The sequence below is a fragment of the Cyprinus carpio genome, chromosome A10, assembly GCF_018340385.1.
Source record: "Cyprinus carpio isolate SPL01 chromosome A10, ASM1834038v1, whole genome shotgun sequence".
Lineage (NCBI taxonomy): Eukaryota > Metazoa > Chordata > Actinopteri > Cypriniformes > Cyprinidae > Cyprinus > Cyprinus carpio.
The window spans coordinates 7254071-7326159 of record NC_056581.1 but is presented as its reverse complement, the minus strand read 5'-3'; the positions used below and the strand labels follow the sequence as shown (position 1 = coordinate 7326159).

The window sequence follows — 72089 nt, the reverse complement described above, 5'->3', positions numbered from 1 at the left end:
TAACAATTATTTCACAGTGCCCTTGTTATATTTTATATGTAGGCTATTTACTATTGTAAAAACAATAAATTATGCATAATTATAACTAACCCTAAACCAAACCATAATCCTAATTTTTGGGTGAACTATCTAATATTTAGGCCAAAATTTAGCATCATGGATATATTGTGGTGGTTACAAGAGCAGGCAATGAAGTGGAGACAAGACTTTACAACATATTTCAAAAGAACTCTAGCTTCTTCCCTATGTAATTTCTACAAATGTATCCCTTTCTCATTCCTCCTGCCTTCCTTGACAAGTAAAGAAATTATGTTTTAAATAAGCACCAAACACAATCTGTCTATGGAATGAAACTGGAGCAGGGCTCCAAGGGCTCGTGCTCTTTTTAATTAATGTAGCGGGGATTAAAGGACTGCGGGACCGGACCATTAGTGAACAGTGGTATTAAAAGGTTTTGTGAGGCATAATCCAGCTGCTCGCGATTGGCTGAGCAGCAGACTACAGGGTTTCCATGATATTCTCCTGCTTTCCATTACCTTAAGTGCATACTAAATGGCACAGAGCCGAGTCGGAAATAAAGCGACTTAAAACGACCCACTGAGTGGTGTAAACAGTTGTTCTTCATGTTTATTGCCATTTAGGATCAATGAAGGAGTGTGACTTTTTAAACAAAGTTGTATTTTTTTTTTAACTAAATTGTTTAAAACACTTTTTTTATTCTTTTTTTTTTATATAAAATAATCCAGTTCTACAGTTAAATTAGTGCTGCTTAATATTTTGTGGAAACCGTAATACACTACCATTCAAAGGTTTGGGGTAAGTAAGATTAAAAATGTAATACTTTAATTCAGCAAGGGTGTATACAATTGATCAAAAGTGTCAGTAAAGACATTTATAACGTTAAATGATATATAATATATTTTATAATATATTTCAAAGAAATGTTGTTCTTTTGAAATTTCTATTCATCAAAGAAATTAAGTTTTAAAACATTTCTAAAAGTAGTTCTTTTAAATTGTCAAAATATTCCACAAATTTAACCATTTTTACTGTATTTTTGATTAAATACATGCAGCCTTGGTGAGCATGAGGGACTTTTTTAAAACAAAAAACAAACAAACAAAACAATTATTTAAAAAAAAAAAAAATACTCTAAAGACAAAGTCAATGATCATTTCCATTGCACCAAATACAGTGTAATAATACGTGATTTTCCTTTCCAGAAGGAAACACCAGGGCTTGGAACCTCACAAATGTGTAAAAAAAAAAATAGTTTTAGTAAAGCTTAAGTTTAAGTTAGGCTTAGGTTTTAATAATTAGCATAATACTATCTTTGAAGTGCAAAAGTGGCTATAAATGGTTACACAGATGAAATAAAAATTATATTTCTGCATGAAGAAAAAACATTTTAAAAATGTAAATGGGAGATATTCACATTTAAATCTTCATTTTTATGTATTTTTTTTAATAATTAAAAGTCAAAATGAATATATGTATAAAGCAGTTCAAACAGAATTGATTCCAGAACTCTTCAAAAGAGGAATATCAATAGACATATAGTGCTGCCTTGCAACCTCAAAATACATGAACTTGAAACGCAGCATAGTCCTTATTGCATATGTAGACCTATACACTAATTGCACCTTCATGAACTGCCACAGGGTGGAGGCACAGTCTTCTGCTAATTACCCCAGTCCTCCCTGTGGGCCTGCAACAGCAAAAGAACAAAGTGTATATTTTCATTTATGCATCAAATCTCTCTCACACACATACTGACAGTGTGGAGATGGGGCAGTGTGCCACAGGCGAAGAATGTCAAGAATGCCATAGGAATGTGGGCACTGCCCTCAACTCTCTCTCTCTCTCTCTCTCTCTCACTCACACACACACACACACACACACACACATAATCATTCTCCCATATCACACATATACACAGACATAGACAAGGTTTGTCATTTTAGCATGACTAGTAGAGCTGGATATGTACTGGCAGGCCTATGGTATGTGGAGACTGGTGGTGGGGGGACAAGAACATCAAGCAAAAGACACACAGAATGAGGATAGATTGAAAGAGCAGCTTGAAGAACAGGACAGAAAGATGAAGGGAACGAGGGATGGGGAGGAATCTATTGAATAACACCTGCTTCTCAGCTGTGTCAACTAAAGGATTCCCACAGAAGACAGACAGATATTTATGGAGTGGCTGAGGAAATCATCCAGAAGTCACACTGCTATTGGCACACATGTGATGCTCTGAGACATTCTCAGCCGCCAAACCAACTCAACAGCCAAGGTGGAAACAATATATATATATATATATATATATATATATATGTGTGTGTGTGTGTGTGTGTGTGTGTGTGTGTGTGTGTGGGTGTGTGTGTGTGTGTGTGTGTGTGTTTTTGTGACATATCAGGACACAACTTTGTATAATGACATGGGTATGGACACAGGTATTACAAGGAGAGGGTGACTTATGAGGACACAACCCATGTCCCCATTTTTAAAAACGCTTATAAACCATACAGAATGAGTTTTTTTGAGAAAGTAAAAATGCACAAAGTTTCCTGTAAGGGGTAGGTGTAGGGTTGTTGTATGGCAATAGAATATACAGTTTGTACAGTATAAAAACCATTACGCCTATGGGGATGTCCCCACTTTTCACAAAAACAAACATGTGTGTGTGTGTGTGTGTGTGTTGAAAAAAAAAATATAAAACAATTTTATATATATATATATATCCTAGATTATTATATATATATATATATATATATATCTATATATATATATATATATATATTAAATTATATTAAAATGTAATATAACTTCATATTTAATAATGCTACATTTTAATATTTTATCATTATTTAATTAACCATTTTAAATAAATATTAATTTTTTTAACTATTAATTAGATTAAAATGTTGAAAATATAACAAATAAATTGCAAATATAAACAAACAAACAATTAATAAATAGTATTTATTTTATAGTTCTATATTAATAAATATAATATCATTAAATAGATATAATGTTTTGTGTGCATTTATTTATTTATGCTGTATGGGAAACACCAACCCTCTGTAGATCAGAACGTTTAACACAGAACAAAGTTTAAAACGCGATCGGTTCTAGGAAGAATCTGTAGATATCTAAAAATAGTGGCTTTCATGTCAGTAATTACAAAACGTGGAATCATTTGGAATATTTTTTTCAAGCAGCCCTCTATGCGTCCGAAGGGGGGCAGCAGGAGTGCTCCTGAGTCAAACTTTCTTTTTATAAGCGAAAACAGACGCGGCATGTGGCAAACAGCCACATGTAATGCATTTAAATCAGATTTCGTTCTCAAAAATGTTTTAGGGCTAAATGACTATAATGGAGTTGTAATTCAGACCAAACCACCAAGTCTTATATAAAAAGCCTTTATCCAATCCTGTTTATTTTGATTTAGGAACAAAGTGCACATAGGCTATGCAGATATACCTTGATGGTTAATTGAATATGAGACAATTTCATAAAGTAAATAGATAAAGTATCCTGATCTACTTTACTACAGATTAAGCAGTGTGGATTCTATAAATCTCCAAAGACAGGCGTATAAATGGTTGGATGCATTTGTGAATTGTAGCCATTTTGATTTCCTCAGCTATTGTAAATCAGAACACATACCTGAGTTCCCGGAATCCTCCCTTTTATGCCACATCTGCTGTTATTTTCACAAAATAGTTAAACATCTTTCTCTGAACATTGTTAAATGGTTAATAAGTTCTATTTGAACACTAAATCTACATAATGTGATGGAAAACAATGGTAAAGGCCACATTAAGAGCTGAAGTTTCTATGTGCAACCTCCTCAGCAGGTGGAGTCCAGAGGAAAGCACCACAGACTGGCAAATGCACAGGAGGTGCATTAGGGTTTGACCTTGATAGGGTTCAGTGTGTGTGTGAAAGTGTGTGTCCTCCCAACATCTGTCAGATGCATTATATTTCATTAGGCTTTCACAACAACTGCTCTATCTGCATAAAAAGCAACACTCCTACACACAAGACTTTATTAATATGCATTCTTTTTAGAAAATATGAAAGCTGTTTCACCTCAAATGTTTCATCTTACAATTAGGCCAGGAGAGAATAACACATTGGTTTCTGATTATGTAAACAGCATGTACAGTATAAAGTAAAATTTTAAATTTAACTTGAAAATTTTATTTGTTAATAATAATATTTATAATTTTAAAGGCACCTAAATGAGAAAAAAAAAAGTTTATTATGTTATGGAATGCACCTGCTCTTATTTGTATTTATCCATCTCAGCCTTCATTTCTATGAATTCAGGGCAGTTAATCCTTCTGAGTCAATGTTTCTGCTCAAACGGCAGCATAAACGTTGGGTTAAAACAACAGTTCCCAAAAATATGTAGAATAGCATGTTTGCTAAGGCACCTGGCAGTCGCACAGCTCTTGCAAAACTTGACGATAATGCAACCCAACATTCCAGCATTAGAAAAAACACAAAAAACTGCTCCTCACAAGACAAGATTTTTTTCTTTCTTGTCAGCGTATGTGTATGTTTATTTGCCAGAAGCCCTAAGGTCAATGATGTTGTAGCAAATTAGACGTGAATGACAGCTGGCTAGCACGGTTGACAGATTTGAGGAATTCAGGCAGTCTGTAAGGACGGCCCTGCCTGAATGTTAAACACTTTTTTCCACAAAGCTCAAAGGAACAGTTCTACCTATTAGCAATTCAAACGCACACACATTCTTTTTCCTCTTGCTACTTACAGAAATCTGGACACGGTGAGTTGTTTTAGGCAGCGCTAATGTCGTTTTCGTCTACATATTGCAGGCAGATTGGATTAATTAGAAGCTGGAAGTACATAACTCAACCATATGATTCTCTTTTAACCAAACACGCATACAAATACATGTAAAAGGTGCATCTACATGAGTATGTGTCTGTGTGGTTACAAGTGACCTGTGGTCGGCACACTAAAACAAATTCATTCCCACTATGCAGAAAGGAGGTAGAGAATGTCCATTTACGTACTTGCAGTTCAGTGGCTGCGGTCATGTGCTCTCGCCAGCACACAGAGAGAGGAGACCTGTGGTTTTAACCCAGCCAGAAAGGAGGGAGGGAAGGGGAGTGGAGTGATGACAGCTCATGATGTTATACATTGCAAATGCGAGCTGGGAAGTGACCGAGTGTGGGTTAATAAGCCACAGAATGAGAAAAGAGTCCAGAGATGACAATGAGGCGTATGTAAGGGCATGGGGAAGCCGAAAAAAAGGCTTGAAAAGGGCGCTGAAAACACATGAGGTATTTGGAAGGCATTTTGGGGCACAATCACCAGTGTGATGACATCCATCACAGCTGAGTTTCAAAAGAAAAACGGGTGCGAGCCAAACAGCGCATTTCTGTTACCTACAGTGAACTTCTTTCCTTCTCTGTCATTCCATAATCCTCCTTTTCCCCCATTATTCAGCTTCTCGCTTCCTTTTTCCATCTCTCTATCCCTTTCTTTTCACACTCCCTTTTACACCTTCGTCTCCCTCCGCCGATTTTAGTTTGCCGCCGCTTCCCCTTCCTCCCCGGCCTGCTAATCTATTCCAGAAAGAAGGCTACCATGGAGAACGCATAACAAGTGCTCATACTTCAGCACTGGCCAAAAGAGAAATAACACAGAGAAGGAAAAAAGGGAGTGGGGTACAGACAGGCAGAAAAAGGAGAGAAAGTGTTTATTCAAACTCAAAGCTGACTTCTTTGTTGTGGTAGGGACCGGTCTTATATTAGAACTCTGAACTCCCTTCAAAGTCTGGAAAGATGGAAGATGGGCCAAAAGGAAGGGGAAGAACGAGACAGAGGGAGACAAACAAAAGAAGGAAAAACTCCTATTTTGTCTGAAACTGGTAGAATTGGACCTGAGAAATGAGTGGAGGATAATTTTTTTTTTAAAAAAGCTTGGAGGGGGAGAGAGCAACTCCACTGAGAGAACAGATTAACTATGCTCGGTTCTGGACTGTGAACACATTCAAACCATTCAGCCAGAGATTTGATTGAGCCTTTGATTTCAAATATTAATATTCATAAGCGCTTCGGTATCTGAGAAATGACAGTCTCAGTCTATTACAGTTGTGGCGTAATGTTGATTTCCACTTTTCTCTGTCTTAAGGCCCGTTCACACCAAGAACTATAACTATAATGATAACTATACTGGCATCAACACAAACACAATCTGATTGGCTGTCGATGTTTTAATCGTTCATCAGCTGGAAGAAAATTGTTGTGAAACTGATTCCAGTGAGATTGTTACTCTGTGACATTATCATTATGGCTGTGGTGTGGACTCTGCTATTATCTTAAAGTTAGAATAATTTTTAAAACAATATCTTTATCTTTGTCATTATAGTTATTGTCCTTGGTGTAAACTGAACTTTACAGTGAGGCACTTACAATGGAAGTGAATGGGGCCAGTCCAACCCGATCTCATGAGAAAACTTAAAGAGACAGTTCACCAAAAATGTAAATTCTGTCATTGTTTACTCACCGTCAAGCTGTTCCAAACCTGTATGCGTTTCTTCTGTTGAAGATAGAAAAAGACAATACTGCCATGGTATTTTCTTCAATACTATGGAAGTCAATGGCTACCGTCAACTGTTTGGCTACCAATGAGTTTGTAGCAATTTTGTATAAATTTGTTTGATGTGATTCATATGGAAACAAACAATTTTAAGAAAGAAAAAAAAAACATAACCATCAGTTGGGTATGAGAGAGATTTTACAAACTTATATGAATTAGCCACCAATTTGCAAAAATATAAAATAGTTACAAATTGCTATGAGAGTGTGTTGGCCAATCGGTAAACATTAATATACTCACTGTTTCAACAGGTCCCATTTACCTCCATTGTAAATGCCTCAAAATGGAAGTAAATATACTCAATTTTTAAAAAGATTTAAAACACTGTAACCTTGATTTTTTGTTTTTTTCCCAAGTGAGTTGAAATATTTATTTATTCATTTTTGTGGTAATCAACACAAATGTTCCTTTAAGAAAATTAAAACAGTAATACTGAAATTCAAAGAGTTTTTAAAGAATGTGCATTTGATACCTCTCACATGAAGATCTCTGGACTTCATCTAAAAATTCAATCTGGGTGGAGGGCCTGAGGTCCAGACACTGAAAGACAAAGAGCAGAGAAACACTGGTACAAAAGGTTATACAATCACAACGGTGAGTGTCAACCAGCTTTCCTAATTTTAATACTCTAATACTGCTGTTCGCACAACTGGGTGTGTATACATTGAATATCAGATCATTATGACCTGCTAATTGCTCAATGCTATCCAGTGGAGATGAAATATCAAACCATTGCACTAATCAAAAATGTTAGTTGTCTCTTTAAATTACGGGATTTTTAAGGTGAGAGGAAATGAGTTATAGAATTTTGGAAATGTGACATGGCACATTTAGGATGTTCAAAACCGCCAAGCGGGCCGTGACCTGTCTAGCTACCCCCTAATTTACATCTCTCTCCTTCACTCCCACACATCTATTGCTCCTCCTGGATGGGGCACAGGGGTGCTGGGGCGAGAGAAGGGGGTGGAGGAGCATGCAGTGCTGGCGCTTGTTGGCTGACCCGGGTGTCTGCGGTTCTACCGTGGTCAGAGGAGGGGGGGAAACGGGCGGTGTTTCTAAAATCCCTGTGAAATGTTCATTTTGGAACGACTTGTTGCTTACATACCTCTCTCACACCCTCTCTTCTATTTTGAAGTGTTTAAATATATCCTAATATTGCTCAGTACCCCTTTTAGGTCTAACAGAAATCTAATTTTTAAGGGATGCACTAAGTAAGTGTTTGTTTAGGTTTAGCTGGTACTTATTTGCCAAGATAGTATCAGTGATTTTACACTTTATACTGACACCTGTTGGTCTGGATGCATGAGCTTTGTTTGCTAACTACTGTTGCTTGTTTGTTTATGTTTAGCATTTTATTCCTGTTCATATGTTTTTCTCAACCTTACACTACACATATCCCTATGATGGATATTCTAGATTTAATCACGCCAAATTTACATGGTTTTAGCTATTTGCGGTTAGTACTGCGCTGTTTTATCACTGGGCTCCCTGCTGAAAAAAAAAAAAAAAACAGCTAAACCCAGCTGATTGGCTGGTCTTAGCTGGTTTAAGCTGGAAGATGGTTTTAGGCTGGTCTGGTTTTAGCCCCCAGACTGATCAGCTAAATAAGTTGTAAAAAAAAAAAAAAAAAAAAATGTATGTTTGGTTATTCCTGTTTTGTTTAAATATATATATATATATATATATATATAATATATATATATATATATATATATATATATATATATATATATATATATATATTTTTTTTTTTTTTTTACATGCAAAAGCCTTAATAAATGCATTAAGTAATGTTATTATTATTAGTATCCCGGCCAGCTGAATGATACGGCAATGTGATGTCAACATGGTGGCGACCATGAGGGGGCGCCCCGCTCCATGTAGATTAAAAAAAGGTTTTTTTCTAAAAAAGACTGACAGGACTTTAATTTTTATCGCACGTGGCATTTCTCAAAACATTGTTTAACCTTTTAATTAGCAAACTAACGACTGAATGCACCTTTAAGCGGGACGTCCAGACTTCCCGAACCCTTTCCGTTTAAAGGTCACTCGGTTTATGTAAGCAGTTTTAAAGTGCTGAAAGTTTTGAATTCGGTTACTGCTGGACGGTCGACCCGCTTCTCTTCCATCGCTCCACCTTGGTGATGATAAGTGAGCTAGAAACGTCGTCCCATCACCATCCCTGCCCCTGCGCGCACCCCGCCCATCTCCGTTCCACTTCAGCTGCGCTTCCTTCTCATTCAGCAAACGCACTGTCCTGTGGCGAGAGAGGGGTCCTTTCCACCCCACAGCCAAACAAAAGAAGCCTGGATAAGGAGACAATCTAGCAATGACTTCTTAAAGGGCAGGAGGACCCCTGAATTCTGCGTTTTTGTGGAAAGACAGCAGCGTTTTTGAGGATACTGCAGGAGGGAGCACTGGGAAGCTTTTTAATATCCATCTATTGTCAGTGTGTCATGTGGAGTGTGGGGTCACACAGGAGGATGACCTGTTTTTCACCTGTCGTTCTCGAGTATACATCCGAACGGGTTTGCTGGCGAGAAGACTCTCTCTGAACAATCCTGCAACACGCGCTCAGATGCTCTCCTGGGTCTGTGTCCGGTTTCGGCTCCAGTTTTTAAAACCATCGCCTCAAAGATCTCACTGTCCGGGGTGATAGAAGCGCTGGAGCGATGCAGTCCGTGCTGTCCTCTGCTGTCGTGCTGTAAGTTTCACGTGGAATTGTTCAGTATGAGTTGAAGGCTATTTTGTAGCGAGTCTCCATCTACTGATGGGGTCCACCGTTTTGTCCAGCACGAGCATTTGTTGTGTTTCCCCTCTCTGGGTCAGACTATAGCCTGATGCTGGGTTCTCATAATAACATCCCACCCAGTGTCTCCTCAGATAACAGCAGAATGCACACTGATGATGAGACCTTCTAGGTCTGAATCATGCTTAGACTGTAGGGTAGAAGTCCTGTGCTGGTCGATAAGCATGTCTGAAATGAATGCAAAGATAATTAATGCTTAAAAATTATACTCTTTGCTTAAAATAAATAAATAAAATAGTAGCCATAAATGGACATATCTACAATTAAAACTATTTATATTTGGCAAAACTATTAAAAACATATTTTTAGTCATGAATATCACATATATTGCTTCAGTCCATTTGACCTGTAAAAATGGATTATAAAAGTCAATATATTAGATTTTATTTTAAACCTAATACTCATAGCACACAGTCATGAGGGTCTAAAGGGGTCCCCTCTGTTTTATGGTTTTCTTGAGACATGACAATAAAATGGTTTCCTTCATCTTAGTTACACCACATTGACTTTAATTATGTGGCCAGATGTGTTTCAATATTTTAATAACAATTCAAAATAAAAATCATTCACTTCTTTTTTTTTGTTTGTTTATAATATAACATTATACTAAACTACTTATGCAAACATTTCTTTCAATAATAATTTCAGATTTTTCAAGAAACCTTTTTTTGCCGTTCAACCTCAGTCTCCCCTGCAAAGGTTAGAAACACAATCACATGTGTCTTTTCTATTTCTCTTTGGCCAGATGTTTCCAGGTCGTGTTACTGTTCTACAGCCCATTACAGGTGCTTACAGTATGCATGTGTTACCAATAATAAAACCATAAATCAATTGATAGTTCATAAATCAATAAAAGTGATTTGTGACTGACTTCTGTGTTTGTGCAGGTGTTAGCGGTGGAAAATGTCAACTTTGGAGTACACGTAGAGAATCAGACAGGTGTGCGGGACGGCCTGAGCCGGAAACACCATCGGGTTTACCAGCTATACAGTCGGACCAGCGGAAAACACGTCCAGGTGCTCGGCAAGAAAATCACCGCCATGGGAGAGGATGGGGATAAATATGGTAAGGAATCGTCTGAATGTGTAATAAAGAATATATATACAAGTTGCAATATTAATATTTAAAATATTCAATATTTAAATATTGATTCTTTATATTGGCTATTTTGTCATTTATAAGAAAAACACCTTTTGAACACTCTTTTGAAGTCACTTTGGATAAAATTGTCAGCTAAATGAATGAATGTAAATGCATATTAAATTAAACATTCTGCAGTGATTAACACACTTCTATACTAAAACCTGAAGTTAAAAAATCATCTGTCAACCATAGTTGTCTTGCAAAACTCTTATATGCTAAACTGTTATATCTATGACGGTGCTTCAGATGCATTTGAGTGTCAATTATGTTCATTTATATTCCCGTATGTTTGTATTTTTGTGTTTCTTCAAGCCCAGCTCGTGGTGGAGGCCGACACCTTTGGGAGTCAAGTGAGAATAAGAGGGAAAGAGACAAACTACTATTTGTGCATGAACCATAAGGGGAAGCTTGTGGGGAAGGTGAGTTACTGAAAAATGGCTGTACTTGATAATGTAGGGCCTGCATCCTTTAATCATTCGTGCCCTGAAGAGCTGTTCACACACTGATTTGAAACAACTTGAGGTCACCTGTCAGTGTGAAACCCCCATAAAACACACATCTTTGTTGGACTCTTGATGAAAAATCTGGCAATAATGAGCTTGTTTCACAATAATTCCAGTGAGATCAAAATTTAAGTAAGCTTCTTTTTGCAAAATGAAATTCTAAGAATAGATTATGGGCCAAAAATAGCAATGTATCTGGAGATAATTACACTAACCAGCCACTTAATAAGGTTGGCTACACCATGCTAGCACCGGGTCAGAGCCATTTTTGCCTTTAGAACTACCTTAATTCTTTGTGGCATAGATTCAACAAGGATCAAGTAACCAGTGTGAGATGATTTGAGCTTTGTGACATGGCACACAAATCCATGTCACAAAGCTCAACTCATCCTGCTTTAAGTAGCCATCACAAGATAGGTACACTACGGTCATAAAGGGTCAGCAACATTACTCAGGTTAGTACCAAGGGGCCCAAAGTTTTCAAGAAAATATCCCCCATTCCAATACACCACCAACCTGGACCTTCGATACAAGGCAGGATGGATCCATGCTTTCATGTTGTTCATGGCACATTCTGACCCTATTATCCAAATGTTGCAGCAGAAATCCAGACCCATCACTCATTTTGGTGAGCCCATGTGAATTGTAGCCTCAGTTTCCTGTTCTTAGCTGACAGGAGTGGCACCTGATGTGGTCTTCTGCTGCTATAGCCCATCTGCTTCAAGGTTCGATGTGATGGATATTTTCTCATTTTCAGACCATTCCCTATAAACCCTAGAGATGGTGGTGGGTAAAAATCCCAGTAGATCAGCAGTTTCTGTATTACTAGAGCAGACCATCTGGCACCAACAACCACCTCACATTCATAGTCACTTAAATCACCTTTCTTCCCCATTCTGATGATCGGTTTGAACATCAGCACTTTGTCTTGTGCCTAAATGCACTGAGTTGCTGCCATAATGAGCGGTTAATGAGCAGTTGAACAGGTGGACCTAATAAAGTTGCAGGTGAGTGTATATTAAACATGCCTGTTTTTAAAGAAATTGCATACATTCTTCCATTCCAGAAAGACAGCAGCGTAAACGGGGGCTGCATTTTCATAGAGATAATGCTTGAGAATAACTACACCGCTTGGATGTCAGCGCGCTACGTGGGCTGGTACATTGGCTTCACCAAAAGGGGCCAACCGCGCAGAGGTCCGAACACGTTACCCAACCAGCGAGACGTGCATTTCATGAAACGCTTCCCTCCAGGAGAACAGCCCGACCTGCAGCCCTGCAGCTTTACCACAGTCAGCAAGAGGAGCAAAAGAGTCCAGTACACCGCCACCTCTCCTCCACCACTCTAATAATACAACAAACATTGGCTGTTGCGCAAAGATCACTTACAGAGGATCTAGAGAGATGGTCTTCCTTAAAACGCAAGTACGTTAGGCTTTAGGTCTGACCTCTCAGTAGAATTCACAGTGGAAGGACAGAGTTGCTTAAACATTGTGTAATCATGCAAATATAACCAAAGACTCCTGGGCAACTGTCCAGTCTCTAAACCCGGACAACAAGGGAACCAAGCACTTCAGAGGCCAAAGAATTCCCCTCTAATGTCCAGTGCCACAGACTGTGATTTGTCCCACCATAAAAGAGCAAAGAGCTCTTTAAAGTTGTATGGCTGGAAAACTGGTATGTGCGTGGCATAATATAAGTTAGCTGAGACTTGCCAACTTGGATGCTTATGACCAAAAGGGCGATGAAAAGACCTGCTTTGTGAACTTATCAAATGTCAACCTTGGGCCTATAAGAGCCATGAGATTGTAAACAAGAACCAAAGTCTTTTAGAATTTATTTGTCAAGAAAATCTTATTAGACCTCCTGGTGAAGCTGTACTTTTGGTTTTGCCTCAGATAATTTAAAGGTAATGCCTGTAATTTAAAGCGAGTGATATACACTACCGTTCATAAGTTTGAGCTTGGTAAGATTTTTTTATGTTTTTGAAAGAAGCTCAAAAAAGATCAGAAACACAGGAAAAAAAAAAAACAATTACAATTTACAGTAACTTTTCTATTTTAATATATTTTAAAATGTAATTTATTCCTGTAATGCAAAGCTGAATTTTCAGCAGCCATTCCTCCAGTCTTCAATGTCACACGATCCTTCAGAAATCATTCTAATATGCTGATTTCTTATTGCTATTTATGTTGAAAACAGTTGTGCTGGTCCATATTTTTGTGGAAATCAAAAGTCCATTATAACAGTCTTCAATTTTATGATTAATTTAATGCATCTTTGCTGAAAAAAAAAATAAAAAAAATAATGACTCTAAACATTTGAACGGTAGTGTAAATATAATTTAACAGCTCAGAACCCACAATCCACAAAAGAAAGTATGAAAAATGGCCTATAAAAGACAACGTATGTGAGCAAACACTGACCCGCACTGATGTTCATGGATGTTTTAAAACAAAATATCCACTACTGGTCCCAACATGAGATTATTTTCACTCTAGAGAGTTAAATGTATCAGAGTAGTTATTTGAACTGACCCTGAAGCTTCCAGCCCTGCAAGTGTTGTAATGCTAAATGTCGCAGTTACTGTTGCAAATTACTGTCCCAAAACCACTTGGGGCTGGTGAAGTCTTGAGATGAAATATTTTGATACAATTCATGTTATTAAAATATTTATTTTGTGGATGCATCGATCAGTGGGTTTTATCTGTTACATGACACCTTTACCCTGAACATTGGTGTATTTTGGGCTCCAAACTCCGTTTTATTGCCACCTGGTGGACCCAGAGGGTATAAACTACAGCCCTGAAACGCACACTTGCAAACCGTGTAATACAGCTTAGAACTAGTGTAACTATCATAAGAGTTCCAAACAATAAGAAGAGCAAAACCAAGTAAAAGTTAACACGTATAAGGGCTGTTTTGAGATTGTGTCTGTACTCTAGTGACCTACTGCATTCTGGATCACCCATATTGGGCAGTAGTCGTCTCTCTCTCCCCTGTCTGAAGACTGACTTTAACATCACTCTCACATCCCCCTTTATGTCACACAATCTGACAGCAGCCTGCCATAATTAATTCTAATGCCTTATTTCAATGGACTTTTAATGTGAAGTTAGCACAGAACTGAACTCTGATTCCTGAGATTTCAGACTAAAATATTGCACAGCGCTGAAATGATTTACCCAAACTGGGCTCATATTGTGGCTGTTGCCATGGTGGCGTTCATAAGGAAAGCTGAAATCAAATAAGACAAAAATGACAGTACTGCCAATTTCCACATATTAGGAGCAGGAGGTAAACTTAAATATTTGAACAGCAGCCCTACGATTTCTAGAGGTCTTGGCAGGCACTGCAGTAGGTTACTGAAATCTGGGCCTGTTGGAAAGCCTTTATCTCAAAAGGGCAAATCATGTGTACAAACACACACATGAAAAACACAAGGCGATTGTGCAAGCTTTTAACACTCCTTCACAGTCAAGTACTTTATTCTTATTAATAACGCTTTTTTTCTTTAAAAAATCTTTTCAATATACAACACCATTTTAGACAAGACAATTCTGTTTACAACTAAATTCAGATCAGTTATGAGTCAATCAGAACCTAGACAAGCAGACAGTGAAAAGGGAAACAAGACAGACAGCGCTAAAAATGAGAAATGGAGGGACATATCAGGAGAAGAGTCCAAAAACTACAATTATTCATACAATTTCACAAGAAAAGAAAATATGAAGTCAATTTCCCAACTAAAAAAAAAAAAGGAAAAGCATAAAAAAACAAAAACGTAAGACAGAAACCGAGGGGTTGACCAGCACACATTACACGTCCCATCGCTCACTCATTCATGCAGAACAGTCCTGAGGGAAGGAAGGCACTCACACCTTGCCTTCTCCCTTTAGTTTTTCATTTTTCTTTTTTTAATCAATAAAAATAAAACAAAAAAGATAGATACAGAGTTCATGAGCCCAGGGGCGGAGCTGGGGCAGCCGTCACTCCGTATTCGGTGGCAGGGGTGAGGGGGGGCTTCAACGCCCACCCTTACGTTCTCTGCTTAATGGCATCGCTCTCTCCATCTTTTCTCCGCCTCTTCCTCCGGGGGAGAGAGGGAGAAAGAGAACTGACGCAGTTTGTGTTGTGGGGCGGCCCTCAAAACGACTGAAGAGGGGGAGAAATAAAATGGACAGATGGAGAGAGGGTGAAGTTGAGGGGGGTGGTGGTGGCGTTCCTCGACCTTTGATCCTGGCACACTTCCACAGAGACTGGGTCACCCGAACAGTCCCAACACACACTCGCACACACTCCGCAGGCCACCAGGGCTTCCCTGTCAAGAGATCACATTCATGCAAGTTAGAGTTTGTATTCTGATGTGTGTGAACTTTAACAAACAATCGAGTCAAAACATGTGCTACCTGCTATCTGGATATATAGGTATACGTGCGGGACGGCGATCGTCCTTCCGTCTGCCCGTTGGTCGACACATTGAGGAAGTCCCAGATAAGGATAGTGTCATCGTGGGAACTGCTGATGATCTGGAACTCATCGAATTGGAGCCGGAACACTCGGCCAGAATGTTCCTACACACAGACAGACTACTAAAAAACTTTTCACGACAACACTGCTGCAGATCAATATCATTCACAGACTGGGAAAGACTATGGCGCAATAAATGTGAGACAATGCAGAGGGCTTATTAACTACATTTGACTGAGATGAGTAACAGATCAGAGACTGTCAGAAGTAAATAACAGAGCAATTAATCGGCTGATAATTGGACATTTGAGACTATTGATAACACTGTAGCAAATTTTGTTGCATCGTACTTGTACACATTTAAAGATTTGTCCTTAAAAAAAAAAAATTAAATAAATAAAAAAAAATACTGCAGAGCCTCAAAACAAGTCAGCTGTTTAGAGATAATAAACAGAGCATGTATAAGGGTTCTTAAGCATTGTGTGGAAACTCACCACTAGTGTACGTAGACACAGAGTGCTGGCTGGGGCTCGTGGATCAAGAGCAGCTTGTAGGTCCCATACTTTAATTTTACTGCACACACACAAGCATATTAAAACACATTATAAACTGCACAAGAAAATATTATTCTCATAAATCCATGGTACATCGATTTAAATGCCCTCTCTCATTCTTATGTTGTAAAGCAGCTTTAGAGGTGATTTCACACACAATCTACAAATAACCTGTGATTCAATTGTGGGCTTTGTGCGATTAAAAGTGACTGCTTGCTCAGCAGTGTCAGTATTGTGGACTGCTCATGTATCAGATTAAATGACCAGAGCAGGGAGCAGACAAATGCAAATCGGCAATTAAAGATGCGAGAATAAAAAGATTATTCACATCATGGCCAGGAATAAACCAGCCACAATCCAGATGTAAAAAAAGAAAAAGAGAACTCTGCTTAAATGTAATCCCCCAGACTACACTACATTTCTGCAACAGCAGTGTGAGGAGATCAAGGAAATAGTTTGCTAATATATTTATTTTAAAATGTGCATCTCAGCCTACAATGTTACAGACTTTTTTTTGTGTAGACTTTTTACATGAACTTCCCCTCAGTCTCTTATTAGATTAGCGGATCGTCTGTGACTCCTGCTTTGCTGCAGTTTGACGATTTTTGTAAAAAAAAGAAATAAAAAAAAAAGAAAAGAAAATTCTCAAATAAAAGAGTGGTTTCAGTTTACAGGGTTTCCACAGGTCCCTACAAAGTCTTATATTTAGTTGTGTCAAATTTAAGGCCATAAACAGACCTTAAACGGTATAAGAAAGTCTTAATCATGATTTCAATATGCCTTAAATTTGGGGACGGAAAGAGCAGAATTGTGATATGGCTTAATGTGACGTTTGAATTTCAAAAGGCTGTGATTTCATGAAATAATCATGAGCTCTGCACATTTCAGAGTCAGGTGCCACTCTGTTTTGTGCACAGCTGGAAACTGCTGTATTTCTGCCATTCCAAAAGCTCTACCTGTCAGTTTGCATTTTCAATAAGTCCGTCTGCTTTTTTTGTTCAGACCAAAGCAAAAATCAATGTTATTTAATTAATATAATAATTGATCCATTTTCTGAATGTTTTAAATGCTGAAAGTTTAGTTTATCATTTTACGAAACTTTGTTTTTGTGAAACCTGCATTCTTAACTATTCTTACTTATAACTGTAAATCATGCTTTTTAGTCATTTTACAGTTTAATGTTACCATAGACACTGCTCTACCCCACTCATATGGTATTAACTTTATTTGTGCATAATTTTATTTGTGCAAAACGGAAAAAAAAAAAAATAAATATATGACTACTGTACTGTCTTTGCTTAAGAAATCAGTCAGAAGGCAGGAGTGCAAGGGGGATCATGCAGGATGTTGTCTTGCTGTCAATCTGCAGTCTTGTTTTAATGATAGGCTTTATGCATTTGTCAATCCTCTATGCTTCCTATTTGGTGAATGAACTCAGCACTCTGATTGGTCGAACTCTTCTTCTTTTGCTGTTGCTTGATTTGAGTACTGCACTTAGAGTGACAAATCGTACCAGCATACTTTGAGGTCAAAATGCATACCCGCTATGCAAAATGAGTACACGTTGGCAGGTCTGAAAAAATGACAATAAAACTTCAATCAGACTCAGGCGTACCCATCATACGCTCCACTCACGATCCGCTTGTTATCAAAGCGAATACAGCGAACAAGTTCCTCGTGCCCTTCCAAAACCCGCAAGCAAGCTCCACACTCAATATCCCACAGCCTGGAGAAAGAGATTAACACAAATTTTGTGAAAAAAATAAATAAATCATACAAGTAAAGAATACTAACTGGCTGAATCCATTTTTGATTTTTTGCACATTATTTTAATTAAAACCCGAGAATCTTATTGTCATTACTGTTCATTACACAGAAGAACACACAAACTTAGTTCAAGCAAAATGTTTTGAGCAAAGTTTCTAATGCTCACAAAGGCTACATTTATTTGATCAAAATACAGTAAAACAGTAATATGTGAAACATTAATGATTATCATTAAAATAACTGTTCTATTTGTAAATATTTTAAAAATGCAATTTATTCTTGTGATGTAAAGCTGAATTTTCAGCCATTCCTACAGTTTTCAGTGTCACATGATCCTAAAAAAAAACATTCTGATATTTGTATGACTGTTTATTACATTATATAATAATAGAAAATCATTGCTGTAATAACAACAACATTTTACTGTTAAAAGTGTACTTAGTTCACCCAAAAATGAAAATTAGCCCATAAATCACTCCTAGGTGTATATGACTTTCTTCTTTCAGACTAATCCAGTCGGAGTTATATTAAAAATTGCCTTTGCAGTGTTTCCCACAGGATTTTGTGAGACTTGTGGCGGCAGATGACTTCACATTACTTAGTATATTTATGATGTCATGACGTCGGGTTTGAGTTCAGCACCTCGGATCTGTTCTACTCACTGAACTTTCACAAACTGTATACAACAAAAAGCCGTTCACATTTTTTCTGTTGTCATATATAAAACAAATATAAATACATTTTAATTTTATTAATATCCAGGAGTCACTCTCACTATACTTCTTAAATCCTGATTTATAAGAGTGACATTGTCTGATAAAATCCACATACCTCTAACTGTTACACTAAAGAGTGACCATATGCGGTAGGTTTAGCTATATTACTTTTTTTTGCCTCATGCAGCGACAAGTGCTTGGAAACACCATTTTATACACATTTACTGACGAGTCTGCTGCGGTACGGCCAGCTGAACGTGCTGCTTCTCTCCTGCTTCTCTCACTGCACAGAACAGACGCCTAGAGATACGACACTGCGCTGGGGAAGTCAGACCTCATGCTCGCGGGGCAGCAATGGAGAAATCTTCCAACTGAACAGAACCATAGCTAAGGTTTATCCAAAAAAGTCTCTAGGTTTGTCAGTATGTACCTTTTATGGAAAAAAGTTGCTAAAAGGGTCTGAAAGTTGCAAAATATAGTGAGACGTGGGAGCTGATGGCAGGGGGTGGTGGTTCTTTGTGGCGGTCAACGTGGATATTGTGGTGGGCCGCCACAAATAAATCAATATATGGGAAACCATGCTTTGATCTTTCAAGCAGTTTCATGGCACTCAGCAGGTGTTGCAGTGCTTCAGTCCAAAAGAAGTGAAATAAATAGCGCCCATCCATTATATTAAAAAAAAAAAAAAAAAAAAAAAAAAAAAAAAACTCCGGGAGGTGAACAAAGGCCTCCTGTAGCAAATCGACGCATTTTTGTAAGAAATATATCCATATTGAAAGTATAATAATCACTTTAATCTAGCTTGTGCCAACAGCTGTACAAAGAAGCAGCTACGGGAGCATGGGGTCAGCGTTGCGCCATCGCCGGTGAGTCTCGTGAAAACCAACTTTTGTTAACAGAAGCAAACAAAGCAAAGTTTCCTTACTTCAGCAAAGGAAAACCAGTCTCCTCTTGGCTTATATTGAAATCCTCTGACAATCTTCTTTACAAATCCTTATTTTGTACTTCTAATTAGTGACCATTGTTCAGTTTTGATCTCTCCCATGCGCTTCCGTGTTCGTCACGTCTGAGCAGTGCATGCGCAAAGCTGACCTCCATACATCATCCACCCAGATCTGCTTCCGTTTACAACAGTGAGCACAAGCTAGATTAAATTATTGCGTTTTAAATATGGTTATTTTTCTTATAAAAATGCATCGATTTGCTACAGAAGGCCTTTGTTCACCCCCCAGAGCCATGTGAGACACTTTTTTTTTTTAATTAAGGATGGGCGCTTTTTATTTAACTTCTTTTGGACTGACGCACTGCAACACCCACTGAGTGCCATGAAACAGCTTGAAAGATCAAAGAAAATGTATATAACTCGTCTGAAGGAAGAAAGTCATATACACCAAGGATGCCTTGAGGGTGAGTAATTTATGGCCTAATTTTCATTTTTGGATGAACTAACCCTTTAACTGTCCAGGGGGGAAATGTCACCTGTATATTTTTGACATTTCTTGAAATTCACACGATTACTATTAAACAAACTTGAATGATTGCAGATTCACACACACCTGATGGTGTTGTCTGAGGAGCCGCTGACCACAAGTCTGTCTCTGTACTGCAGACAGGCAATTCCTCGCTTATGGCCGTTTAGTGTCCGAACAAACTCACAGGTGCTTGTACTCCACACCTGCAGAACACATTACATCACACATTAAATCACACAACAGGATTAAACATTAAACAGCTTAAATCTGTTCCTAATCACTGCCATCTTACTTTAGAATGATCCACAGGAATATTTAATAAAATACCAGTACATTTAAACTCAGGAAGGACATGAGAAAACACCTCTAGACATCTACACACAACCAGCCCTTACTGCCCTGCCTCACTATTTAGGGAATGTTTTGATAGGGTTTGGGATGCAGAATGACTTGGCACCCCTCCCAGAGTGATGGGTGGGCTGGATCAGGGCTGGAATCCCAACTGCCCCGAATCCTGCATCTAGAGCGGCTAGAGAACATGAGTGCTGAAGGACTATGGCGCTTCTGCAGTCTACAGAGAATTAGGAAAATATTACACTGCTGCCCTCTGCTGGGAAATTCTGTGCTTTGGACAAAACAAGCAGACACCTCAATAGTCAGTAAAAGTCTAGCTGCATGACAATATAGTCTAGTCCACTCAGCTTATTGTTGCCTAGAACCCAACACAATTTAGCGCCCATCCATTATATATAAAAAAAAATACACACAGGACAGGGTCTATCGGGGGATAATACATATGAAATCTGATACAATTCTAAGAGCATTGTTTTGTGGTTTGATTGACAGCTGATAACAGTCATTCAGAGATTGGAGTGCTGACCTTTATGGTCCGATCCCCAGAGGCAGAGACAATGTACTTGTCGTCAAAGTCGACCACATTGACGGCAGCCCTGTGTCCGACGAGGACCCGCCGGAGACTGATGTCAGTAGGAGAGGCCATGTCCCACACGGCGATGGAGCGATCCTTCGAGCAGGTGACCATCAGCCCGTTACAGAATCGCAGGTGAAGCACAGCCTCGTTGTGATGGATCAAAGTGTTCAGAACCTCCCCCGAGTTCACATCCCACACTCTGGGTATAAAGAGAAGGCAAGCAAAGTCAGACCTGATTTTATCAGTCCCTTATTCATTCCAGCTGAACAGACATGTGGAGTGATGGGGGGTGGGGACTGGAAAAAATGAACAGAGGACTTATAGAGAGAGAGAGAGAACGATAGAAATCTGACCTGACAGTAGAATCAGAGGAGCCGGTAACAATGACTCTTTCATCATATTGCAGACACAGCACAGAGCCTGTGTGACCCGTCAGGATCTTCAAACACTCCAGAGTCTGTTTATCCCATATCTGAATGTGAACACATAAGACGTCTTTTTACAATTGCAAACATCAAGAATTTCACAATGTCAAATATAAACTTCTGTTAACTAGATTAGACTCATCATTAAAAAACATTTTGGCATGATTATGTCTTCAAGCTTGGAGTAACAGAATATGTTTACATGCTTTAATGTTCAAAAAACACATTATTTTTCAAATACTATACATTATTGTAGGTCCTCTACGCCCCGCCTCTCTCAAACGCGCCGTTTTCTACAAAGTCCCTCCTTCTGACAAGCGCAGTTTGATTGGCCAGCTGACCCAGTGCATTATGATTTGCCGAACATTGCATGTGGATTTTGTGAAGGGGCAAGTGGAAGAAACATGGACAAGTAACATGATTAAAACGTCAATAACAAACAATAACTAGGGCAGCGCTGAAACTTTGGCGAGAATGATTCTGATTTTATTACTTTAAAGGGGTCATATGATGCGATTTCAAATTTTCCTCTCTCTTTGGAGTGTTACAAGCTCTTGGTGAATAAAGAAGATCTGTGAAGTTGCAAAGACTAAAGTCTCAAATCCAAAGAGATATTCTTTATAAGTTAACACTCGTCCACGCCCCCCTGAAACAGCTCGTTCTAACACGCCCCCACATATCTACGTCAGTATGTGGGAATATAAACATAACGCCGCCCAGATGTTCACGCAAAGAAAGAAGGCGTACCTTTTATTCTCGTTGTAGTATTGTTGTTGCCGCTGTCGCCATGTCGTATAGACACTGTGTGTTTCACTGTGAAAGTGAAACTACTTTGTTTGGCATTCTAAAAGAGGAAGATATCCGCTTCATCATGCCTGGGGCTGATCCGTGCTGAGGAAATACATCAACTTTGCACTGTGGATCGCTGAATCGGATTTCACCATGGACGAAGCGGCATCATCACATGTGGTTGCTGCAAGACCAAGGTACGCTCCTTCGTAGAATCCACTTGCCGCACCATTCTCAAGCTGCTCGCCTCTGCTCATTCAAGCCGGCCGCGGCTCACTCTAGGCCTCTGGCCTCTGCTCACTCAAGGCCGCGGCATGTGACGCCATTTCGTTGAGAAAGCAAAACTACTTTGTTTTTGCCTTCCAAAAGAAAACACGACTAGATATCATGTTTATATCACATTTATAATAGGTTTTATGTTTTTGTCTCGTCGCTCCAGCCGGACAAGGCATCACAATATGTTAGGATGCGTAACATTTCCGTCAAAAGCTTGAGGCATTCGGCCAATCACAACGTGCTGGATAGCTGGCTAATCACAGCACACATCAATTTTCAGAGCGATGAGCCTTGTGAAAATCAACGCGTTTCAGAAGGCGGGGCATATAGGGGAAACAATAATGTACAGTATGTGGAAAATAATGTGTTTTTTTTTACCTTAAACTGCATAAACACATTTCATTACACCAAATACACAAAATAATGTTATTTTTAGCAGCATCATGAGCACTTTAAGTGTAAACGGTGACTAATAACAAAGTATTGACAGTATTGAGGCTCGCGCATCATCTCTGAGCAACACACAGTAGTGTTTCATTACTGAATGATTCTAAGAGTCCATAACAGTGTTAAACATGTCACTTCCTGTTGCCAGCAGGTGGCGCTATGACTATAACTGAATATGTGCATGGACGTGTTCAGGACAGAACTCCTATCAAACATGTGAAGTTTGGGGCAGATTGGAAATTGTTTGTCTGAGTTACAGCAACATTGGCATTTGTCAGACTGCCAGGGACACACTCTTCAACAAAAACTCAAAATCATTGTAATTTAGCATCGCAAAGGCATTGATTACACGCACCGTATTTGAAGACGATCCAAATAAAACTGTAGGAGGCCTGAAAATGGCAAAAACTGCACAAAAATCGTAGAAGAAATTGAAAATGTCTGACTTCCTGTTGCGTACTTTTTGTAGGTATTAGGATATTACATACCTGTACCAAATTTCGTGCACATACGTGAAACTTTCCATTGATTACCAATTCTGAAACTCAAAGTCAAAGCTGAAGCGAAATTTTTGCCAGTTCTGATGCCTGTGCAAAGTTTTGCGAGTTTGAGCATGTTTAGGCCCTCAAAAATGCTATTCACTCTGGAGAAGAATAAACCGACTGATTCCAAGAGGGTCCTCGCAATAACTTTTTACTGAGATTGTCACTTACATGACACATCCCTAGAGATACACTTGCTGAAATTCTCTCCCACAACAAGAGCAGTAAGATCATGGGACTTTACCACAGAGTTTATTACTATGAGTAAGAAAATTTAACATACCCCTATATATAACCAGTTTCAACAGTCATTGTTGCCTTAGAAAGTGACTTGAATAATTTCAACCGTTTCAATGACCTCTCTATAGTTTCAGTTTTATAATGCAGAAGTGGAGAGCTTTGGTTGTGTAAACCTAAACTTCAAGCATGTTTCTGTTTAAAGAGCTTTAAAACTATCCCTCCTTCCTAAATCCTTTTGTTAGCAGAATCCATGTTACTCGAAATGGTAAAAAACGTACGCATTTGCAAAATGTGATTAAACACGTCATTAGCACAATTTAAGAGAACATGCTTGAGGTCAGATGTGGTTCGTGTTTTTTAAATGACACCTGTGTTGGGATGCACTCAGCCTGTGTGATTTGTACTACTGATGACTTCACTAAACCCACAGGAGGTTCACAAGAAATACACTCGCAGAGCGTGGTTGCACCTTGATGGAGTTATCGCGTAGCCCACTGATGATCTTTTCGTCATCATACTGGAGGCAGTAAACACCTTTGCTGTTCTCCGACCTACACTGGATCCTCTGCAGGTTATGTCGGCCACACCTCCAGTTCGCCTCAATGGTCTGGAAACAGAAACGGCAACGTCACATATCAGCAATTTAGTTACACTGAGGAGCATAACTAATTTATTTGATCAAAACCGATTATGCATGGACACTAACTAAAAAAAAGTGCCCCATTTCATCATTACATTTGAAAATGTAGTATTAAAATAGCTGATGGCTGCATACTCTGATTACTCAGAGGGCTGCTATGAAGAAGTCAAAGAGCTGGGTCACATGAGGCCTGCCGCCTACCCCTGAGGTGTAATCACTGGTCCTGCTCGTTCAAATGAACAAACAAACGCTCCAAGTTACTACCTTCCTTTCTTTAAAAATGCTGACATGAGCAGACAAGATCTAACATAGTATTACACTCATTAAAGGACAAGCGAGAAAGAAGCGATGGTTGATTTGCCCACCTCAATGTCCTGAATGATTTTTGGATAAAGAGAGCGGTAGTATGAGTTTGGAGGAACTTCTGTTGTGCGGTTCTTGAACAGGTATTTTTCCCTGTGAAGGAAATGGCAATAAACATCCCTGATAAACAAGCAACTTCATAATTCAAGGCCAAATAAGACATACAAGACAGTCTAAATGGGGGTTCCCAGCATGTCTGGTGGAGAATTACACCAGTGAAAGATAATGATCAGGTTGTTCTTAAACCTCATGTATAAATGAGGGGGTTTGGGGGATGTAAACCGTGATATCAGCACTGAGACTCACCACTGGTGTCTCTCTGAAAGGCCCTTCCACAGTGGGTCTGTCCGAACCATCCTCTCAATCAGCTTCTTCCACAACATGCCTTCGGATATCACACGCTGCCATTCTTTACACACCAGCTCAGCCGAACAAAGCGAGCGCGCGTCCAGGAAGGACAAGATGTTCTCCGCTATATGATCCAGACCCTGAGCTGGAAGACACATTGAGATTGAGTATAAATATCAGGGTGTAAGAGTTGAAAGCTATAAAACCAGGATTTTAGGAATCAGGAAAAAAAATAAAAATAAATAAAAGTTAAAGAATATCTCATCTTTCTTAACGTCAGCATAAAATCACATTCACAAACATTTTATTTTATTGCAATTTAAGTGATTTCAAATCAAAAGATACTAAAACAGGCCAAGACGTACATGGTCCATTTAATTTTAAAGTTATATTTTATAATTGAATTGGGCGTAACCTCCATCAAATATAGCATCTTCAGAATAAGGACTCTGTGTGTGTTACCTGGCAGTGCCGTAATGAAGTCCCTTTGGAGCATGGGTTTGAGGTAGGAGTTTATGTGGCCGTGTTGGTAATGGCACATTCGTGAGATCAGGTGTTCCACAAACTCCACCTGGTCCGCCTCAGACCACTGATCAAAGAGCTGGAAACACACGTCCTTCTCCTTCTCGTAATTTCCCTCTGACGGCCGCTTCCTAGAGCCTGTCAAGGGTCCATTACTCACCGGAGGACAGATAAAAGGAGGCTGGGAGAATTGTAAAAGGAAAAAAAATAAATAGACATATATCTGTATTAGAAAGGATTGGGCAAAGGGAAAATTTTAAACATACTCAATACTATCATAGTCTTTCAAGGCAGATGCATTTACTTGGCAAAGAACAGTGATGCAGGGGCTCTACTATTAGGGTGCTTTCACACTTGGTTCGATTGCCTAGTCTGAACCGGAGTTTGATTGCTCCCCCCTTCCTGTTTACCCCGCTGCTTAGTAACGATGGCACAGGAGAAGGCGGCAAAATGCGTAGCATTGCTCTTCACTTTTATATTTGTTTCTGAACCATTGGTTTGGTTTCCAAAGCTTCTGTACATAACGGCACTTGTCTTGACTTATGAATGTACTGCAAATGCTCTAAAAAACACTGAAGGCAAACAGAAATGAGATCTACAGCTCTCTGCTTGGAGCGTGTCAGTCACGCTTGTCAGAAAAGTGAGTGAAACACAGACAAACACACATTTTTATCAAACTATGTCATTAATACTCTGTACCAGAGTTTACTAACCCAGATTACCCCTTTTAAGCGGACTCAAGGTATGGTCCCAAACGAACAAACTCTGACGTCAATCGAACCAGGGGCACACCAAAAGAGCTGGTGTGAAAGCACTCTTAAAAGAGCCACATACAGTTCCTGTCTTCATGCAATAATAGGAGTTTCTACAAGAAATTCTCAAGTTATTAATTCCAAACAACTCATGTCACTTGATGTTCTGTACAAACTGTGGGACTTGAGCACTTAAGTGACACTTAAAACCATTTCTAGATAACTGGCACAAACAAACTTTAGGCATAACAAGATTGTAGAAAAGTTTAGTTAAAAGATTCAACACTTTCTGGTAGTCAAAATCATGACCTAATGTGTGGTTCCTCTGCTAAAACACCTGTACCAGCTTTAGGGGAACTGATCTCGTTCATTCACTAAAATACATTTGGTTTCATTAAAAGTAAAAATAAAAATGCCTCAGAAATCTCTGCAGATCATGCCACTTGGTTTCATATGAAATTCAGGTATTTTGAAGTGTCTTAAATTACTGTTCAAATGTTTGGGGTCAGTAAGATGTTCTCCTAAAGAAATTAATACTTTCATTCAGCAAGGACACATTCAATTAATCAAGGTTACAAAAGAGTTAAAGGATTAGTTCACTTTCAAATTAAAATTTCCTGATAATTTACTCACCTCCATGATGTTTATGTATTTCTTTCTTCAGTCGAAAAGGAATTAAGGTTTTTGATGTTAACATTCCAGCATGTAGTAGACGTCATGGACTCCAAACGGTTGAAGGTCAAAATTACAGTTTCAGTGCAGCTTCAAATGGCTATAAACCATACCAGACGATGAATAAGGCTCTTATCTAGCGAAACGATTGGTCATTTAGAAAAAAATAATAATAATACCTTAAAAAAAAAAAAAAAAAAACTATATATGCTTTATAACCACTTCTCTCACTTCTGCCGACTGTCAAAACCGGAAGCCGTGGATGACGTAGAACATTGGCATTGCGTAATTAGTGACGAGCGCAGAGAGAGAACAAAACAAAACGCTGTTCCCAAATTAGAAGCACAAAACGAGGATTTATTAAGGAAAATGTCGGATGGCGCACACGCGACCTAAACGTACTACGTCATCCGCCGGAACGGCTTCCGGTTTTGACAGTCGGCAGAAGTGAGAGAAAAGTGTTTATAAAGCATAATAATTTGTATTTTTTTTTTAATGACCAATTATTTCGCTAGATAAGAGTCTTATTCATTGTCTGGTATCGTTTATAGCCATTTGGAGCTGCACTGAAACTGTAATTCTGACCTTCAACCGTTTGGAGTCCACTGAAGTACATTATACGGAAAAAAAAATCCTGGAATGTTTTTATCAAAAACCTTAATTTCTCTTAGACCGAAGAAAGAAATACATAAACATCTTGGATGACATGGGGGTGGGTAAATTATCAGGAAATTTTCATTTGAAAGTGAACTAATCCTTTAAATTATACTCTTTTGAACTTTCTATTCATCAAAAAGTTCTAAAAATAAAAATATTAAGCAGCACAACTGTTTTCAACACTGATAATAACCAGAAATGTTTCTTGAGCAGCAAAGCAGCATATTAGAATGATTTCGGAAGGATTACATTATTACCGTTTTACTGTATTTTTGATCAAATAAATGAAACCAAGCTGAGCACAACAGACTTCAAAAACATCACATAATCTATCCAACACCAAATGTTTGAACGGTAGCACAAGTGTCCAAATAATTTGGGGACCAATGTAATTATCCAGGAAATCACAAAAATGCAAGAGGAAACCTAAATACAGAAAAAAATAAAAGTTTGCGGAAATGGACAATGAGGTTTTCCAGACGCAGATTAGGCCGTGCCCTACAACAAACCCCTAAGTCAACAGTATTAATTGTTGTATGTTTATTATTTTTTTCAGACTTTGACGCACTTCACTGAGGTACAGCTCGTCCACCTCACCTTAATCACTGTGATCTTTGGGGAGCGGTCTGCAGTCTGCGAGTCCATGACAGAGATGTTCTGCAAAAGAAATAGCATTTCATTATTATTATTTTTAATAAGTCAATAGTAATGTCTGCTTTAAATCAAACTAAATCAAAAATCTAAAGAAAGGACCACTATATCAATCAGAACCACTCATATACATAACCTACACAAGACGACCCTTTCATCATCTGCTCGCATACGTTCATAATCACATTGCATTGTTTGTTGGAAAGCAGATGAAAGGACTGAGCACCAGCCTACGATCTGTGTGTGCTGAATAATTGGACAGATTCTCCATCAGCATGGGGCAATGATGTGGGATCGGGCAGGGCATGTAGGCGTTTGGGTAACGTGTCAACAGCTGTCCCCTAGCCAAGGCCACCACTAGGATATGCTTACATCCCAAATACAGCCACGATAGAGATGATACCATCCATATAGTTGCTCTTAATATCCACGACTCAGCACCTGCTTTAATCCGTAATCACTGTTCTTACCATTAATATCAGCCAAACTCTTTAGAAACTTAGGCTCTCTGGACTAAATAAAGAGATACTGAAGCTAGACACTGACAGCAGCCTTTTTTAGGCAACACAGAGTATTAGACTTTTTTAATTTTAGTATGTGTTTGCATGTCTTTTTCATTTTTATTATATTTTTTATTATTATTATTATTTGCACTTTAGCTGTAGTTGCTTTAGTACTTAGTAAGTTAGACTAAATGAAAATAGGATATACTGCCTTGGCAACCTGAAAAACATAAGTTTCACCCCCCCAAATAACAAGTTTTCTATGGTTTTAGTTTACAATAATAACCCTGACTGATACATGATGACACAGTCTGGGATTCATTTCAAATCTTTCTAGGTCAGCAGAGCAGGAAGTGTAGATTTATTGTGAGTTTCTGCAGTCTATACACAAACCCACATGGCTTGATATCTTCAAGCAAAAGCCATTTATCTATCTTCCTCAAGCTTCACAATACAAGCGGACAAACTCAAGTGCATTCACTCCTACCCTTTTCACAGTATCCATGGCAACAAGAAGCAAATCCACTCTGCAAAACTGATTCTATAATGTTATTGTATTGACTAGGAGAGATATTGATTCAGAGCCTTATTAATTAAGAGCAAATTTAAACAAGTCATTCACGTTTATTTTTAAAGATACTATAAAAAATGTTTTAAATTAAGAATAGAAATGTTATATTTAAAATTAATAATGAGACTACACATGCAAATCACGTAAAAATATATATATTTCAAAAGCTGCGTGTTTAAGTATCAAAAGACCATTTTTTGAGGAATTCAGCTTATCTTTTATTGTAAGTTTTTCACAGAATTACTGTTCAGAAAAGTGTAAAAGAAAAAAACTGCGTTTAATAAGAAAATAACGTAATTAGCTTGCGTAGGCTAATGGTTTGATGTGGTTAGCCACCTAGCCGCTTGCTATAAATGCTGCTTTCACAACAACGAACGTTTGTATTTCACTACAGAAAAGTGTGTGGTTACAAAAACACAAATATTCACTTATCCAAACACAATTGTTGTATTAGTTGACGATATTTGTAAATTCGCTCATCGTTCGACTCAGAAACGTAATTTGAAATTGACAGCAGGAGCGGCTACTTCCTATTACGCAGCTTTAAAGTCCAGTTAAAATGTGCCCTGAGAAGTAAATGTTGCGTTAATGTGAACGAGACACGGATATTTTAAACGATTTAAAACATAGTGAGGTGTTTTGAGACTTTATATGAACCACAACTCGTCTGTGGAACCAAATTCTAGGCAGGATTGAGTGGCGCAGAGGCGCCGCAGTGACGCTCCGGGCACCGGCTACAGTCGATGAGAGTCGGACTCACCACGATGCCGCGGCAGCTTCCCTTCCTTCGCCTCCGCGACTAACTCAACAAACATCCTCAGCCCCCGCCAAGAACAACTGTTCGCCTTGTCTACTAACGTCTCAGCTGTTGTTTCAAGTGGAAGAAACAAGCGAGAGACGTGAAAACGGCCAAGTTGAGGCAGCGATACACAGTAGGGCCCTCCCTACCAGTCGAGCCAGCCATTTCTCTCTCTCCTCAACCCTCCTTCCCCTCAACTCAACCGATCCCTACCCACTCCAAAAGATGGCTATATTCAACCAGGCTGCCCTTATAACCGTTAATATGGATTTTTAAACTCTAAAGTCTTGCGGACCTTCTAGAAAATGATTTTCGAATCACACCCGGGTACTCACCATCAGCTCTAAGGTTTTGTCCTCCATCTCCGGCTCCATGTTTGTTCCCTGAAACTCGCAGTGAAAATGGAAACCCCGCCCTGCGACACAATCACGTCACGAAAGGAGGCGGAGAAAGTAGGCTTGAGTATAATTTTCCCATTGGCTGTCAAATGGAAAAAAAAAAGGGAGGCAAATGGGCGTTGTCCGCGTTGTGATTGGATAATTTCTGCTGCTAAGGTACAAAACGGGGACAGACACAGTACGTCATAATCGAAGGGGGATATTATCTGTAACAACATTCGTGGTTGGTCGACGAAAGACAAAAGGGTTTTGTCCGTTTTGTAATATGAACTGCGATTGGCTGCCGTCTGGAAGTAGGGTAAAGAATGGGGTTATCCCCAAAGATTCAGATATTAAGAATATTTCTGATTGTTTGCTGGTAATATTGGTGGCCAAATATTAAAATTTTTAAGAATTTTTCAGAATAATCAAAATAATGTTTACCTTTGCTTTCCGGCTAAATTCCTTATAATTGACTTCCTCCTCACAGTGAAATTGTAAGCGTAAGTGAAATAATCTTGTCGAACTTCGAACTCATAAAACGAAGCATATCAAATAAGATCTAATATGCTCGCAAAACAAACAAGGTATAAGTGCAATTTGCAAACAATGAGAACGTTTAATGTCCGTGTCCAGATGTAACAAATGATTTATACAAAATAGTTATGGATCAAAGAAAATGAGAAAATATACAACATAATAACTGCTAAGATATTGTGGGCCCACATTTCATTATATATATATATATATATATATATATATATATATATTCATTCATATATATATTCTCCTTTTACATTATTGGATCGTATGTTTGTTTTAGTAGGAGTCAAAACATCACGATTGTTAAAGGTCCAAAATATTGATTTGCAGTTTGCCTTTCTAAAACCAATCTGTTAAAATATGACTGGACAAAATGGAAAGAACTTAGAGGCTTGTAATCTGTGGCGGATCACAGACTCTGAGATGTGACTTTTTAAAAGGGAATTGAACAGCCAAACTGACACATACTCACTCACACATCACAGTTAACACAGTATAACCCCCCACCCCAAACACAATCAGTCCGTAACGACATACCCATGCATAAAGCCATCAAATACCAATGAGTGCTGAAGGCTCGAGCTAAGATTTTATGTTCGGAAACAGCAGGAGGCTGAAGTTAGGCTCCAGATGCTGGTACACTGTGCTGTCATATCTTACAAACTGCAAAATTCAGGCACTCATATATAGTTTATTTTGAGAAGTAGCATCTCCTTGGGGCTGAGGAAAACAAGTGAGGGAAATGTACCGGGAAAGATGGTTCTCTGTCTTCAAGAAGGGATGGGTCCAGTTACTATATGGTCCATTTGAGAGCAAGAAACGCCTCAACGTGGGTACAATGCGATGGGAGGAGCAGGGTGTACCGCTGGCTCAGAGTGCATCACCACCACACTGGTTTACAGCAGAAACAAGGCAACAAATCAAGTCTGGGCTAACCAGGAAATTAAAACGCAGGCCTGACAACGGACTTGAGGTGGCTAGAGGTAAGCAGTACAGATCTAATCATTTCCTACTGCTTTCTTCATACACTGAATAAGAGAAAATATAATACATTTGAATAAAATACAACAGCAGCAGATGCCATTATAAAAGGAGAGGCAAAAGGAAGAAAAGGAGTGAGATTAGAAGGGAAGAAAAAGTAGATCTGAAAGCCTAAAGTGTTTTCATGAAGAGCTGAGGCAGGACAGGCAGCTGTTGCGATGACCCGGTAAGTAGTGAAGAGGAGAAAACAGTCTCTTCCAGTCCAGAGGTGGTGTTGCTGTATTCTAAAGCCAGGAACACACAGACCATCCACCATCTTCTCAAATTCTTATTCTCCCTCCTGCTGATTCGATCTCCTTCGCTCCCCTGCCGTTTGCGGGGTAGGTGAAGGGGGAAAATCTTGTATTTGAATTTTGTGTCTGTCCCGACTACCTAGTAGTCATCTAAATCAAAGAACTCATCATCATCTCCCTGGTATTCCATGCCTTGGAAGTCCACCCGGTACCGCAAGATTCCTGAAGAAAAAGATATTGATTGCAGATATTGATATAACAATACATTTTCATTTCCCTACAAATCGTAATCTGTAGAAAGCACTTACCACCAATGCCTCCGAAGCCTTTCACAAACTGTGAACCCTCCTGGCTTTTGTCTGTAACAATTTCCAGCGTGGCCCCAAACTTCTTGTAGTTATTGGCGAACCACTCTAGCAGCGGCATGCTCTCAATCAGCTCATGCTCCTGGCCTGTCTAAAACAAGCACATACAGTACTGTTAATATTATACACCTCCTGCCTAAGCCACACATTGGATAAAGTGAAAAGCAAACATTATGCAAATGGTGCAAACTAATACTAATTTGTTTTTTTCTTCTTTAGAAATTGAGCAAAACAAAAAAGGAAATGTTGAATTTAAAGAGTTAGTTCACCCAAGAATGAAAATTAGCCTTTAAACTACTCACCCTCAAGTCATCCTAGGTGTATATGACTTTCTTCTTTCAGATGAATCCAGTCGGGGTTACATTAAAAATTGTCTTTGATCTTTCAAGCTGTTTAAAGTTGCCATGAAACGGAAGTAGCGATTGTCTTTTTTTCTCTACTGTGACATCTATCCGAGTGAAACGGCATCTGAAATGAGAGGGAGGGACTTGATTTCGTCCTTCAGAAATTGATTGGATTGTTGGAAGTTGGGGCGTTGCTAACAAAATGGAGACAGATCTGAATGCCAGTTTGCAGTTAGTTGTGAAGGGATTTCTCTCCTCTGGATTCAACGGCGACACCCTAGCATGAAGAAATTTTTTATCTATTGAGAAAGACGATGACGAGGATGATCAACGGCACAAAACATACCCAACAGCACGCGAGAGAGAGAGAGACTGCCTAAATGAGCACGTCCTCCATCAGGTTAAATTATATAAAAAAAGTAGTTTGCGATGTCCTAAAAGTAATGTTGTGGTAATATTCTAATATCCTTTCAATTTTTAAGGGTAGTGTACTCCCCCATGGCTTGTATAAGCACTGGTCAATGCATTGATTTCTATAACATGAAGCAACAGCTTCAGTTTTCCCCCCTGTTGTTTATCTGGAGTTTACCCCCCAGCATTTACCCCTCACGTCACTAGCTCCGGCCTTGCGCCATAGCTCGTGACCGGAAGAGAAGATGAGTCGTTTTGAGGGGGAGGGGAGGTTAACGTTTTTGATTAAAGATTTCTAGGGCACATGAATTTAAAAAATAATAATGACGTACACGGATAAATTCTAATACACACTACAGTATTCTATTATAAAATAAGAATTTTAAATTTTGATTTCATGGTGACTTTAATGGCACTCAGTGGGTGTTGCAGTCCATCAGTCCAAAAAAAGTGGAGAGAAAAAAACAAAACAAAAAAAAACATTTGTCTCAAACGGCTCCGGGGGGGTGAACAAAGTCCTCCTGTAGCAAATCGATGCATTTTTATGAGAAAAATAACCATATTTAAAATGCAATAATTTAATCTAGCTTGGGCTCACTGTTGTAAATGGAAGCAGTTCCGGGTGGATGATGTATGGAGGTCGGCTTTGCGCATGCGCTGCTCAGAAGTGAAGAACGTGGTAGCGTAGGGGAGAAATCAAAACAAAGGTCACTAATGAGAAGTACAAAATGAGGATTTGTAAAGAAGAATGTCAGAGGATTTCGATTTAAGCCAAGACGAGACTGGTTTTCCTTTGCTAAAGTAAGGAAACTTCACTTCCTTTGCTCCTGTTAACAAACGTTGGTTTTCATGAGACTCATCAACGCATGTGCAGCACCAACCCCATACACCATCCTCCCGAAGCTGCGTCCATGTACAACTGTTGGTGCAAGCTACATTAAATTATTACGTTTTGAATATGAATATTTTTCTTTAAAAAAAAAAATGAATCGATTCACTACCGGAGGCCTTTGTTCAACCCACCAAAGCCAAAGCCCCCCTGGATGGACACTTTTTATTTAACTTTTTTTGGACTGATGCACTGCAACACCCACTGAGTGGCATTAAACAGCTTGAAAGATCAAAGACATTTTTAATATAACTCCGACTGGATTCATTTCGAAGAAGAAAGCCATATTAACTAATTCTGAGTATGGGTCACCATACTTGGCTGAATGTCACGTCACTTTTCACTTTCATATACACCTAGTTTAACTTGAGGGTGAGCTAATTTTCATTTTTAGGTGAACTAACCCTTTAACAAACATTCAGAATGCTCTACACTAATAATAAAGGTTCTTTATTGGCATCAATGGTTACAAGAACCTTCTTCAAGATCCATAGAACAATTCCATTGCACAAAAAGTTCTTTATAGTGGAAAAAGGTTTTTCAGATTAAAATATTTCTGGTTCAAATATGAACATTTTCCAAAATATCTTTTGTGTTCAACAGAAGAAAGAAACTCGTAAAGGTTTAAAACAATTGAGGATGAGTAAATGACAGAATTTTCATTCTGGACTACTCCATTATTGAGCTGCATGAACTCCACAAGTTTGTGTGAAACCTGAAGCATAAACCATGATTTGAGGATGATCCAAAAAGATCCAAGAACATCTGACCATTTGTTTATATGCTCAAATTTAACAAATGTGCTTAAACAGAGATCTAAAATAAAAGACTCATTTCAGATCTCTATTTTTTAAGCACATTTGTGACAGTTGAATCCTAGATGTTCAATGTAGTCTTAGACATTAGGAACAGCAATGTATGATTCTGATAAATCAAAACAGAACTGCAATAAGCTTGGTACTAATGGGCTGATGAGAGTCTAAAGATCAAGTGGTTCAAACCCATAGGCTGCTGATCTGATTTCAGGCCATGAGAACATCATTGGTTGTTTGAGTATGGCATTTAACTCCATAAGAAAGTCATTCAGGGAAAGGAGTTACAGCCATTGGAGCTTCTACATTACTTTCAACAATAAATAAGATCTGCTGAAACTTATATAATCTGAATTTGGTTGACGTGGTTTCACTTACCTCCTTGTCAGTGAAATGAGACTTGTCCTTCTCCTGTTCCGGTGTCAGATAGAGTATCTTTTCATCTAATTATACAAAAAAAAAAAAAAATCTAAATGACAAAGGAACCCTTTTATATTTTGCTAATGTGAAACTGTGAGTATGAGAGTTTAGGGTGCATATACCATTTTCTGGTGTAGTATTTTCTCCATGACAGCGCAGGACATAACGCATAGTGTCCAGGTTCTCGTAAACTATAAGAATCTCCACCGCTCCCATCTCCAGCGCTTTGAGTGTGTCTTCAACTCCGAAACAATACTTCCCTGTGTCCTGACTGATCTCATCAAAATATCGGCCTGAAATCAGACACATAAGTCACCACACAAGAAAAAATATATATATAAAACTACTTAATGCCCAGTGTTTTATGCCACAACAAATGTATCCAACATGTACATTGCCTTTATCAAGCCTGTAAATTAACTACCTATTAGTTTCTTTTCTTGGATGAACTTGACATTGGACAGCACTTCTGCTGAAAGCTCAATGGCTTGGTTGAAACCATTCTCTCCTCCATACGATATGTCAACCAGCTTCAGAACCTTTGCTTGTAACCTCTACATGTGCAGAAGAACCAAATCAGAAAACAAGCAGAATGATGAATTAAGATTGCAAATAATTTGCTGCAAAGAGAACATACCGGATCAAACATGTCTGACTGGCTGAGCTCCGTCTTGAAGTCGGCTGATCCGGCAAGAACCAGTCCTGCCACGTTGACCTTGTCATTGGACACGAAGAGTTGCACAGCCGTCTCTGCTACCTTACGTACATAGTTATGTCTCTTCTCCATCCTCAAACGTGCAAATCGAAGAGCTGACTGTCCTCCTCTACCTAGAGTTATAAGAAACAAGCAGGTAAATACTAAATTCTATAAAGAACGAAAATAGCCACAGCAAGCGATGTAAAGATGTTCACCGTGTTTTTTGGGCAGGTCCACAGTAAATTTGTGCAACACCTCCCTTGTGTTGCCTTGTAAAGTCCCAAACAGCGCGCCACTACCATCAATCACAATAAAGCCGAACTTGCTGTCATCTGACAACAGAGCTGTTAGAGCCTGTGGATATAAAAATTATATTAGGTGTTAATATAGTACGATAGATAGTACGATAGATAGTACGATAGACAGACCTTACCTCAGTATGGAACTTGTTGTCACATAAATACAAGGATGTGTTGATTGGTTTAAAAGGCTCAAAATCAATGTTTACTTTCTTCTCTTTGCCTTCCTCTGTGACTATGGTGCCACAATACACCACCAGGCCATTAGGAGGCACTGCAAGATACATATAAGACTTATGGGAAGGGGATCAGGAGAGACCACACCTATTGAAAAGATTAAATCAGGCACAACGCCCAGTCGTACCCACACACAGCAAATATGTATGAACTGCCAGTTTACTATTCAAATAGCACCATTTTGGAAAAGATTATCATGCTAAGTACAATAAAATTCAATTTTCTGAGAAGTTAAATGGCTGTGAAAGATCTTAGATGAAGCTAAGCCCACTCATTTACCTTTGTTGTAGAGTTTGAGTCTCTGCTGTACTGAGGTAATGGCTCCCAGCACGGAGAGTCTGTTGACTCTGCTCTTGATGTTCGAAGCCGTGCCGAACTCGTCAGCCAACATCTTGGCAACACGTGAGATCTGATCCTTGGGTGGGATGATGAGGGAAATCATACTGGTGCCATTTCTGAAGAGAAAACAATATAACAGCAATATAAAAAGCAGGCTGAGACTTTCATAAACATAAACTACAGGTCAAAAGGTTAAGTTAAGAATTTTTTTTTATGTTTTTGAAAAGTCTTTTATGCTCACCAAGGCTGCATGTATTTGATCAAACACAGTAAAAACAGTAATATTGTGAATTATTTTTTAGATTTAAAATGTATTTCCTAATTAAATATATTTTAAAATGTAACTTATTCCTGTAATGGCAAAGCTCAATATTCAGCAGCCATTACTCCAGTCTTCAATGTTACATGATCCTTCAGAAATCATTGTAATTTCTAATATGCTGGTTTGGTGCTCAAGAGACTAATCATCATCAATGTTCATCATCATATCTTTGTGTGAACTGTTATGTGTTTTTTTTTCTTCAGTATTCATAACAGCATTTATTTGAAATGCAATCTTTTGTACCATTATAAATGTCAATTTAATGCATCCTTGATAAAAAAAAAAAATAATAATAATAAAAAAAACTTACTGAAACAAAAACTTTCAACGTAACTATATGTACAGTGCATCAAGTAACCTTTGTCATAAAGTGTCAAGTCAATATATGATACAAACTTAAACTGTTTGTGAGCATTTTTTGAGTCAGCATTAAATTCATTTACATTGTTCCATAACCAAAAAACGATGACGGAGGCTGTAAATATTATTATCCATTCAGTTTCGGTGTATGTAAATAAGATTAACCATTCAGAAAAGGAATGCCACTGAAAGAAAAAGAAAAAAGAGGGTTTAAATCAACATGGCTGTCAGAAAAGGACAGAAAATTCTTTTTTGGGGTGAATTATATCTTTAACAAAGGCGACTCATGGAGACTGGTGCCATTAAAGCAATACTCCAACCCAAAATGAAAATTTTGTCATTAATCACTTAACCCCCATGTCGTTCCAAACCCGTAAAATCTTTGTTCGTCTTCAGAACAAAACCTGAACCGTGACACTTATTTTTTTGGCAGTCTATGGGACAGTCTCAAGCCTCCCGGTTTTCATCTAAAATATCTTAAATTGTGTTCCGAAGACGAACTAAGCTTTTACTGGTTTGGAACGACATGGGGGTAAGAGATTAATGACAAAATTTTCATTTTGGGGTGGAGTATCCCTTTAAACAATGAGACAATATTAAACTACAACAATGTTACTACACCGTGATATTAATATGACGGTTAATACAAAAATACTAATTACTCAAGAGAAACAAAACATGTAAGTTAGCCTATCTAGCATGGTTTCACCCATTTAACACACGTCGCCTAAACCAACCTTTCATTAAGGCGTCGTCTGGATGGTGCTTCACATTTCAAACGACACCATATAACATCTCCCGCTCTTTATCCTTCAATCAACAATATTATCGAATTAAAGACCTATACAGTGCGCGATCTCGTTCCCCGTCCACCATGCTGCTCTCTCCAACAGCTGTTAGCAAGCTGGTTAGCATGTGGCCCCCCAAACAACAAAACGAATCGCACATCGGAGGTGCTAACTTACTGTTTGTCATTCAACACCTGTAAACAAATACAGAGGATCCGAAAGAGCGCGCCTCACCCTCGAGCCGCCTCAAGGCTTTTGATCAACTTCTTAATCTTCCATATTTCCACGTTCCTGTCCGCTGCGCTGGGGTCGTCCGCCATCTTCCTCGCGCTGTCTGGACCTGCTGAAAAAGAGAATCCAACTTTAGCTTGCTAACGCGAAGAGCTTGTAATAACAGCTGTTTTCAGGGCGGATCATTCACAATTTAAATCCGAAAAGACCGACCGGTTATAAGACAGAAGTGTTACTTGAATAAAATGAGGTTTATTGTAAGTAGAAGAGAAAAGCGCGACTAAAGTTGGACGCGCGAACTGGCTAAGCAGCCCTGCGCGCGGGCCTCTCGCGCCCGAGAACATCCACGCCACGCGCTGCTCTCGCGAAACCACCCTTCTGCACTTATCTTATTTTTAACACGTGGTCTGTCTTCTCGAAGCAATTTCGTTATCGGACATTACTGCAATGTACTCACAGACTACAATTATCCGCTCCGCCGCGTCCGTACGGCAGTTACTTTGTGGTCCAGAGCTCAGCCGCCGCTGCTTCTCAGTGACGTGATATAGTGACCGTTAGCAGCCGGTTCGGTCCTGCTGCGCGTGGTGCTTCGGTGGAGGCTCACGTGGGGGGAAAGGCAGAAATTCCATTTAGTATCACTTCCTGAAAACGTATTTGGAGCTGTGTGATTGGACGATTTTGCTGTCAAATAAAAAGGGTGGAACAATGATTATTTAATTTATTTATTTATGAACGCTTTATTTAGTGACAACTCACGTAAAAAGATAAAAAAAAAAGAATATGGTAACAATAAGTAATCAAACAAATAATAAAAAAGTCAACAACACAAAAGATAAATAATTATATGGGGTAGTGAAATCAAATCAAATTCTGAATTAGTTTTAGTAACTTTTACGCATTATTTCGCTTACAGTAAAGAATTGTTTCACCTTTTTTACTGTAATGCATTTATTTATTTGTTGTTTTGCAATTTCAGTTTTCAAATGAGTTTATTTCACTTAAAATAATAATAATGGCATAACAATAAAATTATTAATTTCTTTAGGCTAAATGTAAACTTTAATTTCTTTCTTTGACGGTTTTTGAGATGAACCCTTCTGTTTTAAAAGCACAAAATTATTATTTTTGTTTGTTTGTTTCAAAACTGCAAGAAATAGTTTACATGGTTGTTCATAAAAAAAAAACTACTAAATTGAAAAATGTTATTAATAACTTAAGTACAAGCAGGCACTTTTAATATCATTTTATTTACAATACACTGTCATAATGTTCAGTACTAACACACATAGCACTGTTGTTTTCATTCACTTCTATTTTATATAGAAAACAAACATTCTTTTTTTAAAGGCTTCATTTTCTTTAGGCAAAATATAATTACTTTATCATACATCATACATCATACATTTTCTTCATCACACATGATTTATAAAAAGAGAAAGAGAGGGAGAGAGAAAGAGAAATGGTATTGCATCTCTGTCCAGGTCCTGGAGTTCCCCATGCACATTTAGGATGTCTATATTATTTAAAACACATTTATTTTTTATCATAAACCCATACATCAATCCTCCAAGACCATAATGTGCAGCTCTGGGATACAGGACCAGGACTGAGAACTAATATCATGTTCAATACTAACACTTTTCACTCTGTTGTTGTCATGTTCATAATATAGATATTGTGTTAATACATCCATCTGAATTAATTATTATTCTATAGCATTGCATCTCTCCTGAGTTAAAGTTACTGAAATTACTTTATTTTATTTTATCCTACACCCAAAAGGCAACCACAAATCATACCTTCACAAACCAATGTCTAAAACAGATTAAGAATATAAAGAGACTTCAAAGTTTGTGTCCAAACTAAATATTTCAGCAGCTCTAGACTCGGCCCAGGACACTTTCAACTACAATCACAAGAGTTCATTTTTCATGGTCTCTTGGTTCCTTTGCTGAGTTTGTCTCCAAGCTCCTGAATCAGTTCAGCAAGTTCTTCAGTGGCCTGTGACTTTTCCTCCAGGAGCTCATAGCGGAGGCTGGAAATGTCCTGCTTGATTTCCTTCAACTCACCTGAGAAGGAAAGCCACATGAAAACTGGGGTTTAACTAGTTTCAAGTAAAACTTGGCCCCGAAATCACAGTTACAGCCATTTTTAACACTTTAACAGTTTATCGCTTGATGTATACTTGATCAACATCAATCAAAGAAATGTGTTTAAGTCCTAAATTAAATCAAACAAGAGACACTAACGGATGAACAAACGAGTCTTACCTTCATTGATCTCATCACTTTCACTGTCAATTTGGGCTTTTGGGACATACCGCTTCATGAGACGCTTCATGAGTTTCTATGAGAGAAAGAAGGTTTAGAATGAGGTTTTGCCTGATGATTCCTGCACATTAACAATTTTGGATAAACAAATCATCAGTACCTGATATCTTGTGGGGTGTTTGATGGGATTTCTAACCGTGAATCCCTCTTGTGCGTGGTACGGTTCAAACCGATGAAGCTGAAAGATATCAAAATTACAAACTGCGATTTCTACATTTGAACTGACCTCTCACCTTAGACCGTGAATTGGCCATACCCACGTCCTGCTGGCCGCTGTTGCTACAAACCCTGGCCTTGCATAAACTCACTAGGCATGCGTTGGTGCACTGAGCCATGTAATAGAAGGATTTGGGGCTGGGTATTAGATTAAAGGGGGGTGGAAGAGTGCTGCCTTCATCAAAATAGAAGAGCCACAGCTTTGCACGAGCAAACGTCCATTCTACATCAGTGGCCTCCTGTTCTCACACACACATATATAAACATATGTATGACATTATCATTTTGATTTTTTTTGCAAAAGTACATTTGTCTCATCTCAATTTCCTGGTATGAGTGGTTAATCATGGCTATGAGCATGGTGAGCAGGACCACCACCACTGTGACATATAGACCCCATAGAGCACGTAACCAATGTTCTCAATGAACTTATGATCATACTTCAAGACCACATAGATCACCTCAGATAAACCATAGATGGACCAGAACAGCTTTTTAAAGCTTTCCTCTATCCTACAACAGATACAAACATGCCAAATGTGTAATACAAAACTTACTTTTGTAGTGGAAAAAAAGATTTCTTGAGATATTGTCTGAGCTGCTCTTTTCAAACACCATTCAAACATTTGGAGTCTGTATGTTTTTTGTACTGTTTTTGGTCATTGTTATGCTCACCTTGGCTGTGTTTATTTGATGAAAAATACAGTAAAAACAGTAATATTTTGAAGTATTATTTCAATTCATAGGTGATCTGATGTCTTGTTATCATGAGATTAAGCTATGGATGGCACACACATTTGTTACAATTAAATTAGGCTAAAACAGAATGGCTAATATTTGGCTCTATTACACCGTCTTTTCTTATGTTAGCCGGTGTAGGTCCTACTGCATTAAATCTGCATAAGCAAGTAAGAAACCTGGGAGTGGTTTTCGATTCTGAGCTTAAATTTGATAAGCAAGTGAACTCTGTGGTAAAGGCGGGATATTTTCAGTTAAGAAATGTTGCAAAAATAAAACATTTTTTTGTGGTTTGATGACTTGAGGTGTGTTATACATGCTTTTATTATGTCAAGATTGGATTATCGTAATTCCTTGTATCTGGGTATTCTTGCTGTTCTGTTGAATAGTCTATTACAAAATGCAGCAAGCAGATTGTTGAGTGGGACCAAGAATCAGGTCAGTGTTTCCCCAGTGCTAGGCTCACTGCATTGGCTGCCGGTTCATTTTAGAGTTCAATTTAAGGTTTTATTGTATGTTTTTAAAGCCTTGCATGGTCTAGCACCTGAATATATTTCGGACATGATCCAATTTTATTCTATGACACGGCCATTGAGGTCATCTCAAAAATTTCTATTAAAGGTCCCTAAATCCACCTTAAAGTCCAAAGGAGACCGTGCCTTTTTTGGTTGCGGCATCCCATCTCTGGAATGACCTGCCATTGGAAATTAGATGTTGTACATCAATAGGTAATTTTAAAGCACTTTTAGGAGGGCATTTACTTTCCCGGGCATTTGGTGTGAGCTAGTTGGTGTATATTTTGATGGTCTTGTATTTTAGTGTTTGTCATGTTTTCGGTGTTTTAGTTCTGGTTATTCTGTTTTATACAGTTTGTTGTTTTACTGGAAAGCACTTTGGTCAACATGAGTCGTTTTGAAATGTGCTATACAAACAAACAAACAAACAAACAAACAATTTAAAATAACTGTTTTTCTATTGGAATATATTTTAAAATGTAATTTATTCATGTGGTGCAAAACTGTATTTTCAGCAGCTGTTATATTAGTCTTCAGTCTCAGATCCTTCAGAAATAATTCTAAAATGCTGATTTGCTGTTTAAATAACATTTCTTATTAACATCACTGTTGAAACAGTTGTGCTGCCAAATATTTTTGTGGAAACTGCAATACTTTTTTGCAAAATTCTTTGATGAATAGAAAGTTCATACACAACACAAACACAACGTTTGTAACATAGATATGTTTACCATCACATTTGTGCAATTTAATGTGTCCTTGTTGAATAAAATAATTTATTTCTTGGAAAAAAAGAAGAAAGAAAAATCATATCAACCCCAAACCTTTGGAAAATTTGAGTCAAATAGACTCATTTTATAGTACTTTTATCATGTGTTTGTCTTTTGTTGAGCTTGACAGCCACTGGTCACAAAAGAGCAGCCTGAACATTCTGCAAAACATCTACTTTTTGTTTCACAGGAGAAATCTGTAAAAGCCGCTAAAACAAAATGACGGGGAATAAATTATAGATTTATTATTATTATTATTATTATTTTACATTTTTATTTATTTATTTGTTTGTTTGTTTGTGACCTATCCCTTTAACAAGTAAATCTTAAATATAATAATTGTCATCGTAACTTTTTTGGACATACGTGGTAAAAGCAAGGTTGTATTTAGCTCCCAAGTAGTAGGAATACAAATTAAACATGCCGATCATAAAGGCAAGGAAGACCATGATGAAAATGACCAAGAGATATTTGTAGGGGTCCAAAACTCTCATTGGCCGGCAGAACGTAGGCGATACGTGAGAAACTGAGCACCACAGCGATGGAATATAAGCCCTCAGAGATGAGCTGAGGATCTGAGGGAAGCCACTTGTTCCTGGCTGAGAGAGAGAAAGAACTTTTTGGTGTTACCACTTGATGGCAGCATTGTGTTTCATTTCAGACAGTTGCAAGATAGTCTGTGCAGCATGTATAAGCATTTGATTGAGAGCAGAAACAGGCCTTCTGGTCTTTTATACATTATGTTACTGTTCACTTTAGATTTTATTTATTGAATATACAGATTCTTTATTTTTGCAACATACCGTAAGTGAAGTAAGCAACGTCTTCTTGGTAATGAGGCATTGATCAAGTCTGCATTAGTCACGTGCAAATCCACATATAGCTGTGCATGGGAGGCTTGCAGGAAAGCCGTGAACAGTGCAGTGAATGATGCCACGAAATCCAACAACATGCCAAAGTCTAACACATTGCACAAATGCATGATGTATTCTCATGGTCCATCAGCCCAAACCTTCTTACACTCCGTCCAGATCATTCCTGATCAGGGGAATCAAAGAAAAGAAATAGGGTTCATTTATCAAAAATCTTAAAGCCTGAAAACAAAATCTTGGTTATCATGAGACTAGCATATTCTCACTGGACCTAATGCTATGCCTACGTCATACATCATATTGTGAACGGACGTATGACAGTTAGCGGAAGCTAGAGATTAAATTTTTATAGTTTTAAATATGGAGTTTTAAGTATGGATATTTTCCTACAGAAGTGCATCGATTTACTTAAGAAGGCCTTTATTAATCCGCCGGAGCCGTGTGGGATACTTTTTATGATGGATGCACTTTATTGGATTTCTTTTGGAATATTGAAAAATAACACCCATTTACTGCCATTATAAAGCTTGGAATAGTCAGGACATTTTTAAATATAACTCCATAACTTTTCATCCTACTGAGTGCCTGGACCTGGATTTTTTCCAAATTCTTTTTCATAAACAGTTTACCCTTCCATGAGCACCAGAGGATACAAGGGATACCAGCAGCGCTCCAGTTCCCTTTTGTCTAGTCCATAACTCCAATTGTATTCATCTGAAAGAAGAAAGTCTTTCAGGTGTACAGTATACACCTAGGATGGTTGAGGTTGAGTTAATCATGGGGTAATTTTCATTTTTGGGTGAACTATCCCTTTAATGTTATTGACTTGATTGCACAAGACATTACTGGATGAGAACTGATGAGATTATTATTGAATGAAAGCTGGATGATGACATCACTGTTTTCAACAGAGCTGCTTTACTGAACTCATTCCATAATTTATGGAATGAACTCGTTTTTGTCTATGAAATTTTGTAGAACAACTGTTAATGTGAAAACTGTGCACTCACATATATTCAAGGTGTAAACAGTACTACCTTTTAAAAAATTTATTTTATTCACACTCTTTTTGATCCAAGATTTCCTATAATCTAACAACGATCTGCAGCTCATGCTTGACTGGTACTCACCCAGCACCCATTTCATTATTAACATCTCTGTCTATGAGAACTGAATGGTTTTAATGCGAAAGATTTGCCGTGGATGATCGATGATGGTTTCGTTAGGAAGGTTTTTGACTCCTGCCCAGCGGTCGGAGGCATTGAGAACCAGAAGACCCAGGAAGAGGGGGAATGAGACAGCGTGAGCTACAAACTTTATGAAGGGACTGCGGAGAACCTGGCCCACCTGGAGAAAAGATCAAATGCAGAAATACATTAAACAATGGAAGAAAGGAGAAGTCTGCCCAATGTTATTAAATGAACTGATTCTGAATGATGATGATGCACCTTGCTGCAGGGCATGATCCAATATGCAATGGCAAGAAATGGAAGGCCCGCCATCACTCCCAGCACTGTCCAACACTTTACACAGACTGACTGCTGCCTAAGGCCTGATAGATTCTCATACCATAGCGTCAGTAACTGCTGCTGGCAGTTCGGATGAGTCACAAACTGTAGGGATAACACTGAATTAGACATTGTCTTGGGAAACCAATCCACTTTAGTTTATAAATAATTTCCCTGTACCTTCTTGACTTCATAGTTAATGGCCAGTTTGACCCGGCTAAGGCAGGGCCGGTGGTGTTCGCTCGGGAGGCTCTGGTCCACATCTCCATTTAAAATAGCCTCCACTTCCTCAGTGTTTCTGCACAGATCCAGAACGCCAACCACAAAGTCCTTACACTGCATGGAGAGCTTCCTGTAGTCATTCTGAAACAAAACAGAGCGACCGTATTGTGTCTTTAGACAGGCTATTAATCACTTGTAAAAAATAATTCACTCCAACTGGGACCCAAATTGCATCTAGCAAACAGTGAACGCTCTTTTGTGAAAGACATGGGTGTGTGTAAATTCATGAAAATCCCATGTCGCTCCTCCAAATGGAAGTCTGATTGATGTTTGCATCAGATCTTATCAAACTGAAATGTACCTAATGGAGGGCACCCAAGAGAAGCCCATCCTGCTAATTATAGCATCGCAGTGGTTTAGGAGAACAAACATTTTATGTGGAATTACAGAAGCGGAATCACTGACACGCCATTACAACTGTCAATGTGATCGTCTGTAGAGAAAAACAGCGATGAGAGAATAATAACGGGGTGATTACAGGAAGCTCTCAATGGAGCAGTTTCAATTAATAGCTCACTAACCACAATAAGAGAAAAACTGTCTGGATTTGAGAACTCCCGATTAGATATTTCCCCAGAGTGACTTTCAGGGAAGAACTTTTCCCCTACATAGTTAAATATAAAACAACACACATTGCCGAAGCATGTGAAGCTCTCTGGAGAAACGTTTTCTTTTTGGAAAAATGTTGTGTAGAGATTCTACTGAACCAGAAACTGTCATCGAACAGCCTCTAATTTATAATGAGGGTAATCTCAAGGGTGGGAAATTGGTTTTCATGTGGAATAATCTGCTGGTCTGTGAGCTCAAATGAGCGTAGATGTTTCTTTCAGAGAGAAGCAGCTCATTATAGAGCCATGAGCACACTTTTCACGATTGGACACTTCCTAGATTAACTGAGAAGCTGTGCTTTGAAATAATTATGAGACTGCCTCAAAAGAGTTTGTTTTGTGCACAAAGTACATAATGATTCATAGTGATTAAACTCATTGTATATATATAAAAAAATAACACTAATAACATTTTTTTTTTAGGGTTGGCTTGAACGAGATTTACCAAATTTTATATATTTATATATTTTTTACCAGATTTGTATATATGTATAATTTTATATTTGTTTTATTGTCAGAAATCACAATACAAATAACTATTATTTTATTCTGTTGACAGCCCGACTTTTTAAAATAAATTTATATATCTGACATCTGACCCTCTGATAGAAGTCAATTAATAATTGAATTAATTATGGTTTTAGGACTAAAACAGCTTCAAAATAAATAAATAAATTTGAAATCATGAGATAAGAAATCATAATTATGACATGAATGTCAGAATTCTGACAAAAGAAAAAGAAAAGAAATTACAACAAAAGTTTAAAACTGACAAAAAGTTTACTTTTTGTCATAATTATGTTTTTTTTTTTGTCAATTCATAGTTATATTATAAATATAATATCATTATTATGATCTGTGTCATTGTCTTTTTATCTCAGGACTTTAGAATATGTTGTCATAATTTTTACCTCAAAATTATGGGGGAAAAAAATGGTTTCAAATCTGTATGACTTTCTTCTGTGGAACACAAAATAAAAAATTGAGGATCGTTAGCAACAAACAAACAAGAAAAAAAAGATACATTTTTCAAAATATCTTCTTTAATGTCACACTGAAGTTTAAAATGAAAGTCATAGAGGTTTGGAATGACATGAGGGTGAATACATGATAATATTTTCATTTTTTTAATGAAATGTCCCTTTAATATTTTTCTCAAACAATATGGGACTGAATACATGAAATATACAGATGTATGCTGTCATTTTTATTTAAGTTGATCACTACAAACTCCAGTCTGTGAATCTGAGTGGCATCTCTGTGCATGTGTGTTTTTTTTTCCTTTTGAGTGCTTCTGTGCACCTCCTCACCTTAAACTCAGTCTCTTAAACTGTTGGCGAGTTGTGCCAGCTCATTGCTGAGCTGCAGCGCTGTGAGCATGGGGTCTTCACTAGACAGTGACAGATAGGCAACACTGGCGAGGCCTTTATAGGCGTTCATCCTCGATTTTGAGTGGCTGAAAGAATCCTGCTTCTGTTTCTCTGCACACTCACTGCACTTGCAGAAATAGTCGTGGGGTTTCTCAATGCGAGCCCCCTTGAGTAACAAAATGTGCACAATCTCGTACTCCTTGCAGTGGGCCGCCAGGATCATGGCCTCAAACCTGCAAAACCCAGAGAATGACAATGCATTGCTGATATGTACACTCAGATTTAGATAAGATTTTTAAAAAGTGACAATGAAAACATTTATAATATTATACATAAATTATTTTAAACCTATTCAGAGAATCCTGAAACACTTTCTCCACAAAAATATTAAGCAGGCCAAATAATATTAAGAAGCCCAATGTTACGTGTTGGGAATGCAAAACAAAAGTGCACAAAGGAGCATAAATTTCAGGAGGCGGGCTTGGAGCAGGCAATGGTGGAGGTAGGGCCAACAACACCAGGGGGCCAACTGATGGAGATGACGCCGATGGAGTAGGAGCCCAGGATGGAGCAGAGCAGACAGAGAGCCAGGGTGACACCGAGGATCCAGAGGGCCAAGGCAGAGCAGAAGGCTCAGGCGACCGAGGCAGCAGCAGGGCACCAAAAGACCGCGGCAGAGCCAGAGCAACTGAGGATGGAGGCAGAGCCAGAGGGAAGGAGGAGCCTGACAGAGCCAGAGGAACGAGTTACGAGGCAAAGCCAGAGGAGTGGATGGTCGATGACTGACCAAGGCGGAGCCGGAGGGACGAGGGAGCCCGGTGGAGCTGGTGGGATGACGGGCCACAGTGGAGATGAGGGAGCTAGGAGCCAAGGCGGAGCCGATGGGTCGAAGGACCGAGGTGGAGTCCAGGACTTGAAGGCTGGAAGCAGAGACAGGGGATCCTCACGCCAAGGCGGAGCTGGAGACTGGAAGTCCCAAGACAGATCAGAGCGCCCAGATGGCGCTGACTGAGGGTGAGCTGAGGGACTGACAGGCACCAGCGGAGATGGAGCTGGGAGAAAACCAGGATGATGCTGTAGAAAACACAGAGCAAGTGGTCCGGGAAGTGGGTAAGGCACGCCAGATCAAGAAAGTCCCTAGTATAGTCCTCCAGCGAAAGGTCCAACTGCTCCAGACACAAGAGTTGGACGGCTGGTAAGTCCATTCCAGGAGAGGGGAGGAAAAAGAAAAAAAACGAAACTATAACTATACTCACTTTTGAGGGTCTGCTATTCCGTTACATGTTGGGTATGCAAAACAAAGCGCTCAATGAAGGAGTATATATAAAGAGTTCTTTTAATAAGCCACAGGAGAGAAAGGGCACAACCAAACACAAATCCAAACGAAGAAAACATCAATAGCAGACAAAGGAATCAGGGGAGAACACGAGACGGTATTATGTGAAGTTAATGTTGTAGAGAAGAAACAGGTGTAGAGCTAATTAATTAAAAATCATGGAAACTAACTAGGCAGGGTAACGGAAACACAGAAGGCTAAACTAAAACAGATCATACATGTGACACACATATGTTATTAAATATTAAACAGCCCAACTTTGTTTCTTGAGCACCAAATCAACATATTATGATTTCTGAAGGAACTCATAATACTGACACTGAAGACGGGAGTAATGACTGCTGAAAATACAGCTTTTCTTTCACAAGAATATAATGCAGTTTTAAATATATTAAAATAGAAAACAGATATTTTGAACTGTAATAATATTTTACAATATTACTGTTTTTACTGTATTTTTTAATAAGCAAATGCAGCCTTGGAGAGAGTCTGGCTGGGTAGTAGATGTTGTAAGTACCAGGTGGCTAAAAAACTTATTTAAAAAAATTATTTCTCTACTGACAGACAATTAAAATCATAAATATGTGGCTAATAGGTGTGTTACAGTACAAATATTCGTACCAAAACCATACAGAACTGTGACCTCAGAATCGAGGTCATTTTTGTGTACTGTTACACCCCTAGTGGCTAATATCATAGGGAGGCAACAATGATAAATACGAAAGAAAAGGAAAAATATAAAGAAAAGGAAAATTCTTTTAAAAATGTTTGTACATGTTGATTGGACCAAATGACTTTTATTTTGCAGTCAAAAGTTTTTTTTTTTTCCTTTTTTTTCTTTTTTCTAAGCAATGAAAAGCCTTTTATTAAAACATTGTTTTCTTATAATAAATCTAATAAGGGCTATTTAATCATTTATATCAAGATGAATTTTAGGACTGAAATTCAAATCACCATCATCACAGAGGAATATTCATGTTATTATGTGTATTGCATTGCATTTTAATATAGTTTTGAATAAATTCAAATTATTTAAAGATAAAACACTTAATGTGAATGTTTGCTTTTTCCAGGTATTACAGACCTCCTTGAATCAACCAAACACTGCATGACTTTACGGTACAATACAAGACCATAAATTACAGCGGTGGTCAATGAGATCAATGCAGATTGACTTCTAATTACACGCATCCTTTACTAAAGCTTCAGCTCATTACAGAAACCACCTCTAACAACAGATGTACCTAACATCATATTATAGCGTGATCTTCACCTCAGGGCTTCATTCATTTACTTTATTAAATAAATCAGAGCTGCTTTGTAGTGTCAATTTCCCTTGAACTTAAAGAGGCTTCAAAGACGCTAAACTAGTTTAATCATAAACAAGTTATATTCAAACAAAAGCCAGGTAGACAGCAAAGGATGAAATCGAATTTTATTCTATTTTGCAAAAACCTAGGCGCAAATTGTACTATGTAATGGATCACATATGTGGGTGTCACTTGGAATAAAATTCAATCCTTGCTTTGCATCATGATAAATCAAAAATTGCAATTCTGTAGTGTGCAAAATGGCATTTTGTTCCACCTCTAAATCTTTACTGATCAGTTTTTGCAGAGCACAGGGGACAAAGAATCGTAAGCTTGCAAATGTATCTGTCAATAGCTCTGACATTAAACGAGATTGAAAATAAACAGGCTAAATAATTTATGTTTCAATATGGTTTATGTGAAATGTGTCAATCTAATAACTGCAATGTTCATTCATGAGAAGGCCAAGAAGATTTTACTGCTCTTTCACAAGATTCTTCTACGACTCACACTTTGCTCTGTAATCTATATCTAGAACTGCATAAACAAGTTTTTATTTTTATTTTTTTACATTTGTTGTGATGTTGGGAGGTGATGCATTTCATCACACATAACGCTTCACAACATGCTGACATTTCCATCAGAAGTGAACGCATTAACCTGCGTATGGCAGTTGGCCGGAAGCAGTGGTTTATAGTATAAAAAGGTTTAAAATATTACTATTTTTCTGACACACACTTATCATTTTGCTTCGAAAAACACTGATTCATTGCCTGGGGTCCATTTGTAAACAACCTGAATCTGCAATGCTTTTTCCTTAACTTATAATTGTCTTGAAAGACTTGGCATTGTTTTAAATAAAATCAAATGCATATAATTATTAATAATAAACATAATAATAGCCTATTATTACTAATAAAATAACATTTCTATTTTATATATATTTTCAAATGTAATTTATGATGGAAAAGTCGAATTATCAGCATCTTTCAAAATGCATAAAAATAACTATTAACAAGAAATATAATATCATTTATTTTCATTTATGGTTAGATTTAGAGTTTTTCTTCCCTATACTGAGGTAAAGCTAATCTATGAACACAGGAAAACAGAGGCCTTTAAATAAATAATAAATTAATAAATGTACTGCAAAATCACACGAAACACATGCCAAATTAATCCAAACGCAGTTCAATTATATGAAAAACTACATTATTTGTGTAGATTATACAATTTTGTGAACGCAGTTATTTTTAATAAACTTTTCAATGTTACACATGATGACAAATGAATAAGTGTGCTAAATATTTGTGCTTTGTTCTCCATTAAAAATATATAAACATCATTAAAACAAGGTCGATTAAATTATAAATTAAAATATAAGATACAAATAAATTAAGATAAATTAAAAAGAAATAGCAAATAATTACATGAGAATGTTTTTCTTTTAGAAAATAAAGTATCTAAATAAATAAATAAATATTAAAAATACCAAAAACTAAATATACATAGAGAAAGAGATAATTTTTTAGTGTTTTATAGTATTTTGTCTCATTCTCCATTAAAACAAGAAAAAAAATACTTTTAAAAAGCTAAATTGTGGAATTACAGAGAATATATTTTTTCCAGATTTCTTTGCATACACACACACACACACACACACACACACACACACACACACACACACACACACACACACACACACACACACACACACACACACACACACACACACACAAAGTATAGTTGTAAAGCAAAATGTTCTTTATTTTAAATATTTATTTATATTTCTTTCTAATTTCTTGTTATCTTTCTATTTTATTTAGGCTCATTTATTTATATTACTACTTCCATTCCATTGCAACAGTATCCCATTTATTGCATTATTGTATACTACATTAAAGACATTTTATTTGTGCATGGGATAGAATTAACAAAAGAAAAAAAAATATATATGACAGATTTGAAGTAGGTGTTTAATACTAGAGCTAGAAAGAACAAGAATTTGCATAATTGAACCTTTGTGTGCTTTGAGATATTGTGTGATAACTAGCCGGTCTCTCCTACAGTGTATAATTAAAATGCAATCCCAGAATGTAACATAGTACATTTGAATGTCAACATCAAGCCACAAATACACAATTTGAGATTTAAAACCCCTTCAATGCTAAATGCAGAGCAGCTGTTGGATGGACTGCAGTGGATCACCTGTTGAGGTGCTTTGATGCTCATCAAAAGCTTCATGCAGGGAGATCTTTCTCTGAGGTCTGGCCCATCTCCTCTCATATGACTCACAAACTTAATTGTGTGATGTCAGAGTTTACAATTCAAAGGGACTGAGATGAAGCCAGCTGATGATCAGATTTCTCAGAAAGCAAAGAAACAAAAGCAAAACTCTCCAGCACAGAGGATCCAAATACTACATCCCATCAAATCATGTGTTAACCGCAAATAATCTCAGTCCAGGCCTGATCGATATTGTGTAATGAATAGCCCAGTTTGTCTATGTCTTTCCACACAGGTACATTGTGCTGCTCACACAGTATCTCTAGAAGATTATTCTGCCTTTGGGGAAATAGAGGTGTCAATCAGAGAAGAGATGTTGCAGTAGAATCTCATTCAGCAGATGTTGGGATAGGAGTGTGGGTGAGATGAGATGAAGGAAGGAAGAGGACATTTACAAGAGAGAAAGCTGGATTTTTCTCACTGTTTAGGTTTAATGAATGGCAAACAGTGAGAAAGAAAGACAGAGAGAGTGTTTTATAACAACCAGCACAGCTGTATTCTTGTCACTGATAGATTTATTGCTTTCAGCTCCTTCAATACACAACTGGATTTACACAGGGTTCAGCAGGGGAACTTTTTTTTAACTATATATTACAAATATATATTATATATATAGCAGTCTGGGCAAGCTGACTAGTTGCTGAAAGTCAGAGCCAGTCTACAGATCTGAGATGAGTATTTCATATAAAATAGTGTAGTATATGGTCACCGACTCCAATTGTTTAGCTTCAGATTATGATTCCATCCTTTCAGAGGATATCAAGCATGTTTGATATTTTCAGCTGATTTTAGAACACACATTGTTTTCATTTGTCATGCGTCTCAGCAACACGGCACATTTCTGCACTAGTGATGGTGTGTGATCCACAATCATTGAGTGTATGATGGCCAGTTTTTGCTCTGTAGCTATTTACAAAGTCATCAAGTTTATGATGCCTAGCCGTGTAGTGTATTCCAGCCTAGTAGAAAATATATATTTAAAATTCTACTTTTATCTACTACTTTGAACTTACAAAATTCTGTTTTCAATTCAATTTGTTTATATGTGTATCATTTTACCATTTATAATTGATCAAGAAATTTATATATTTTAGTATATATACTACAAACTTAATCTGTACAGTTTACTAAAGTTTTAATCACCATATCAGAATGATTTCTGAAGGATCATGTGACACTAAAGACTGGAGTAATGATGCTGAAATTCAGCTTTGCATCACAAGAATAAATTACATTTTAAAATATATTCAAATATATATATATATATATATATATATATATATATTTTTTTTTTTTTTTTTTTTTTAAATAAATAATATTTAACAATATTATTGTGTTTATTGTATTTTTAACCTATTAATGTTCATGTAAAAATAATATTAGTCAATGTTTATTTTCCATTTAAATTCTTTAAAAATGTCCCATTGACCTAAAGCTTACAAACATATCTAAATGTTTAAAGCAAAACAAAACAAAACTGAATAACAAATGTGCATGAATGGCAAGCACAGACTGTATTATTATTATTATTATTATTATTATTACTTAATTACTTACTTACCCAACAGAGGATAAGCCATTTGGAAAATGGCCAGATTGATTTTTTTATTATTATTATTTATTTATTTTTGCTGTGTATTTTGGGGTTTGTTGTTAAACTAGTAATGGTGTCCAATGGGAAAGGATTACTGATGCAACCATCACCCAAGTGACTCAATAATCCTGTCAGAGAAGAAAGAGAGAAGCAAAGGTACAAGGTACACACACCCACACACACACACACACCCACACACCTGTTCTTCCAAACGAGGAGTGACAGAAAAAAAGGCCACTCCAGGCACAAGCTGCAACTTAATTCTATTAATATTTACACATCAATCTTCTGCTCCCTATCCTCTCAAAAACTTGTACATATTTATATATGGGGGAGAGCTGGTATTTTTATGCAGCAATATCACGTTTAAAAATAAATAAAACATACCAGAGGACCACTGTTGTTACTCACATGTGATTTCGTCTATACAAGCTCTGGCCTATCCACAGAAGTGTGTAGCAGTTCCCAGAAAAATGGAAAATGAAAAAAAAAAAAAAAAAAATAGTGTTATAAAAAACTTTAGTGTCTCTGAACAAATGAGCACATAACATAGTGCTCTCTGAAATGCCACATGAGTGTTGCTTCATCTCTGCAGCTATTGAGTGCAAAACCATTAATGGCACACAAGGCCGTGCAGCAGCCTGGAGTAACCTGTCATTTCATACAATGTTTACTTGCTGAGTCATAAGAGGAAGATTTTCTCCAACAGCTGAAGCATATACTTCAAAATCAGCTGAGACATGCTCACAAAATGTACTGAGAATTGAAAAGGTCAATGGCACTGGAAGATAATTATTACAGAGTTTGGGAGCATTCATTCTTATTGTATGTCACCTGCATTTTTGCTTATACAATTCTGATCTCTTGTTCATAACTGTGTTACTGTTTAAAATGAGCTGAAAAGGGTAAAACTGGCTGTTTAATGGCAAGTTCCAGTGTGGCAACTGCTATTCAAAAGTTTGGGGTCAGTAAAATTTTAAGTCTCTTATTCTCACCAAGGCTGCATTTATTTGATCAAAAATACAGTAAAACAGCAATATTGTGAAATATTATTACAAATTAAAAGAACTTTTTACTAATATAATTTAAAATGTAATTTATTCCGTATGTAATTTTCAGCATCATTACTCCAGTCTTCAGAGTCACTTGATCCTTCAGAAATCATTCTAATATACTGATTTGCTGCCCAAGAAACATTTGTAATATTTTTGTGGAAAGAATTATTCATTTTCTTTTAGGATTCTTTAATGAATGCAATTTCATATGAATAGTTGTTATTTAAAAATTTAAATCTATTGTGTGATTATAAATGGCATTGATGTCATTTTTGATTAATTTAATACATCCTTGCTAAATAAATGTATTAATTTCTTTAAAAGAAAAAGTAAAAAGAAAGAAAGAAAGAAAGAAAGAAAGAAAGAAAGAAAGAAAGAAAGAAAGAAAGAAAGAAAGAAATCTGTCAAGAAATAAAGCTGGAAATGTTTAATACATTTTTAAGGACTTGTACCATATGTAACGATCTAGAAATTTGTTACAAGTATGTAACCATATATATATATTAAAAATATATATATATTAAAGTTTGTTTAAAAAAAAAAAAAAACACCCTGGTAGAGTAAAAAGTGTGCCAACTAGCCCCGATCTCCCCTATACTGTGTAAAAGTTAGTTAACAAATCATCATAGAACACACGCAGTCATTTTAAAAGGCTAAGATTAGATATGTATATTTTGAGACAACACTGCCTCCATTTGGTCATTCTAATTAGTAGCTAGCTTCCAATAAGGGTAAAAAAGAGGCTACCTCCAATTTAAATGCGGCCAATGACACGGTTACCTGCATATGCAAATTAATTAATTACATTGCCTTAGACAGGTTGAAGCGTGAAATATGACCCATTGTGTCCAACAGTTTTGGACCAGGATGAGCTCATTAATGTGGCATTTGCTTTTTGTGACTTTGATTACCTCTCGAATGGTGTCTGCAAATGAGTCCTCAACGCCGGATATGGAGGTGACTTTTCAGTGTAGAGAAATTTCAGTGACTTTTCAGTGTAGAGAAATATCCTGATTTTGTCTCGCATGTAGCCTAATTAAAATGATCGTTTGATCACTGAAGGTCAGTTCTTGTAATATTACGGGCTTCTGGCGCAATGAGCTGGGCTCCACGCTCCGCGTGAAGGCAGAAGGGTCAGAGGTCAGAGGTGTGTATCAGACCGCAGTGGAGAGCACGCGCGGCGCCGCCGGGTTACACCGCACTGCACGGATTATCGGGATAGTTGGTAACGGGACTCAACCTGCCGTTTCATTCTCCGTGCTGTGGGAGAAAGGTAAAAGCACTCAACCGGTAACATGTTCCATGTCCATAGACCTTAATAATGTGTCAAACAGAGTAACGTTACAACACATTAGATTTCCTCAAAACACGTCCCTAGTTAGGAAAGACCGGTGAATGTGACGCATTTTGTTTCATATATAACTTCATGTTTTTGTGCAATATGCCTCATACTTTGAGATTCTATTCACAGATGTGCTACAAATTAATAGTTTAGTGATTTAGAATCTATTCCATCACTGTTTACATATAAAACACAGAGACACTGTAATTATATTTACTTGTTTGTTACATAAAGTCGTATTTCAACTTGATGGTTAATGTACATAACAGTTACAATATGTTTATTCTAAACTATTTTTAACCTGAATTAATGTTTACAGTTGTTGTATTTAATACAGCATGAAACTATGCATGTGCAAATATGCTGACTTTAATATACAGTACAGGTCAAAAGTTTGGAAACATTACTATTTTTAATGTTTTTGAAAGAAGTCTCTTCTGCTCATCAAGCCTGCATTTATTTGATCAAAACTGCATATATTTGAAAGTAATATTGTGAAATATTATTACAACTTAAAATAATAGTTTTCTATTTGAATATACTTTTAAAAAAATGTATTCCTGTGATGCAAAGCTGAATTTTCAGCATCATTACTCCAGCCTTCAGTGTCACATGTAACATTCAGTCTATCACATGATCATTTAGAAATCATTCTAATATTCTGATTTATTATGAGTGTTGGAAACAGTTCTGCTGTCTAATATATTTGATAAATAAAAGGTTAAAAAGAACTGCATTTATTCAAAATAAAATATATATATATTTTCTAATAATATAAATTTTCTTTACTATCACGTTTTATCAATTTAACACATCCTTGCTGAATAAAAGTATTGATTTTATTTAAAAAAAAGAAAAAAAAAAAATTACTGACCCCAAATTACTGACCAGTAGTGTATATTGTTATTACAAAATATTTATATTTGAAAAACATTGCTTTTTTTTTTTTTTTTTTTGTTTTACTTTTTATTCATCAAAGTATCCTAAAAAAGTATCACATGTTCTGAAAAAATATTAAGCAGCAGAAACTGTTTCCAACTTTGATAATGAATCATCATATTAGAATGATTTCTAAAGGATCATGTGATAATGATCATAAAAATTCAGCTTTGCATCACAGAAATAAATGATAATTTAAAGTATAATAAATTTAAAAACAATTATTTTAAATTGTAATAATATATCACAATATTAAATTTTTTTTCTGTATTTTTGATCAAATAAATGCAGGCTTGATGAGCAGAAGAAACTTCTTTCAAAAACATTAAAAATAGTAATAGAATTATTTTATTGACCTGTACTGTATGTATGTGTGTGTGTGTGTGTGTGTTTATATATATGTATATATATATATATATATTGTGTGTGTGTTTATATATATATATATATATATATATATATATATATATATATATATATATATATATATATATATATATTTTTTTTTTTTTTGGACAAACTTTTCAATTAAGATTAAGTTGTTAATAAATTAAAATTATTTTAATGTAAGATGTAATCTGAATATGAAAACCTATATAAAGATTAATGTTAGAGATTTTGTTTTAGAAATGCCTTCCCCATTTTTTTTTAATCAACTTTAATCTAAATTTGTCAGAGCTGCTACTGCTTCCTATTACTTTTTAATTAGTTACAACATCACTGATATGAAAACATGCCAGCCAGTGGTGAATTAATGGTAATTTTGTTTTGCATTAGAAATAAGATGAATTAATAGTGCAAAGTTTTGCCCTATAGCTTTGACACGTTGAGTTTATTTTTCGAAAAACACTCATTCAGATGGAAATTACACCACTTTTGTAGAAGGACCCAGGCAATACCCTTTAGAAAAATTTACCATGATAACCAAACTATCTGCCAAATTGTCTTGCTTTTTATTACTTATGATGTGTGGTTACTTTTTAATGTACATCAATGGGGAAAGCTTTTTGACAGCTTTATGTTGATGTAGCTTCTGCATCTACCAGCAGGGTTTAAGCAAGAAAGTTTAAACAAGCAGCCGTTTCTCTCTTCCTGCTAGTATCTGTGGTAATTTGTCAGAAACTATGGTTACCTTGGAAATTTTTTGCAAGCGACCTCTGTATAATTCTGTGTTGGCTTTGGTTAGAACACAATGCTATAATGATGTGACAAAATTTGTGCATATCTACAGGGTCATGTTCTGCTTGGGTCGGTCAGTGTTTTATTTTACATGATGGTGCACAAGTGCTGAAAATGTTCTGGATGTTGCGCAGTGTAGCTGACAACCTGACAGGTGACTGGGGTGATGGTGCACAAGTGCTGAAAACGTTCTGGATGTTGCACAGTGTAGGGAAGTGTATGTTATATTCCATGTCTCTCTCTTTTTGTATTCCAGGTTGGGAGAAGATCTTTTTTTCAAGACTTGAATTGTAAATTAACTCTGTAATAGATTCAGTGTCATTTAAAATCCTTGAAGATGTTGATTTTTCAAGGTGCTTGAACTTGAAGTATTTAAACCTCCTGAGACATTTAAAAGCTTTGTATAAAACCCTCAAGCTTAATAAAAGACAGAACAAAAAAGAAACCACTAAATGGTTTGTGACAGTCTTTATTCAGCTGCTATTTCTTAAATTCCAGGCTGACACAACTTGTTTGAGCTTTTAATACGTCTATACTAAAGTATTTCTGGGCATAAAAAATCAGTTTAAAAGTGATTTTAATGTTCAACTACTAAATTTTAACCTAACATGCAAAGATGACTACATAAGTAAGCCATTCATATTTTGCTTTCCTTAAAGGAATAGTTCACCTAAAAAATCTTAATTTACTGAAAATGCAATCCAAGATGTAGATGAGTTTCCAAACTGTTCTAAACAAATACTTTGGTGGATTTTGATGCGAGAGGACAAGGTAACTTTTTTTAATGGAGGATGCATTATTATGGATAATGGTATTTTGACCAGAAGTGACGGTTTACCGTTGAAATGCCTTGATTTGATTCTGATGAACACACAGCTTTTTACTTCACATGTTATTAATTGATGGACTGGAGTTATGTGGATTAGTTGTGGATTATTGTGATGTTTTTATCAACTGTTTGGACTCTCGTTCTGATGGCACCCATTCATTGAAGATGATCCATTGGTGAGCAAGTGATGTAATGCTAAATTTCTCCAAATCTCTTCTAAATCTTGAATGGCCAAAGAGTGAGTACAGTTTCAGCATATGTAATTTATTGGGTGACCTATTCATTTTTTAAAAGTCCAACTCTGGAGCTCTTGAGCGTCCCGACCAGCTCCACATAGCAATGTTGATTCAAGCAGTGGTGATTGTAGTGGTTTAGAAATGGAATTAAAAATGCAGCACCAAACAAAATTGAAAAATTGGTTTCTCAAGCACTCCTCCTGTTCCCTTCGCCCACCCAAACATCCAACGTATCTGCAGGTAGTTTTGTGCAGTATACATTATGCATGGTCTTGTCATGGCAGTTAAAAATGCTGCTTGGAGATGGGAAAACTTCCAGTTTACACAGTGGGGGAATATACAATGACTTCTACTACTGTTTGGTTTTTCCAACCTCTCTCTACAGGCCACCTTCTCTTAACTGATCTAACCCACCCTGCATCTTCAACTTCAGCATTTAAGAAGGTTATATAAGCTATTCAATTGAAATTACATTCATTTTGTCTTTTAATACTATACGCAGCTGCGTTGGTTTGACAGACTTGCTCGTAATTTATTATTCCTAAGCTTAATATTCACAAATTTATGACTCCTAAGCCTAATATTCAAAATTGTATTGCTTTATGCATGTTTGAATATTGTGATGATGAGTACATAGTAACTTTAATGAACTGATTTCTACACGTGTTTCATTCTGTCTCTTTCACATGAACGGTTCTGCAGCCTATTAGTCAAGAGGTCTAAGGCCTTCGGCATAATACAGCTATCACTATATTCCCATTGAGAACGGCGTGCTTCAGGTGATGCGCTCTGATGGATCTGGGCCGAAACTATTGCTATATATACCCACAAAATAGGCAGATTTTAAACTGCAGTTAGTATGTAAAAATCTCTTAGTTGAATAAATCCCAAAAAGGGGCCTAATGTAGCCAATTAATCATTGTATTCTTCAGGCAAGAGACTTCATGAGCATATTAAGTACAAAGGTTCTTTGGTGGCTGGTTATAGATGAGATATGCCAGATATTAAGGCACGCACATTAAATTTCAGCAGAGTCTTATGATTATCAGTAAGGTACAAATAAACTGTTTGGTAGAGCAAGAATGGTTCTTAATGTTTTGTTTAAATAATTACATGAACCTAGTCACAAATCTTGTTGCACATCTGAGCTAAAATGAACCACTAGGTAAGAACATCTATAATAAATCTATAGCCTATGGTATGTAAACACAAGTTGAAATTAAGAAAGTTCTTCATGTTTTTGTGTGTTGTAAAGGCGAATGAGTTAACTCCAACCATTTGAGGAAACCGAATGTCCTTAAACCATTTAAGTTTAAAAACAAATATTTATGAGTGTAAACTTTAATCAGTTACTGAGTTCTTGAAACCTTTTAAGTACAATTAACTTTCAGTAGTACTTGCATAAAATTATCTGGTTTCATTTGGTAAAAATGATGGTTAGGTTTGACAGTGTGTTATTGCTATAATTTTATTATATTTATTAGTCTTCAGACTAGAGATGCACCAATATAAAAATCTGAGCTGGTAGTTATTTTAATGAACTGTCATGGCCAATGCAATAATATTTTGTGTAAAAATCACTCTAAGTGTGAAATTTCAATATTTCAATTGTATTAAATGGATAATCATTTTGGGATTTTGCTACAGATTAAAAATGTAATGGTATTGATAGAACATACTTAAAAAATGTATCAAATCAACAGGAGAAACAATTATGCACAAAATAAATATAAAAAAATATATAAATATTACATATGTACTATAAATTAGTATTCAATATTTTATTAAATATTATTAAAAATATTATAGATACTTAATTTACTATTAAATGAAATCTACATTCATTTCAACCAATATAATACCAAAATACTGTGCATCCATAGCTAGCACTTTTGTTTTGTTTTGTTTGAAATGTTTGCAGTGACCTTCAGACATCCATTCACATCACTGTCCCTGTCAGAATCATATTTTCTTCTCCACTGACACTAGTACAAGCTCTGACTTTTAAATGAGTGCAGAGGTTTTGCTGAATGTTTTTGGAGATTATCTTTAAATCATTGTAACTTAAGTGATTCATTCCACCACAGGAGTCATTTGACATTTTGACTCTGAATAGGCACTTATTTTGTTTATAAGTACTGTGATTAAGGACAGAAATGTTCTTATGCTTGAATAACAAGAACATTTCATTTTCAATTTTAAAAGGTGCCCAGTATTTAAAAATCACCAAATTGAAAATGTCAAAAAATATGAGATGAAAAAAAAAAAAAAAAAAAAAAAAACTAAGAATGGCTACCGCCTGATCCTTTAATAACTGACACATGTGGGAGTAAAATGCATTCAGTATAGAAAATGAGAGGACATGCGCCTACAATATATCATTCAGTCCAGTTATCCATTACAGAAACTTTCAGCTCTCTTACCAAATTTGTAGCAGAGTTCGACTTGTCTTGATTTTCCATGACTGTCAGCATCTCAGACCGACTCATCTCAAATCATTAATTCTGTCACATGTCTAGATTCTGTCATATAACATGATTTTGTTTTGTTCCAGTTTCTTTCTAATTAGGTTTTTGCCCCTGGATCTCAGGATATAAGAAAGAGGTGATCTGTTTAATAAAGATTCTGATTTACCCACAGAATCTGATTTACCCACATTTCCTATCTTCAGCATGTCAACTTCTCCCTGGAGATCCACCACCCGATGTCTTCGAGTCTTTGAACCAGACTCATCCTCCAGAAGATGCTCAGGGTTTTTCGGTTCCTTTGAGCTGAAAACAGAGCGAAATTATTTTTGGAAGATAAACTAACAATACCAAAATGCCTTGAGGATGACAAATGCTTGCAGGCAGGTGTCTCCCTAAATATTCACAGCTTTGAGAAAACGCCTGATGTTTACTTGTCTTCTCGCTCCACAGACCGTCACTATAACAGGCTGCTGTCTTGTCATTTGAGTTGGCCTTCTCATCCTGAGCATTCAGCTTCTCCTTTATCAGAATTAAATGTTTATAGGATGACTTCTGACTATGATATATAAAAAATAATAAAACCGACCTCAAGCTGCTGCATCGGTGCTTGCTTTCGTCCACCGTTGGAAAGAATAATATCACACGAGAACTTCGCCTCAGGCTCGTTCACCTCAGATGGCAGGTTCACAGTTTGCTGTCAATGGAGACCTCACATGGACAAGCCATACAGCCGGCATGTTCACTGTCTGACTCTAGATTTGAAGCAGATTGGAAAGAACAGCATGAAAGAGAGTAATCCAATGGAACAGTACGTCACAGTGTGTTAGTGTACAAGTATGTTAGCGCAGTTGTATTACACTTTGCAGAGCTGCCGAGTTGTCTTTTAGTGCTGTTGGGCTTTGCTGGAGTATTTGAGTTGTGTTCTGTGTTACATACTGGTACATTTATTCTACCTTAATATTTGTTGAATCTTCACTAGTACCTTCTTATTTTTTAGTTTCATGTGTTTTGGTTCCCGGGGGCTTTCACGTTTATGGTAAGATCCATCATTACTGCCTGAACTTTGATAGTGTTGGACCTGATCCTAAGGGCATCTGTTCACACATTCTCAGCTGAAATTTGAAGCGCTTATAACATTTATTTTTTATTTTTTAAATGTTCTCCCTCAAGCAAACTCAACATCCTTCACTTGCACTCACCCAGTGCTTTTCTCGCTTACGGTCACTCTTTTATCCTGAATATAAAGTAAACTAATTGACAAAATTCAGTAGACCGGACCAGCGAGAAAGAGAGAGAGAGTGAGAATTGTTTTTTTTTTTTTTTCTCAAGAGAACTGCCGTTTGCCAACTTTTTCAGTATTTTTTAAACTATAAGTTTGGGGTCAGTAAGATTGTTTAACATAAATTAAAACTTTTATGCAGCAAGGATGCATTAAATTGATAAAAAATGACAGTGAAGACATTTTATAATGTTACAGAAAAATTACATTGAAAAAAATGCTGTTGTTTTGATCTATTCATCAAAGAATCTTGAAAAATAAAATTGTATCACAAAAATATTATGCAGCAGAACTGTTTTCAACATTGATAATAAATAAAAAGAAATGAAATAAAATGAACAATGAATTAAAATAATGAAATAAAATTATTTGAAACCGACTTAAAGTACTAAAGTATTTCATTACAAAAGTAAAAATAAACTAAAGTGTAAAAGTGTAAAAAATAAACAAAAATGGCAAAAGTAATAAAAAAAAAACTATAAAAATAAATGCTTAATAATATATATATTTTTTCTGTTTAAAATATTATATTACCACAGCAGTACATACACTAAAATATCATCGGACGATAGCATAAAATAGTAATAATAAACTTTTTTTTTTCATAACAAGCTACCATTTACTGATACCAAGTATCATTTATGACACATTTGTGTGTTAGTGTGGGGTGGGGTAAATAAAAAGTAAAAAAAAAAAATCATTTAAAAATGATGGAACAAAATGAGTACTCACCTGCATTTTCTTCAGCTTTTCCATTTTCCACAGTTTGATTTTAACCTTTGAATCCTTCAGCTGTGCGGTGTGGTCAGCCAGCTGGCTCTCTCTGAGCCACCAGCTTGGGTCCAGACCTCACACCTTTGTCCTCTGACCTGGCCGGCCCCTCTGCTGCACCACCTGCCCCACTATCATGGCCTACTGCCACAGCCCGCTGCCTCTCCAGCTTTCAGTGACGCATCTATCTTACATGGCTTTCCAGAAACTTCCTCTGGAGTCATTATTAGCCTTCTGACCTTCATCTTCGGCCCAGGTGTTGATTTTGCTCCTTGATGCTTCTGAAGAAGTTCAACTTGAAATCTTGTTTAATGGCTTTGTTCTGGTTTCTCTTGCTGTTTGAAATGGTACCAGATGAGTTGGCATAAACTACTCTCACTGTACAGTCCAGATCTCACAGCGCACAGCAACACCTTAATTTCTGACCAGATGGATGGTCATCTAGGAAGAGTGACGAGGGTCACCTCTTATTTTTACAATACACCCTTCATTAGTATGCAAACTGTCATTTCATACACTTACCTTACAATTATTTGGATATTTAGGCTAAATGAATGAGTTTTATTGAGACTGATCAAAACCTATTTATTTTTATTTATTTTTTTTTTTTTTTTTAAACAGCTGTCTGTCTGTCTGTGTCCTGCATTTATTTTTTGCTTTTTTGTGCCCCTATACAGTTCTGGTTTCCTCTTTCTTTTGTGTTTATTTGGTTGTTTTTAGTTAGTATTAGTCAGTTGTGGCCCTACATTGTTTCTTGTCTCATCTTTATTAATTAATGATTTTTTTTTTTTTAGTTAGTTAGTTGTGTCCCTCTTTTTCTGGTCTCTATAATCCATCCGTCTGTCCATCTGTCCTGTTATGGTCTCCTCTTTCCTTTGTGTTTGTTTTGTTATTTAGCTAGTTAGTTGTCCCTACTCTGTTTCTGGTCTCTATAGTTAGTTAGTTAAACTTAGTTGTGCCCCGTTCTGGTTTCCTCTTTCCTCTGTATTTGATTAGTTAGTTAGCTAGTTTTCAGATGTGCCCCTACTGTGTTTCTGGTCTTCATTTATTTCCTTTTAGTTAGTTATTTACTTGTGTCCCTGCACTGTTCTGGGTTGCGTTTCCTGAAATCATCATTAGTTAACTATGGCCGTATGTTCCATTAAACTCTATAATGGAACTTGTGCCCATTATTGCTTTTCTTTCTATTGTATTTGTTTAGTTAGTTAGTTGTGTCCCTACTCTGTGTCTGGTCTGTATTTATTTATTTTCAGTTTAGCTAAACTGTGTCTAGCCTTCTCGTTTGTTTGTTTGTTTGTTTGTATTCCTGTCTAATTTTTCCAAATATTTTAGTTAGTTGTGCCCTTACACTGTTCCGGCCTACTTCCCATTTCATTTATTTGTTTATAGGTAGTTAGTTGTGCTCCTACACTGTTTCTGGCCTCCTCTTTATTTATTTATTTGTACCCAGTCTCTATGCACTGTTTCTGGCCTCCTGTTATTCATTTATTTATTTTGCTCAGTCCCTATTCAGTGCTTCTGGCCTCGTATTTCCTAATGTTTGTTTTTATTTGTTTGTTTTGCTTTTAGTTCACTGTCCCCCTCCACTGCTTCTGGCCTCATTCTTTTTCTTTCTTTTAGTGTGAGTAGATTTTAATTTCCTTTTTTTTTTCAACATGACTCTCCTTGTATGAACTATTGAACATATGCAGAATTTTTAATTGGTGAGGATGGAGGGGACCATGGAGTGAAATAATTAAATTTACTTGCACCATGTACAGATTGTTATTTTCTATGATGTATTTTGATACAAAACACATTTCATTAACTGTTAACATTTTTTTATATATTATATATATTACAAAACACTTAGCTCATCTGGACATCTGAAAGTGCTCCATAGATGATGGATATGGAGACTAAAGGAATTTCTTTTGTGAAGACTGTCTGTGGTTGAATGTTGTGGGGATGCTGAGGGCAGTCTGACCTCTTTCTACCTGTAATGTGACAGTCCCACTGATGCTCCTGTCACATCTGTGATTAGATGACTCACACTGCAGTCTGAAGCTCTGATAGTTTGCATAATACAAATAATGTCCCAATAAAAGTCTGTTTTTCTTTTTTTGGGCTGAATGGCTGGTAATATAAGCAATATCTGCCCTGGATGAATAAGTATGTAAATATATTGTTTATCTGAACTCAAAAGATGCACATTCCTCAGATGCACATTCCAGCAGTATTCAGGGCCAAATTTTTAAGCTGAAATATCATAAGATTGAACTAAACTGCTCTCAGAAAATGTCTGAGTGTATAACGAACAGTGGCCACAGAACACAGGGTCACAGGTCTCTGCTATTGAAATATTGAATTTTTTAGTTTTTTTAGACAGGGCTGTTTAAAGATTGAATATGGTTTGATAATGGCTGTAAGCAGCAGGGGGCAATAGGCATGTTGGTTGCTAACATGAGCCTGATTGTGCCAATGCCAGCTATGGGAAACTGGAGATGTGAGAAAGAAAAGACACATTCTATGAAAAAATTCTTGAGGAGCAGAATTTTGGATCTCGAGGGACTCTAGCAAATTTTGGCGGGAGCGCAAAGGGTGTGTTGGAGGGATAAGGGTAAATATCATTAATAATTGTGTTCTGTGGCTATAAAGGTAGAAACTGAGTAAACCATATTTTCTCATGTAATATTAAAGAGGTTTGTTTTAACAGAACTGGAAGTAGCCTAAAACCACTTCATCTAGTGATTAATGTTGTTGTTTGCACCTCAAGGAAAGTAATTTGCCGTAATACTGTTCACTGAGAGGTTTTTATTTAATGTTCTAACTGTTTGGTTTGAATATGCTTTAAATGGACAATTTTACAAAATAAGCTGCAGTGCGATTAGGCCATGGCCCAGCAGTTACAATTTTGTTTTAGGGTTAAAAGTAATGTTCTGTTTATGATTGTGCACTGCAGTTTTATCAAGTAAATGCTGAGACTTTCAATATTTGTGTCATTAATCAGCTGTTAAAGATCTGTCTGAAAGTAATTCCAACTATATTGTTTTTCTGTGTCGTTTTTGTTATAGTTGTGGTGTGGGCCTCTCTATTCTCAAAGAAAAAGAACAATTATTAAAACATTACAGTTATCATTATAGTTGTTTTTAGTGTGAATAGACCTTTAAAGAATAGAATCAAATGGCAAGTAATGGCCTTAAAGGAATCGTTCATGCAAATATGAAAATTTACTGTGAGGCCATCCAAGATGTAGATGAGTGTTTCTTCATCAGAAATGATTTGGAGAAGTATTACATCACTTGCTCACCAATGGATCCTCTCCAGTGAATGGGTGCCGACAGACTCCAGTCCATCAGTTAACACTGTGTGAAGTGAAAAGCTCCATGTATTAAACACATTTACTGTTATTACATTTTTAACTTCAAACCATTGCTTCTGGCAAAAAAAAAAAAAAAAAAAAAAAAAGAATTACCTATCTATAATATCACTTACTTCAGTGAAAAAGTCATCTGAATCAGGAGAGAAATATGCACAGCACAAACACCGTTTATATGCTAAAACAGTCCAAAAGCTCTAAATAATTATTTTGGAGGATTTTGATGTGAGAGGACAACAGGGGATGGACTTTTCACTAAACAATATCAGGCCAATATAAGTATACGTACAATGGAGTATTGAAAAAGAACCCTGTGGTGAATTTTTTACATTTTGTTGTAATAATGTCACCCTGTCTGATGCCAACATTTATTTTTATTTTTTTTAAGGTGACCAGAACAAAGAAAAGTGCATTTTAGACAACAATTTATAGTGCAAATATGCACCATGTAAATAAATATTTAAATAACATTGATTTAGATTTTAATTTAATATTTAACATTAACATAACATTATAATATTATCATTTAATAGTAATAATTTAACATTTAATATTACTTCAATTAAAGTCAAATTTAAATTTGGGTGGAATTTTGGGTAGAATTTTGGGTAGAATTCAGTAAACTGTTCCACTGCACACTAACACAGCTTCATATCTAACAAACAGCACTCAGATCTGTGTTTACATGTACATACAGGTGTGTTTTAGGGTGTTAATGAAGAACGGTACCTGTGAAATACATGGTTTTAAGCATAGACATCACTTTTTTTTCATCATTTTTGTGTAAATAACAGACGACACCAGTCACTGACAATCCTCGTCTGCTGTCTCTCTGGTAGACATCCTGTAGAGCTGCACGTCTCATCAAGTGCCTAATCACACAAGAGCAACATAACAGCTCTAAGACTCTAATAATCAAGCATGACAGTGTCAAATACAATGTTAAGTAAAATAATCAGCGCTAAATAGATGTCTAGTGTTTGTGAATGATTCTCAGTGAGTTACCTGGAACTCTTTCTTTTTTTTACATGTGAGAACATTAATTAGAGGATCTGTGATCCAGGTTATTATAGTAAGTTGTTCTTTTTTCAGTCATTAAACCTGCGAGCAAAGTTTCCTGCTCATCTAGGTGACTCCAAGTAATCTTTGATTTGTTCTCCAGGGCTTTCCGACCAACTGCCTGAGCTTAACGGTGAAACTGCATTGGGTAAATCAGACAGTAGAACAAAAGTATTGAACATAGTCACATAACAGAAACTTAAACAAACCTCTTTTGTGAAATGCTTTGTTTTACTGTAGTTATTTAAAATAAATATACATTTTAAAAAAGGAAATTCTTACTATGTAATTTAATAATACATAATTAATTGGTTACACTTTATTTTAAGGTGTCATTGTTGCAGTGTAATTATGTATTTAAGTACTGAGTAATATTAATTAACCACGTGTACTTACTATAAGGTTAGTGTTTGGCTTAGGGGTTACTTGCATGTAATTATGCATAATTAATTGTTGTTATAATAGTAAGTACATGTAACATGTAACAAGGACACCTTAAAATAAAGTGTTACCAATTAGTTTAATAATATATATGTTTAATTATTTAATCATATATAACAATAATTAGTCATTTAATTAATAAAACAATAAATATACTGCTGTTCAAATGTTTGCAGTCTGTAAGATAGAAAAATAAATAAATAAAATATATATATATTTTTAAAAGAATTCCGTTATGGTCACCAAGGCTGCCTTTATTTGATCAAAAATGCAGTAAAAATATTGTGAAATATTATTTAAATTTAAAATAACTGTTCTCTGTTTTGTCAAAGCTGAATTTTCAGCAGGCATTACTCCAGTCTTCAGTGTCACATCTATGCGGATTTGCTGCTCAAGAAACATTTCAAGTTGAAAACAGTTGTGCTGCTTTTGAGGAAACGGTTATTCTTTTCTTACACTCCTTTGATATTCAAAAGAACAGCATTTATTTGAAATATAAATCCTTTGTAACATAAATGCATTTACTGTTACTTTTGATAAATTTAATGCATCCTAACGGAATAAAAGTATTAATTTATTTTCTTAAAAAAGTCAAAGAATAGGATGTATGTATCTTTTTAACATTACTGCCTTTATTGTCAGTTTTGATTAATTTTATGTATCCTTTCTGAATAAAAGTATTGTTCTTTTCTTAAAAAAAAATAATAAAAATCTTGACCCCAAGCTTTTGAACAGTAAGCATTTATCTAATTGCTGCGTGGGCTTAAAATATTTCTATTTCTTCTTAAATTATTTGAGGAAAAAACCCTCCATCAGGATCAACAATGAATATGTGAGCAAGCAGACGGAGTGTTTGAAGCTAAACACCTGAGGTCTGTCTCTTTAGTTCCTGCACTCTAGCTGTCATCTCAATTTCGTTTTGCTGCCTTCCTCTTCATTGAATTTGACCCCACTTCAAGAGATTTCAATGCCAGTGTGTGTGAGCTAAAGATCCAGCACATGTGTCGTTTGGAAACCGAACGACGAGCACAAACACAGGAATTCAGAGCTTGAGCCGACCTCCCAATTACCTGCCCTGGCTTTCTTAAGCTCTTACAGTGAGCTCCATCGCTGGAGATCTGTATACTCACCCTAATGAGGCAAAGGGAGACAAAAGCAGCTCTTCTGGGAATTATGCAGTCCTTCTATATTTTAGGAAAATGACTCACGTAATTACAGAGCTTGGAGGAATATGCCATCCTCATTAAACATGAATGAATAGAATCAGGCCACCGCTAGTACTTTAAACAATTTCTAACATACATTTATCTGGATACTTTGGTTGCTGTTGTTTATTTTAAAAACTGCCTTTGGATTGTTTTTTTTTTTTTTTTTTTTTTATAGTATTACAATTCAATATTTATGATTACTATCTTAAAAATAAAGGTTCCAAAGGGAGTTTTTGTGGAAAAGCCATAGGAAGAAGCCATAAGAGAATCTTCCAATGAACAGTTCTTAAAAGAAGTTTCTTTATCAACAGCATAACACTAACAAGAAAATACTAAAAAATAAAAAACAAAAAAAAAAAAAGATTTTGTGACAAGGGTGTCTCACTTAGGTCCTTGCCATCTCATCAGACCCAATAATGTTGTCTTGGGCACCATGCATTTTAGTAATATGTATTTTTTGACATGATACACTTTGCCATGGTATTTTTTGAACTACCTTAGAGTACCATTAGTAGGCTACAACTTTTTCATAGTTCTGGGAATGCCAATTTATGGTTTTTCACTTTAAATTATAGGATGACTTGTTCTTTTTCAATTTGAAAAACTTATTTTACTGTACAATAACATTAAATTTCCTGTTAGATTTATTACAGTTTTTCACAGTACACAGTGAAGAAATGTACTGTTATGTACTGAATGTACCATTTTTTTTTTTTTTACAATGTAGGTACTAAACCAGATCCTAACCTGGAATCTAAATTTAACTTAAGTCCATGTACCTGATATTAAGCACCCAATATTACTGAGTACTTTCTTAAAGTGCATGTACTGTAAAATTTTAATGTAATATATATTACTATAATGTTCTTTACAGTACATTAGATGATCATCCCTTCCAAAAAAGTACTGTGGTGATACCATTGGTAATTTCATGGTACATGAGTATAGAAATCATTCAGTACCATGTTATTAACATCTGATACCATGATCGTCCTATTGTAGCACGGTGCCAACACAGTACCTTTTTGTAATGAAGGCAAACTATCATTGTATCCACTTATTAACAAGTTAATGATTAGCTGCTAACCCTCAGCACTCAACTCAACCAGCTCAGTCTCTAGTTTCCACTGCTTGTTATGTTGTTTTTCACACAGACTCTCAGTGGAATTAAAATTCATAGAGCCTCTGGCCTGCCATCAATATTTAAGGCTTATCACAGCTTCAAGATTGTAGAACAAATGAGCGGCAACTCGAATTCAGCAAAACAGCTGCTCATTAG

At 36.7% G+C, this 72089-nt stretch overlaps 4 protein-coding genes and 1 pseudogene across 8 annotated transcripts; 2 read left to right on the top strand and 3 right to left on the bottom strand.

The window, feature by feature from the left end:
* Positions 1–8708: 8708 nt before the first annotated feature.
* On the top strand, positions 8709–13077 carry LOC109053514 (fibroblast growth factor 18-like). Its single transcript, XM_019070890.2, has 5 exons — positions 8709–9346; positions 10197–10236; positions 10339–10516; positions 10907–11013; positions 12164–13077. The coding sequence occupies exons 1-5, from the start codon at positions 9315–9317 to the stop codon at positions 12443–12445; spliced, it is 639 nt and encodes a 212-aa protein (XP_018926435.1). The 5' UTR covers positions 8709–9314; the 3' UTR covers positions 12446–13077.
* Positions 13078–14554: 1477 nt separating this feature from the next.
* fbxw11b (F-box and WD repeat domain containing 11b) lies at positions 14555–30691 on the bottom strand. Its single transcript, XM_042764917.1, has 13 exons — positions 30539–30691; positions 28277–28336; positions 25539–25779; positions 25035–25221; positions 24731–24821; positions 24195–24332; positions 21360–21478; positions 20956–21205; positions 20160–20278; positions 17736–17846; positions 16061–16139; positions 15506–15670; positions 14555–15417 (listed from the first exon to the last, which is right to left on the bottom strand). Exons 1-12 carry the CDS (start codon positions 30575–30577, stop codon positions 15509–15511), a joined length of 1596 nt encoding a protein of 531 aa, XP_042620851.1. The 5' UTR covers positions 30578–30691; the 3' UTR covers positions 14555–15417; positions 15506–15508.
* A 488-nt stretch (positions 30692–31179) lies between these two features.
* On the bottom strand, positions 31180–39532 carry etf1b (eukaryotic translation termination factor 1b). Of its 5 annotated transcripts, none has more exons than XM_042764918.1 (11): positions 39369–39532; positions 38915–39023; positions 37151–37326; positions 36769–36908; positions 36551–36689; positions 36276–36466; positions 36063–36192; positions 35761–35931; positions 35597–35661; positions 32706–32853; positions 31180–32619 (listed from the first exon to the last, which is right to left on the bottom strand). In XM_042764918.1, the coding sequence occupies exons 2-11, from the start codon at positions 38998–39000 to the stop codon at positions 32537–32539; spliced, it is 1329 nt and encodes a 442-aa protein (XP_042620852.1). In that variant the 5' UTR covers positions 39001–39023; positions 39369–39532; the 3' UTR covers positions 31180–32536. The 5 variants fall into 5 exon arrangements, with proteins under 5 accessions (XP_042620852.1, XP_042620854.1, XP_042620853.1 ...); XM_042764920.1 differs by having other exon boundaries at positions 38915–39020; positions 39369–39528; XM_042764919.1 differs by lacking the exon at positions 39369–39532 and adding an exon at positions 39125–39285.
* Positions 39533–40385: 853 nt separating this feature from the next.
* Positions 40386–49518, bottom strand: LOC109107732 (annotated as a pseudogene).
* Positions 49519–56497: 6979 nt separating this feature from the next.
* On the top strand, positions 56498–59448 carry LOC109107809 (avidin-like). Its single transcript, XM_042764556.1, has 4 exons — positions 56498–56658; positions 56764–56974; positions 59214–59349; positions 59418–59448. The coding sequence occupies exons 1-4, from the start codon at positions 56536–56538 to the stop codon at positions 59446–59448; spliced, it is 501 nt and encodes a 166-aa protein (XP_042620490.1). The 5' UTR covers positions 56498–56535.
* Positions 59449–72089: the final 12641 nt, after the last annotated feature.

What these genes read in the sequence shown, in the direction of transcription:
- LOC109053514 (XM_019070890.2), top strand. Translation starts at nt 9,315, where the DNA reads ATGCAGTCCGTGCTGTCCTCTGCTGTCGTGCT. An exon ending in CTGTCCTCTGCTGTCGTGCT is followed by an intron (nt 9,347 to 10,196) that starts GTAAGTTTCACG and finishes CTCTTTGGCCAG; the next exon opens with ATGTTTCCAGGTCGTGTTAC. An exon ending in TGTTCTACAGCCCATTACAG is followed by an intron (nt 10,237 to 10,338) that starts GTGCTTACAGTA and finishes GTGTTTGTGCAG; the next exon opens with GTGTTAGCGGTGGAAAATGT.
- fbxw11b (XM_042764917.1), bottom strand. Translation starts at nt 30,577, where the DNA reads ATGGAGCCGGAGATGGAGGACAAAACCTTAGAGCTGATG. An exon ending in CTGGGGATCGGACCATAAAG is followed by an intron (nt 20,279 to 20,955) that starts GTCAGCACTCCA and finishes TGTGTTCTGCAG; the next exon opens with GTGTGGAGTACAAGCACCTG. An exon ending in TCCTCAGACAACACCATCAG is followed by an intron (nt 17,847 to 20,159) that starts GTGTGTGTGAAT and finishes CTCTTTCTCCAG; the next exon opens with GCTGTGGGATATTGAGTGTG.
- etf1b (XM_042764918.1), bottom strand. Translation starts at nt 39,000, where the DNA reads ATGGCGGACGACCCCAGCGCAGCGGACAGGAACGTGGAAATATGGAAG. An exon ending in ACTCAAACTCTACAACAAAG is followed by an intron (nt 36,909 to 37,150) that starts GTAAATGAGTGG and finishes TGTATCTTGCAG; the next exon opens with TGCCTCCTAATGGCCTGGTG. An exon ending in CCAAGAAAAGAAACTAATAG is followed by an intron (nt 35,932 to 36,062) that starts GTAGTTAATTTA and finishes GTCTGATTTCAG; the next exon opens with GCCGATATTTTGATGAGATC.
- LOC109107809 (XM_042764556.1), top strand. Translation starts at nt 56,536, where the DNA reads ATGACCCATTGTGTCCAACAGTTTTGGACCAGGATGAGCTCATTAATG. An exon ending in CTCCGTGCTGTGGGAGAAAG is followed by an intron (nt 56,975 to 59,213) that starts GTAAAAGCACTC and finishes GCATATCTACAG; the next exon opens with GGTCATGTTCTGCTTGGGTC. An exon ending in GGTGCACAAGTGCTGAAAAC is followed by an intron (nt 59,350 to 59,417) that starts GTTCTGGATGTT and finishes TTTGTATTCCAG; the next exon opens with GTTGGGAGAAGATCTTTTTT.